At 39.0% G+C, this 72,089-nt stretch overlaps 1 non-coding gene across 1 annotated transcript; it reads right to left on the bottom strand.

The window, feature by feature from the left end:
• Positions 1-37,739: 37,739 nt before the first annotated feature.
• LOC141589367 (small nucleolar RNA R71) lies at positions 37,740-37,846 on the bottom strand. The gene has a single exon (XR_012520309.1). It is a non-coding gene; the product is annotated as a small nucleolar RNA R71 (small nucleolar RNA).
• Between the last annotated feature and the right edge of the window lie 34,243 nt (positions 37,847-72,089).

Here is a 72,089-nt window from a genome sequence, read left to right as displayed (position 1 = left end):
TTAAAGGTTAATTAATTATAAATTAAATTAAATAATTACGAACTAGGTTAAAAACAATTCTAATTTGTCAACGAGTGCAAATGGAAAGGTGTTAAGCACACACTTCCATGCTAGCGAGAAAATTAGTGAATGGGAAGATGAATTCAATTAAAAATTAGAAGATTGCAAATTTCATTTACAATGATGTTATTTTACTCCTAAGATGCCTAATGAATTAACGAACTAAATTGAGGTGTTAAATTAGTTGAAAGAATTGTGTAAAGGTGGCCTACTATTACGATGAATGAAAAGGTCAAAGTTAAAACAAAGGTACAAATAACATACTACGTCAATTAGATTGATTTAATTCTGTCCGATTCCAAATACGAGGATATGTAAATGAGAAGGGGATACGACCGACCAATCTGGCGGATTTCTTTCCCAACTCAAGTCAACGCGGGTATTCGGAATGACACTTTAACTCATACTCATACTATACTAATGTTTCATAGTTAACGATGTTAGACGATGTATAATATATAAAATAAGCGATAGAAAAACAAATAAAAATAACGAAATAAAAAGGGAAAGAAGGAGGATTTGATGCACCCTCAACCTACATGTATCGTTGACACCGTCTTGGGTCGTAATCGATCGTAGATTTTATCTCGAGGGGCCGTCGTCGACGAAGACAATTGAAATTGAATTTTGAAATCACGAAACAACACGTTCAAAAGGCAGACTTGAGCAGCGATTTTCAATCACTCACCACGACTTCGTTTCTCAATGATTTTTCAATCTGAAAGATGTTTTGGAAACTAGAAAGACTGAAATTTGTGAATATTGAAATAAACCAGAGGTTTTAATAGTATTTGAGCACGAGAATCAAGGCCAAAGACCACGACAGAAACTCGAAAACAAGATTTGTGTCCCTGTTTTCAAGCGGCTGTCACGGCTTTAGTTTAGGGTTTTTTTGGACGATTGTTGGTTGTTATTTGCAGTATCATGTGGGGAGAACTTAGAGGAATGAATGTATGGCATAGGGGAGGTATTTATAGAGAGTTAAAGTAGGGTTTGATAGGGTTAAGAGACCTTGGACTCGGTTTGCATAGCTGCTGTCCATCAGCTATTTCGTACGTGGGGTTTTTAGGGTTTGTATGGGGGTTTTCTTGGTGGTTAAGCTAAGGTAATATGGGTAGGATACTAGGGTATGGTTTAGGGTTAATGGGCACGGGTTTAAGTGGTGTTTGGAGCGGGTTTGAGGCTCGGGTTTGAGCACGCAAAACAGGGGAGGAGGCCGTGTTATTTGCGGGCTGTTTATGGAGTGTTTGGGACGGGAATTGGATGGGTAAAACAAAGGGTTTGGGGTAGGCTTCAGCTAAGAATCGAACACGGGTCATGGGAGAGGAGGTTGGGCCGAAAGTGCGTCGAAAATCGAGCCCAAATCAAGTAGAAACCGAGCTCAAAATCGCGTATAAAATCGTTGTAAAAATCGAGTTCTTCAAATACGGTTTATAAACGATATAAATTGATTTTTCAAATCAATTAACTTAAGAAAGGTTTTTCAAATCAAATATCCATTTTATTTTCAATAAAATAAACTTAAGAAAATAAATTCAAATTAAAACAATAAAATGAATTCACTTTAATAAAACATTAATATAAATATCATTTAAATTGATAAAATATTTCATCGACGACGCCCATTCTACATCGTAAAACGAGCTCCAAATAATGACAATGACAACTAACGAATACATGTGTCCTATCATCATCGGGTGTTTGTCGGGTTCTCTATAAATTCCAATATCGACGGATACGGGTATCTACACAAAGTTGTGATAATGTATCTCCCTTTTTATTGTAAATAGGGCCTCCACCAAGCAAAGACAAGGGAAAAGAAAAGCAAGCTTGAGAAACCATCAAGAAGCTAGGAATAGCTTTCATGGAGCTTGGCTTTTTATTGTCTTATTTTAATTATGTTTTGGATTCTAGAACCTTTAAAGTTTCCGTGTTCGACATGGAAAGGTATTTTGGATAATTGGTTGTATTTTGGATAATGGTGGCTTGGTTTGCAACCCAAGTCACCCGTTTCATCATTTTATCCTTGTTCTAAAATTCGTATTTACATGCTTGTTCTTAGAAACATATGATTACTCACTTAAGTGATCTAATAGACAACTATAATGATGGGACTCATTATATGTCCACATGCTTAAGGCTTGTGTATGATCATTTATGAAGTGATATTGAGTTAATGAACTCTCTTAAAGGAATGTCAATCACCAAGTACACTTATGAGATCTAAAACTATTAGTCAACCTATGAAATATTTTTCCTCATACTTCAAAATCATTATTTGTGTCTCATATCCTATCTTTGAATCTCTAGTGTATTTATTCTAAAGATAGAGTGCGAGAGAAATGAGGACACAACACACACCGAGATAAGTTTGTGTACTTGTGTAAATGAGATCTACGCAATGAAGGTATATCTATTTATATAGCATACCCAATAGATGAGATCTATGGTCTCAACTAGTTCTACATGACTAAAGAGACCAAGTGAAGTAATCGAAAGAACATATTCTTAAGATAACTACGTGAGGACACCAAAAGAAAGTTTTTGGAAGAAGAATGACTAATGTAATGTCTTAATTGACTAGTTTATGATTTTGACCAATAGTTTCAATATTAATATTTACTTAAGAGCCTAAATGAATCAAAGTAACATCCTAGGAAATAAACGAGATTTATGACTAGAAATTGCAAGGATTGATATACCGATATCCTCAATAGCTAAGTTAAGAATTAACCACGCAAATGTCATTACTTAACCTCATTATGAAAATGAAATGGTTAAACCTCCTTCCGAAATGGGTATTTTGAGAAGGACGTGTGTTAAATATTATTTATATTTAAACTAATGACGTTGCCGCACATCATTATGAAATGAATGAGATAGAGATTAAAATCTCTTTCCATTTGGTTAAGATGAGACCTCTTCAAAATAGGTATTTTGAAAGGATATGATGGGAACATATATGGTTTTATCTTAATAACTTGGCAATGCAATTTATATTTCAATTCTTGAAATATTTCTATTAAGTAGTAAATTCGAAACATGTGGAATTGAGTGGGAGTTGGAAATTATCATGTGAAGACATGGAATTTAGTGGGAGCAATCATCTTGTAAAATTTTGTAACTCATTACTCATTAAGAATGACGAGCTAATACCTTCCTTCACAAAGGAGAATTTGACTTTTCAATTCTGGATGAAAATGGACTATGATGAATCCAATCACATCATGAGATGTTGGATTAGTATTGAGACATACACATCGAATCAACGAGAAACGTAGGTTATTCATTTAAATGGAAATGGAATTGCCATTAGCAGTCATGGTCGTTCTTTGAACCTAAATATAGTTTATAACATGATTAAAAGTTGCTAATGTTTCCGCCATTAGAATAATCATGCACATGTCCAATTATGAATCATATGCATAAGAGCATAATGAATCATTGGTAAGCCATAATATAAACGTCATGAATTCTCGAGAAGAATTCGATGAGCGATTTCGGTGTTTGACAGAATGCTCTGTTATGTGACAAGAGGTTGCACATATTAAAGAAAATCCGAGCACATGTAAGGATTTATGAGAATCCTAAGCCTTTCAAGCTAAAAGGAGAAATAAGAAGTTTGGAAAGATACTTAGTTGAATAAGAAGTTACTCAAAACTAATCTTTCCTAATATGCTAGGACTTGTGAGAAGTGCTAGTCTAATCATCTTGACAAATTGTTGCAAGACTCTACAAAACATATACCTAGTGCATTGTGTGTGGATGGAGTACTTGATCAGTACAAGTTATATCATTCACCACAAATTCGTTTGTTATGTGATAATCAACAAGGAAGTTCTTTCAAGATAAAGAACCAAAACCTAGGTTGTGAACCTAGATGTGTACTTGGTAAGGTTCATGCTATGATAGATAACATGAACGTAAAGGAAATGCGATTATAAGAAGTTTGAACACATGGACACATGACATGTTAAACTTCTATTGCAATCAAACAAGTGTTTACACACTTACGATATGCATCACAAGGTTGTAATATGGTATTAACTACCCGAGTGTGATGTCGACATTTGTCGTTTGAGTTATTATTAACTCACCTTATACTTTGTTACATCCAACGGGTTGTAGAGACAATTGAACCCCGTTTAAGTGAACACGGATTAGCATTGTATTTGCCCATAGTTACTTACATGAGGTGACGTCTCGAAGTGACTAGAGTGTGATGCGATTGATGGCAAGTTCAAGGGCCATAGAGTCATATGAGAATGACTAGTCGATCACATAGGCGGACTGTTAGGAACATTTTGTCGGGCCTTATGACCGCTTATAGAGTTCTGGCAAATTTATATAGCCTGGTCGTGGCGAGAGCTGCTATAGTATTCGAATGAGTCGATTCTTTTGACTAAAGACTATTCGCCTAAGATGGCAAAGTTTCAGATTAACTTTGATTTGTGTTACTACGACCTTCGTAAATGGGGTCAAATGGGCATATTTTGGGTTATGATGGCTGTGGCTAGTTGAAGGGAATAAGTGCGATAGGAATTGTCCACCCCTAGTCAGGGTTATAACAATATCTCAGGGCCACTCGAGGAGTAATGAACTGGAAATGCGTGGCCACGCTCGGATTATGTCCATGGTGGATAAATCCGGTCAATCAGTTATTCTCCAGATCGAGGAAACCACTCTAGATATGATCACTTGCAAGTACGACCTGAAAGACACCTTGCATTAAGTGGGAGATAGTAATAGGATAAGAGAATTGGTGACGCACACTTGTCGAGGACAAGTGGGAGATTGTTGTAATATGTGTCCTCCGACAATAATGCGATCACAACTGTTGATCATGATGATCACATGTTTAAGTCTCATTATAAAGAATACAATTGGGAAGTATTTTTACTGTCAACTGGTCCACACATATCGGTAATGATTGGCTGACTAGAGTTTGACATTACTGTCGTGAGACGGTGGTGACCAGTTGATCCTTTTAGGTCATACCTAAAGGGTAACACTCTTAATTGATCATTTAATTGATCGTATGACGATACAGGTCAATTAAAATATTTAAAATTGACGGACGATTTTGGAAGTAATATTTACGTGTTTCATTGAAATTTGATTAAATGAGATACGGTCTAAGTAATCGAATTGTTTCATTACTTAGATGAAATTATTGTTTAAGGAAACAATTGAAATTGAATGAATTATTATAAATACAAGCTATTGTGATTTATAAATTGGTAAAATATTTTGGTACAAGTAATTATGAATTACTAAGTCGATTTTTATATATGACGTATTTTTATTAATACGTTGATTTTTAATATGTTAAAAATACATAACAATTTTATGTGACATGTGACATGTGACATATTGACAAATTGACAAAAATAAAATGGATTCCATTTTACATATGTACCGAAATTAAGGGAGGATTTAGGATTATATTGTGTTGATTATGTTAGTGGTGAACATAATCATTCCACTAATAAACTAGCCATGCAACCTAGTTGTCATTGTGAAGACAAACTCATGCATGCATTGGCTCCCCTCTCTTCCCCTCTTACCCGGTTTTACATAAGGAAAAACCAAGGGTTTTTGCCTTATAATTGATCAGACACACTACATAACTTTTTAGTGCATTGGATTATTCATTCATTCATCATAAAATATTTTAGAGAGATAAAATATTTTCTTCCTCTTCTTCCTTCTCTTAACCGGTTTTAGGAGACCAAAACCAAACATTTTTGGGTCAATTTTTATGCTAAATTAATATTGTACTAGTATTCATAATATTAATTTAATTAAGAGTTTGCCTTGGGTAATTTACTTTGGGAGGGATCCTATACTTGGATCCTAGTTCATCCATTAAGGAAAGCACAAGAACAAGAGAGAAGAAGATCTCTCTTGTGCCCAAATAAACCGAAATTCCAATGTAAGATAGAGATTTCTTCTTTAACTATTTTATTGTTTGCATGCATAAGATCACCATTTAATTTTATGACTAAATTAACTCAAAACATATATGAATATGTTAGTAAAGAGATCTAGATTTCTAACAACTCCTTATAGTATTCCACAAAGGCTTGCAAGATATCCTCAGGGTCATTACATTGCATCCCCCTACTATTTTCTATCTGCAAAACCTTATTATGCAAGTGCCTTTTCCTTATAGCCTGATGAAACATATCACAATTAGTATCACTATCCTTTGCCCAATCACATTTGGCCTTCTGCTTCAAAAAATCATCTCTAGCTCCTGCCATTAACATATAAGACTCCCTCAATTGTCTTTCCTGATCCATCAAGCTAGCATTGGCAGTATCACTCTGTAACTGAATTTGACAGTCAGTGAGCAATTTGAAGGTGTGGACGCGGGCCCACGGGGGCAAAAAGCGAGCAAGCTTTTCTGCATTTGTGGAGTCGCCACCAGTTTATTGTGGAAAATTGGAAACCGTTCGAATACCTCGTGTCATGTCAAGACACAAAGTAGTGACATGAACACCAAGAACTCGTTACCCTTAGCATTCTATGTCTAGAATGACTCTCGTGGATGCCAATGAACACGGATGTTCACAGAGATCTGGAGTAAGGGGTGAGGGTACGTATTAGGAAGCTCTTTTGATCGAACACCTAATCCCGCCCGCCTCGATAGCGGCCTCTACTAATGATTAGGGAAATTATCTATACTCGATATGTTGTCGATTATATGCATGCAATGCAACATCCATTAGATTTATCATAGCATGTGAATTTAGACTAAGTCGGTAAACACGTAATTTAACATGCAATTGGGTCAAAGTAGGAATTTAGATTGATTACATGTGAGAGCATACAAGCAATATAATAATAAAATATAATAAAAATACAATGAAGAAAATTACAATAATTACAACGGGTTAATTGATTTACGTCGAAAATACACTTAAAACGGATGGTTTGAGAAAAGAAAGAATAAATAAATTAACGAACATATTAAGCGTGATAATACGAGTAATAGTTAATTAATACGTAATTAATAAACTAGGTTAAAGCAAAAACGGGAGTTCAGAGACAGAACTCAACCCGGAACAGGCGCAGCAGAGCTGCGTCCTTTGGAAGAGGCGCAACGATCCGGCTGCGTCTGCATTCTGAGTTCGATTCCGTCTGTTTTAATTGAATCTCGTTAATATTCATTGGTGATTTAAAGCTTGATTAATGATACTTGACTCGGATAGAAGTGATTAACAGATTATTTACATGTGATTGAGTCATAAAAACAGTAGAACATGGATAAAACTAATTAGAACGAATTATTTACAAGATTAAAAGGTTAATTATGAGAATTAATAACACAAATTAAACAAACTAATCAAATTAATTAGATTAATAATGACGAACTAATGATAGTGACGATAAACAAAAGATGAAAATATATCAATGATGAATTCCAGAGACTCAATATGGATAAATCGAACCTCTAAAAACCCGAATTGATTTTAATGACGAAAACCCGCAAATATTAATTATAAGGGATTTAAGTCGGGATTTTAAAAGATGAATTAATTAATAATAACTAACATGTTAAAATTATCATACTCAAATTATTATGTTAAAAGAAATATGAACAATTGATGACAAAGCAAAAACAATGAGACGAACAAAAGACGAAGGAAGTGTTGGAATATGTGTCCTCCGACAATAATGCGATCACAACTGCTGATCATGATGATCACATGTTTAAGTCTCATTTTAAAGAATACAATTGGGAAGTAATATTTTACTGTCAACTGGTCCACACATATCGGTAATGATTGGCTGACTAGAGTTTGACATTACTGTCGTGAGACGGTGGTGACCAGTTGATCCCGTTAGGTCATACCTAAAGGGTAACACTCTTAATTGATCATTTAATTGATCGTATGACGATACGGGTCAATTAAATTTCTTAAAAAAATTTGACGGACGATTTTGGAAGTAAAATTTACGTATCTCATTATAATCTGATTAAATAAGATACGGTCTAAGTAATCGAATTGTTTCATTACTTAGATGAAATTATTGTTTAAAGAAACAATTGAAATTGAATGAATTATTATAAATACAAGTTATTGTGATTTATAACTGGTAAAATATTTTGGTACAAGTAATTATGAATTACTAAGTCGGTTTTTGTATATGACGTATTTTTATTAATACGTTGATTTTTAATATGTTAAAAATACATAACAATTTTATGTGACATATGACAAATTGACAAAGATAAAATGGAGTCCATTTTATCCATGTATACCGAAATTAAGGGGAGGATTAGACATATATTGTGTTGATTATGTTAGTGGTAAACATAATCATTTCCTACTAAACTAGCCATGCAAAACCTAGTGGTCATTGTGAAGACAAACTAGTGCATGCATTGGTCCCTTCTCTTCCTCCTTACCCGGTTTTTCATAGGAGCAAAGCCAAGGGTTTTTGCCTTATAATTTATCATATGCACTACATTAAACATCAGTGCATTAGCTCATTTTTACATTCATTCATCTAAAAATAAGAATTTTAGAGAGATAAAAAGTTTCTTTTTCTTCCTCCTCTCAACTGAAATATAGAGAGACAAAATAATATTTTTGGGTCAATTTTTATGCTAAATTAGTATTATTCTAGTAATAATAATATTAATTTTATTAAGATTGTTATCTTGGGTATAATACTTTTGGGAGGGATTCTCTTCTTGAATCCTAGTTCATCCATTAAGGAGAGCTCAAGAACAAGAGAGTAGGAGAACTCTCTTGTGCACTTAAGATCCGAAAAAGCAATGTAAGATGATGATTTCTTCTTTAATTACATTTTGTTTGCATGCATAAGATCACCATTTAATTTTATGACTAAATTAAAATCCTACATAATATGAATATGTTGAGTATAGAGATATAGATTTTTAACAAGCGGTATCATGAGCCTTGGTTGTTTGCATGCAAATCGGTTATAGTTTTTCCGAGTTATACGATTAACATATAAAACTTGTTAAATTTGTGTTATTATGATATATCACGAAATAACTTTATGCATGTTAAAATTTCTGGTCCTAAAATGTTTTTAGGATATTTTGGTTAATTTATGGATTTTTATTGTTCATCTTTTATAATAATGGCATTAAAAATATGATTTTATGATTAAAATGTCATTTTCGGACTAAAATTAGCTAAACTTCGAATTTTCCAGTGATTTTTGGATATGTTATCACATATATTATTTTTAGATGACCTGTAAATGTTCATAATTTTTGGAGTTCTTATGCTCGAAATATGGATTTTTCATGATAAAAATCGAATTTAAATGAAAAATAGGTTAATATGAGATAAATTTCGAATCTGGTCATAGAAATTTAGTATGTTGTCACATGGAATTTTACAAGATGTGTGTAAAATAATAGGCTATATTGAAGTCTTTATGCATGATTTATGGATTTTTGATGAAAAATAGCATAAATAGTGACTTAATTAGTAAATAATTGCTAAAACATACTCCATGACTAAGGAAAAACGTCACATGTTGCATTTTATTATCTTTTTCAGATCTAAAATTGAAAAGATGGTGAATATAATTTTTCTCTTGTTTTTTATGATTTTTATTGATAAATCTTAAACCGCAACATAGTTTTTCCGATAATTTTACGAAATTTTTAACCTAAGTTTTTGAATATTATGAGTGTCATGGTATTTTTCCAGAATGTTCATAAGTTTAAATTTCAAATTTTTGAATTTATTTGAAATTTTGTGATTTATTTGAAGTTTATAGCATTTTTTTTGTAATTTTGGGTCCATTAATGAACAATTTTAAGAAATATGAGTTAATTATAGTCAAATAGTTAGTGAAGACTAATTTTGAGTCCTAAGAGGTTAGGGTAATTAACTTGTGCATAAATATGAATTTATGTAATTTTTGTGATTATAAAACGTTGAATCACGCAAATCCGTAAAAAACGTGTAATATACGATATTGACTTCTTAAAGGCGATTTAGCATAAAATTGGGCATGTTCATACATATTATAATGCTGCATTTTATTTATGATTGTCGTAATTTTACTTTATGTAGTTTTTGAATTATGTAATTTTTACTTAGTATGGCCTTAGTTTTTAATTGGTATTACCCGAAATGTATGGGAATATCGATTCGGTTGTAATTTATTATGATCTCGTATCACCGTCTTGTAATTTAATAGATTTATTTTATTTTAGTTACAAATGTATAATAGGAAATTATGTAATTTGTTATGTAATTTATTTATTCCGGAGTTCCTAGAAGACGGTGTCATTCAAGATGGCGATACATAAAGACGGTGTTACCTCGAGATGCGTGCCTCAACCGAAGTTCAAGGGACCAATGGAGTTGGTTTCCGAATATGTAATAGTTAATTAGATTTTCTTTTTTTAGGAAGGCCATACTATGATTTATTTTATGTTTTGCATTTTATTTATATGTTGCATGCATCGCTAAATCGCTAAAAACATGCATTATCTTTTAATCGAGTTTATCGACCGTGTCAATTAGAATTATCGTAGTTCACCGCTTTAGTTCACTTAAAACGTGATAGATAATAAATTGACATGACCTCTCGCTAAAACAATCAATTGAGACATAGCCTTACCAAATAGTAGAAACCATGAAAACCTATTTCGCGAGGGAGTGCACTCGGCACTACCGGGGTACAAACCTTGTTACGTAGGGGAAGTTGGTGATAAATGTCTATCCACCGAATTTATGTTAATAAGGGGTATTTCGGCATATCGTGCCCTTAATTGATATGAGTTTGGATCATGGACACATTTATTCGAAATTTGGGTTGTACTCAACGAAAGTATTCACGACGATTTCCGGATGTGTTTCGGGCTAGAGATAAATATTAATGTAAATTTTATCGACCAAGAGTTCTAAAAGTAGAATCGATTAAAAGGTTAATCCACCGAGTTATGTTAATAAAGGGTATTTCGGCACACCGTGCCCTAAATTAATATGAATTTGGATCTTGGAATCATTTATCTAAGTTGGGTAGAGGTCACTAGATAAATGCAATAAAACTTGTTTAAACTTATTTTTACGAGTATTATTATTAAAACGACATATGTTTTATTCCTTCTATATTTTTGTTTTGTAGACCGCTCTTATTTCTTATAACAAATGGCAAATCCAAACACCAACGCCACGCCTCTCACTAATACTTCATGGCTCCGATCCTTTATGGATCGATGTAAACTTGAAAAGAATGGGACAAATTTCTCCGATTGGGATGCCCAACTCAAACTAGCCGCCCAAGGTGACGACAAGCTTCGTTACCTTACCGAGGCCTCTCCACCCGAACCTACCACTAGGTCGACCGCCGCCACTAGGGAAGCATATGAGGCTTACAATAAGGAGTCTGCCGCAATGAAAAATGTGTTGATCTTTGCGATGGAGGCGGATCTCCAAAGGAGAGCCTTTAAGATGGGCACCGCTAATGAAATCTACTCCAAGCTTGTGACAATGTTTTCACAAACTCCGCGGATCGTCCAATATGAGGCGGCCGCGGCATTCTTTGATCTCGACTTCAAAGAGGGCCAAAAGGTTAGCCCTCACGTGCTCAAATTAATGGAGCTAGTCGAGACCTTGAAGATTCAAAAGGTTGAAATCCCCAAAGAACTCATTGTAGATAGGATTCTACACTCCTTATCCAAAGTCAAGGCGTATGTTCAATTCCGGGTGAATTTTAACATGCAAGACAAGGATGTGTCTCTTGAAGAATTGCACAAGTTACTTGTGCAAGCCGAAAGGGACATGGGGTTAAATGTGAACCCACCCAAGGATGTGCTTAACATTAGCACCAAAAGCAAGGGGAAGTTCAAGAAGAATGGGAGGAAGGGTAAGAAACAAGCTCCCACTTTCACCAAAGTTAAGACTTATGAAGCTAGCACTTCAAAAATCAAGAAGGGTCCTCTTGATAAATGCCATTATTGTAATGGTGTTGGACATTGGAAAAGCAATTGTTCCAAATACCTTGGTGATATTAAGGCTGGAAAGATTACTCCAGTAGGTAAATGACTATCCTTTCTTTTATGTTTCTATTTCAACTATGGTATTGTGATACAAAGTTTTGATAATGTATCCCCTTTTTATTGTAAATAGGGCCTCCACCAAGCAAGGACAAAGAAAAAGAAAAGCAAGCTTGAGAAACCATCGAGAAGCTAGGAATAGCTTCCATGAAGCTTTGCTTTTTATTGTCTTATTTTAATTATGTTTCGGATTTTAGAACCTTTTAATTTCCGTGTTCGACATGGAAATTTATTTTCGATAATTGGTTGTATTTTGGATAATGGTGGCTTGGTTTGCAACCCAAGTCACCCGTTTTATCGTTTTATCCTTGTTCTAAAATTCGTCTTTACATGCTTGCTCATAGAAACATATGATTTTTCACTTAAAGTGATGTAATTGACAACTATAATGATGGGATTCATTATATGACCACAACCTAAAGACTTGTGTATGATCATTTACAAAGTGATATTGAGTTAATGAACTCTCTTAAAGGATTGTCACTCACCAAGTACACTTACAAAATCTAAAACTTTTAGTCAACCTATGAGGTAGTTCTCCTTATACTTCAAAAATCATTATTTGTGTCCCATATGCTATCTTTGAATCTATAGTGTATTCATTCTAAAGATAGAGTGGGAGAAAATGAGGACACAACACCAAGATAAATTTGTGTACTTACGTAAATGAGATCTACGCAAGGGAGAATGATTTGAATAAAGGTGTATCTATTTATATAGTATACCCAATTGATGAGATCTATGGTCTCGAATAGATCTACATGACAAAAGAGACCAAGTGAAGTAATCGAAAGAACATTTTCTTAAGATAACTACATGAGGACACCAAAAGAAAGTTTTTGGAAGAAGAATGACTAATGTAAAGTCTTAATTGACTAGTTTATGTTTTTGACCAATAGTTTCAATATTGATATTTACTTAAGAGCCTAAATGAATCAAAGTAACATCCTAGAAAATAAACGAGATTTATGACTAGAAGTTGCAAGGATTGATATACTGATATCCTCATTAACTAAGTTAAGTATTAACCATGCAAATGTCATTACTTAACCTCATTATGAAAATGAAATGGTTAAACCTCCTTCCAAAATGGGTATTTTGAGAAGGACGTGTGTTAGATATTATTTATATTTAAACTAATGACGTTGCCGCACATCATTATAAAATGAATGAGATAGAGATTAAAATCTCTTTCCATTTGGTTAAGATGAGACCTCTTCAAAATAGGTATTTTGAAAGGATATGAGGGGAACATATATGGTTTTATCTTAATAACTTGGCAATGCAATTTATATTTCAATTCTTGAAATGTTTCGATTAAGTAGTAAATTTCGAAACATGTGGAATTGAGTGGGAGTTGGAAATTATCAAGTGAAGACATGGAATTTAGTGGGAGAAATCATCTTGTAAAAGTTTGTAACTCATTACTCATTGAGAATGACGAGCTAATACCTTCCTTCACAAAGGAGAATTTGAGTTTTCAATTCTGGATGAAAATGGACCATGATGAATCCAATCACATCATGAGATATTGGATAAGTATTGTGACATACACATCGAATCAACAAGAAACGTAGGTTATTCATGTAAATGAAAATAGAATTGCTATTAGCAGTCATGGTCGTTCCTTGAACCTAAGAATAGTTGATGACATGATTAAAGGTTACTAATGTTTCCGCCATTAGAATAATCATGCACATGTCCAATAATGAATCATATGCATAAGAGCATGATGAATCATTGGGAAGCCATAAAAGAATCGTCATGAATTCTCGAGGAGAATCCGATGAGCGATTTCAGTGATTGAACAAGAACACTCTGTTGTGTGTCAAGAGGTTGCACATATTGCAGTTCGAACACATGTAAGGATTTATGAAAATCCTGAGCCTTTCAAGCTAAAAGGAGAAATAGGAAGTTGGTCGGACTCGGAGCTATATTCTAATTTTCGGAACAATTGTCGTTGGAAGCACCTAGACCAAAACACATTTTATAACTTCACAAACAACTCTACAATTAGTAAAGTGGCAAGTAAAGGTCGGATCCCAAGGGACGGGAATTGAGATGAGATTTCTATTGTAACTAGTGGTGTCTTAGGGGTGTCACAATTTGGGTTGATGTAGAAGGTCACTAAACTAGATAGCAATGAAAGCAAACAAGCAAGATGAATTAAGAGGGTTGTAAACAATTGATAAAAAGCACTAGGGTATCATAGGGTCATAGGGGAATCATAAGAATTGATCATACAAACATGTTCTCAAATTATAAGCAAGCAATTATTGTTGTGATGGATTGAGTTGGGTTATATCTTACAATCCTAGGAAAGTTTGGGTCCCGGAGCCGAATCGATTAGATTGTACAACACCTACAAGTCGACTTAATCTTCCCTACTCAACAACATGCATGGTCTAATGAGACTCGAGTTGGTTTATGTCTTACAAGTCTCATTGGAAAGATAGGTGATGGGTAAAAAATGCAAGGATTCATAGGCTCGCATTTCATCAAACATAACATGTGCATGAGTTGAGATCAAAACAAGCAAGCAAATAAATCATGAAAGCATATTAATTTAAGCATGAATCATTCCCCATGTTGGTTTCCCCTAATTACCCATTAACCCTAGCTAGGTGACTACTCACTCATTATCATGTTGATCATGCTAGCAAGGTTGTCAATCATACCAACAAAGTAAAACATGATGAATAAATGAAAGTAATTAGCAATAATTAAAAAAGGGATTAAGAGAATTATACCTACTAATGATCCAATAATAATGCAAAGAATTATAGAAGTACTTGATGCTTGATTGAGAGGTTGTCAATCTCCCAATAATAACCCAAATAATCTTCAATTACCCAAAATAAAGGATGAACAAAAGAGAGATTAAGGAAATAAAACTTGTATTAGAACTTGATTAATTGTTGATTACAAAACTAAAGAGAGATTTGATTGATATTAACTACACTAAAGATTGCTAAGAAGAACATGCTCTTCCAATTAGACTAATGGGGTATTTATAATGGAAATTAGGTGGATGCATTAGGGTTAACTAAGGGCTTAAATGACGATTAAGTCCCTACTTAAGGAAACGCCGGTATTTTTCGAAAGAAGGGCATCTTTCACGGAGGCTTGAAGAACGAATTTGCGCTGGACTGGAATCCGTGCGTCTTAGGCTCGGGACGGGCGGATTCGGACATGCGGGATGGGCGGATTCGGGAGAAGACGGGCGTCTTCTGGTGGCTGGTGCCCGGGCGTCTTTGAAGGAAGACGCACGGATTGTGCTGTGGAGGACGGGCGGATTCAGGGCAATCCGCTCGGATTGTAGCTCAGCATTGTTTCTTCTTCTTTTCTTCCCTTTTCTTCATAAAATACTTGGGGATTTCCTCGGGGATGCAAGGATCTTTCCTCGTCATTGCCCATCTACTATAATATTTACAAAGGCCTTCTAATATTGTCTCTCCTTGATGCTTGGTCATTGAATTCAATCAATTTAGTCTTGTTTTGCCATGAAAATGCAAGATTCTTACTCCTTTCCTACCAAGGGATCAAAATCTCAAAGAATATGCAAAACAAAGAACTAAAGACAATAAATGACCCAAATATGCACTAAAAAGCATGGGAACAAGGCTAATTCGGGGGCTAAATATGCGCTAATTATGGTCACATCAAATATCCCCAAACCGAACCTTTGCTCGTCTCGAGTAAAGAGGTGACAAAGACTAGGACCAATACTAACCTAACCTAATAACATAGCCGATATGAGACAATTAGCGGGTCTCACTCCGCCCCTTCAACTCACAACAAGACAACCATGAGGTAGGATGCCTTCTTGCAAGGCAAGGTGGGTCTTGCCAAAATGGCGACACATCCAAACATTAAAGCACACAAAACAAGTAATGGATGCATCTACAAAAGAATAGCCACTTTCCTCATCTAAGTGGCGGAAATTATCTACAAGGGAAGCAATTCAAGGGTACACATTCCTTCATAGATGCAATTTCTTCAAACTACTAAGCCTAGAAGGATACCAATAAATCACCTACAAATTGTGTCAAGCTAGGGTATCTTTGTCCTCAATCGTTAAATGCTTTTGTCAAGAGTAGACTCCCTATGATGTTAGAAACACTGGAGGATCGTGGAATTCCCCCTCTTGCCTAGACAAGAAGAAGGGTCGTCCCCTCTCTACCATGCACAAAAATGGATACGATGGATAAAGGGATCGATAGATATTTGAGTTTCATTTTGGGAGTTTGCGTTGTTGTTTGTTTTTTTTCCCCCCAATTTCTTGTGGCATTTGACATTTGAAAACAATTTCTTTTTGCCATTTCTTTTTTTGATTTTTGGCATTTCAACAGTTGACAACTTTCAACTTTTCTTTGCATTCTTTTGAACATTTTCAAAGTCACCCCATATGTAGGGAGGGTGGCTTATATTTGAAGCATAGGAGTTCTATTTTTGCTCCTCTTTTCTTTTTGATGCATTTTTGCAAACTTTTTTTTTTTTCTTTTCATTTCATTGAACTTAAATTTGAATAATTTTTGTGCCCATTCCCTTTGATGACAAAAATGTGGTAGAACATGGATGATGGATGGGTGCATGGTTTCAAGGGTCACCTTGGAATAAACGGTAGCCAAGGAGTTATCACACCACAAGGTACTCTTGACTAGGCCTTAATCCATGGGTCAAAGGATACTAGCATGACACATCCTAGGGTGTTTTACAAGCATTCTAACAAGCAAAGTCTTAAGAACAAAAAGCATCTACTAGGGCCTATATACACTTGTCAAGCTTCCCAAGTAGACGGTTTCGCAAAATTTTCTAACATGCAACTACATGCCATGATGCAACTAGCATATAAACATCCTAATGCAAATGACTCTACCAACTAATATGACATATAAACTAAATGCAAGTCCTAAGTTCACATTGTTGTACCGCATCAATCAAAATAAAGCCACATAGTCATTAACATAAAGAGGAAAAAGGAGATTGGAAAGATCATACCATGCGGTCTTCAATATCCTCATGTCTCGGATGTGGCGTAGTCGATCAATGTGAACAAGGATAGAACAAACACAATATATAAAATAATATATACAAGACTACACTACAAAAGGAAATGAACTTGTTTTTGGTTTTTCACTTTTTCAAATTTTTATGATTTTTCGAAATTTTTCAATTTTTTTGGATTTTTGAATAAAAGTTAGATTAGAATTCCCCATCCCCACACTAATATGGGCATTGTCCTCAATGGCCAAAATGATGGGAAATTATGCAAATATGATGCATGATTTCTACACTAAATGCAAGCTATACTAATCTACACTACATGATGCATGGTTTTGTTTATGACGGAGAGGATAATTTGAATTACCTCCCGTTGTGTATGCATTGACTTCCCCAAATCGAGTTAGACATTATTTCTAATGTCCTAAGGTTGGGTGTAGTTCATGCACACACTATGCAATGCATGAAACTAGATTTGTCATTTTGGATTTTGAAAAGTGGGAACAATAAAATGAGAACACCTCAATGGTACCGAGGTGTGAGTCCTCTATGGTGCTAGGACTACTCCAACAATGATCAAGATTAATAAAATACAAGTTGACAAAACAAAAACTTCTTTTCATGAAACTTGAAAATTAAAGAGAGAAGATGAGCAAACTTCACTTTAACTTAGGTGGGTGCCGCACGCCCGCTCCACCTAGCCATGAAGTGATCCTCTAGAGATCGCCGTCATCTCCCTCTAGATCGCTATCCCATACTTCTTTTGATGCATCACTCATACTCGGGTCCATGAACTCGTCCTCTTCACTTTCAAGATCCACCGTGTCGCCTCCGCAAGAATTGTTGCTCCCCTCCTCTTGTCTCCCGTTTGCTCCTTCATTTGCCTTCTCCGAGTTGGGGAAGAGTAAGTCCATTTGAGCCCATGAGGGAAATGCTCCTTCCTCACTAATCTTTCCCTTTCGAACCATCTCGTGGTATTGAGGATAGAGTGCATAGTAATTGTCCACGGAGGTTTCGTATTGTCGGTAGTGCAAATCTTGTAGGATTCCCGTGACAAAGTCATCACGGGGAAGGATGAAGGGGTTGGGATGGTTGTACGGTTGGTAAGGGAATGGGTAGGGAGGTACTTTGATCTTCTCATCTTGAGTTGGTTTTTCTTGTTGTTGTTGTTGTTGCGGATTCGGAGGTGGTGGTGCTTGCCTTGTTGGATTCGGGATGAGGTAGGATGGGATTGGGGCTAAAGGTCCTCTTCTTGGGGAGATACGTGGTAGGTCGTTCATTGGAAGATAAATCGGATCGCTTCCTTTCGTTAACCACTTGATCCGCTTATCGACCCCCTCAAGGGTTATCCAATGGTGATGAATAAGAAGAATATCTTCGTTAATCCTTGTGTTCCCCAAAAGAGGAGCATACTCATTATTCTCATTGAATCTCGGGTTGAAATGCTTCGCAAGCCTAGTAATGAGTCCTCCATTCACAATGTGCTTCATCCCATCATCGTCACCATTCCTAAACTTTGGCCATTTCTCGAGTAGCACAAGAGGTGCATTGAAGTGGTACACATTCCTTCCTTGAATATTGAGGTAGGATTCCATAAACACAAGGTCAAGTTGATTCACTATAGCCGGATCTCGGCGAGCAAGTAGAGTGCCCGAAAGGAATCGATAAGTAAGCCTTAAGATAGGATTTTGGATATGAAAAGCGAGGCATTCCTTGGTGTGTATGAAATCCCGGCCGGTCATGGCCCTCCACAAAGGTTCAACACTATACTTATTTGGCTTCGATGTCAGGGTAGGCGAAACATCGAGACCGAGCACATTTGCGAATTCTACAAGGGTCATCATCCTAGAAACATTCTCCAACCTAAATTCTATGCATATTGTTTTGTTCAAGGTTGTAATCTTCAAAAAGCTCAAAAATTCAAGCACAAGAGATCGATAAGTTTGTTCATACATGCGAAAAAGGGTGGAGAGACCAAATACTTCAAAGAGAGCTTCCACTTGGTGATAAATCCCAAGTTTCCTCAAGGTAGCATGACATAAAAACTTAGTGGGAAGAATATTCTTACTTAGAAGCCGGTGGACCATCATTGACAAATTCCACATTTGAGAAGTCATCAAGCCTTGTAAGATCTACAATCTCTTCATGTTCCCTTCTTAATGTGTTGACATGGGAGGTGGAGGAACTTCCCCTCACCCTTGGTCTTCTCATATTCCTAAAAGAGGATCTCCTTGGTGCCATTCCTTGATTATTGCTGGAATTTCTTGATTTAAAGAATAAAGATGCTCCTTGTTGATTAAGTGTTGCCTTTGAAACCCTAGAATATTTGGGGCTTTTTGATTTTGTGGGTTAAAAGAGTAATTGGGATATGCTTTGGAGACATAAGGAGGTGGGTTTTTATAGTGCAAGTGAAAGGAAGGGTGATGTGTCACTAATTGTGTGGTGGGGTGAAACTGGATTAAGAAAAGACGAGCCAAATCACCGCAGGAAGACGGGCGGATTCCTATGAAGACGCTCGGATTCTGTCTTATCGGGACGGGCGGATTCTGGGTAAGACGCCCAGATTCTATCACAGCTAATTTTCCACGAATATGACGCCAGAAAGACGGGCGTCCCGACCCTAAGACGCTCGGATTCTTCTGAAGGAAGACGAGCGTCTTTTCACAAAGACGGACGGATTCTGGTACAGGGAAAATTCTTGAAATGCTCAGGCAAAAAGACGGGCGGCTTTTTGCAAACCCGGCCGGATTCTCTGGGACGAGCGTCTTCCTTCTTGAGACGCTCAGATTCTTCTACAGCCACAAATCTTTCAATTTCTCAGCTTAGCAGGACGGGCGGATTCTTTCTAACATGCCCGGATTCCACCAGGACGGGCGGATTCCTATTAAACCGCTCGGGTTCAGGCTGCGAGTCTTCCCTTTGATTTCCTTTCTTCTCATAAATGTTTCCCCACACTTGAAAATTGGTTCCTCCCTACATTCAAATTTCGTTAGTAACCCTCCCTCACTTACGCTCATGAAAAAAAAAATTCATGTTTATTATTAAAGAAATGCAATAAAACAATAAATACAAGTTAAAAGGTTAGTATATTTATAAGTGGTGGTTTAGGGAGGACTCCACCAAACTCTCCCCTTTGATGATGCTTTCAAGGATGAGAAGGCCCGAGGTAGGTGACCTCGATCTCTCCAATAAGCGCTCCTTCATAGTAAGGCTTCAATCTTTGACCATTGACCTTAAACTTGCTTCCATCTTCCGCCTTGAGTTCAAAATCTATATATTTTCCAACTTCGGTTATCACATAAGGACCCATCCATCTAGAGTTCAACTTTCCCGGAAAAAGTCGGTAGCGGGAATTGAATAGAAGGACTTTGTCTCCTTTATGCAAGGCCTTTTGTCTAATTCTCTTATCATGAAGCAATTTCGTTCTTTCTTTGTAGATCTTTGCATTCTCATAGGATTGTAGTCGGAATTCCTCCAACTCTTGAATTTGAATCATCCTCTTTTGCCCACTCAATTTGAGATCAATATTAAGTGCTCGGATTGCCCAAAAAGCTTTGTACTCTAATTCGATTGGCAAATGACATGCTTTTCCATAGACAACCTTGTAAGGGGAGGCTCCTATGGGAGTTTTATAGGCCGTCCGATAAGCCCAAAGAGCATCATCAAGCTTTGTGCTCCAATCTTTTCGGGTCTTGTTCACAACTTTCTCAAGGATTTGTTTGATCTCTCTATTTGAAACTTCAACTTGACCGCTTGTTTGAGGATGATATCCCAAGCCGGTTCTATGTTGGACACCGTATTTGGTCAAAAGAGATGCAAGTTTCTTCTCATGAAAAAGCGTTCCTCCATCACTTATAATTGCTCTAGGAACTCCAAATCTCGGGAAGATTATCTTCTTGAAGAGCTTGGTGACCGTTTTAGCATCATCATTTGGAGTGGCAATTGCCTCCACCCACTTTGAGACGTAATCTACGGCTACAAGGATATACTTATTCCCATTGGATGTCACAAAGGGGCCTTGGTAGTCGATTCCCCAAACATCGAAGATCTCCACCTCTAGAATGCCCCTTTGTGGCATTTCGTTCCTCCAAGAGATATTTCCTGTTCTTTGACAAGCATCGCAATGAATGATGAATTCTCTTGTGTCTTGAAACATCGTAGGCCAATAGAAGCCCGATTGAAGAATTTTTGCAATGGTCCTCCTTGCTCCATGGTGCCCACCGTAGGGTGATGAGTGACACCCTTCCAAGATTCCTTGGACTTCCCATTGAGGGATGCATCTCCGGTAAAGCCCATCACTACACTCCTTGTAGAGGTTTAGGTCATCCCAAAAATACCTCTTCACTTCGAATAGGAATCTCTTCCTTTGGTTGTGGTTCAAATTTGGAGGGAGTACTTTTCCAACAATATAGTTAGCATAATCGGCAAACCATGGGGTGATGTGCCTTTCAAGTTGTGTTTGAATGGCCATCAAAATATCGTCGGGAAATGAATCATTTTCATCATGAAACCGGATCCTTGACAAGTGATCCGCTACTACATTTTCGGCTCCTTTCTTGTCTCTTATTTCCAAGTCAAATTCTTGAAGGAGCAAAATCCATCTCAACAACCTTGGTTTTGCCTCCTTCTTTATTAAGAGATGTCGGAGAGCACGGTGATCCGAAAAGACAATCACCTTGGATCCAAGTAGGTAGGAACGGAACTTGTCCAAAGCATAGACAATGGCAAGAAGCTCTTTCTCGGTGGTATCATAATTCACTTGGGAGGGATCAAGAGTCTTGCTTATATAGTAGATGGCATGAAGAGCTCTTCCTACCTGTTGGCTAAGAACCGCTCCAACGGCGTAGTTACTAGCATCACACATAATCTCGAACGGTAGTTCCCAATTTGGAGGTTGAATGATCGGTGCCGAGATTAGTGCTTCCTTGATTCTATTAAAGGCTTCAACACACTCATTAGTGAAAAGGAATTGGGCATCTTTAAGCAACAGTTGAGTGAGGGGTTTCGCTATTTTTGAAAAATCCTTTATGAAACGGCGATAGAAACCCGCGTGACCGAGAAAGCTTCTCACCCCTTTAACATTTACGGGAGGTGGGAGTTTCTCTATCACCTCAACTTTAGCTTTATCGACCTCGATGCCCTTTTCCGAGATTAAATGACCCAAAACAATTCCTTCATTGACCATGAAGTGACACTTTTCCCAATTTAAAACAAGACTAACATCTTCACATTTTTGCAACACAAGAGAAAGATTATGCAAACATGAGTCAAAGTCCTTTCCATAAACACTAAAATCATCCATAAAAACTTCCATTATGGTCTCTAGATAATCGGAAAAGACACTCATCATGCATCTTTGGAAAGTGGCGGGGGCATTACATAAACCAAAAGGCATCCTCCTATATGCAAAAGTACCATAAGGGCATGTGAAGGTGGTCTTATGCTGGTCATCCGGGTGTATAGGGATTTGGAAGAATCCCGAATACCCGTCAAGGTAACAAAAGAATTTGTTGGAGGCTAACCTCTCAAGCATTTGGTCAATGAATGGTAGGGGAAATGATCCTTTCTTGTTGCGGAATTCAATTTTCGATAGTCAATGCACATACGCCAACCGGTGATCATCCTTGTGGGTATTAGCTCATTCTTTTCGTTTGTCACCACCGTGGTACCTCCTTTCTTAGGTACCACTTGAACGGGGCTAACCTACAAAGAGTCCGATATGGGATATATGATTCCCGCATCAAGTAATTTCATAACCTCTCCTTTAACAACTTCTTGCATGAGGCGGTTCAATCTTCTTTGAGGTTGAATGGTAGGTCTATGGTCTTCCTCTAGATGAATTCTATGCATGAAAAAGTTGGGACTTATCCCCTTAAGGTCATCTAGACTATAACCTATAGCCTTCTCATGTTTTTTCAACACATCAAGCAATTTTCCCAATTGGTTCTCATCAAGTCTATCATTAACAATCACAGGTTTGGTCTTTGATTCATCAAGGTAAGCATATTTCAAATTTGGGGGAAGGGGTTTTAAAGTAGGAGTTTGTACCTCACTTTCCTCCTTTGGAGTTTCATTGAGAATTTGCTCCATCTCCATTAGACATTGATGAGAACCTCATTATGAAAATGAAATGGTTAAACCTCCTTCCAAAATGGGTATTTTGAGAAGGACGTGTGTTAGATATTATTTATATTTAAACTAATGACGTTGCCGCACATCATTATAAAATGAATGAGATAGAGATTAAAATCTCTTTCCATTTGGTTAAGATGAGACCTCTTCAAAATAGGTATTTTGAAAGGATATGATGGGAACATATATGGTTTTATCTTAATAACTTGGCAATGCAATTTATATTTCAATTCTTGAAATGTTTCGATTAAGTAGTAAATTTCGAAACATGTGGAATTGAGTGGGAGTTGGAAATTATCATGTGAAGACATGGAATTTAGTGGGAGAAATCATCTTGTAAAAGTTTGTAACTCATTACTCATTGAGAATGACGAGCTAATACCTTCCTTCACAAAGGAGAATTTGAGTTTTCAATTCTGGATGAAAATGGACTATGATGAATCCAATCACATCATGAGATATTGGATAAGTATTGTGACATACACATCGAATCAACAAGAAACGTAGGTTATTCATGTAAATGAAAATAGAATTGCCATTAGCAGTCATGGTCGTTCCCTGAACCTAAGAATAGTTGATGACATGATTAAAGGTTACTAATGTTTCCGCCATTAGAATAATCATGCACATGTCCAATAATGAATCATATGCATAAGAGCATGATGAATCATTGGGAAGCCATAAAAGAATCGTCATGAATTCTCGACGAGAATCCGATGAGCGATTTCAGTGATTGAACAAGAACACTCTGTTGTGTGTCAAGAGGTTGCACATAATGCAGTTCAAACACATGTAAGGATTTATGAAAATCCTGAGCCTTTCAAGCTAAAAGGAGAAATAGGAAGTTGGTCGGACTCGGAGCTATACTCTAATTTTCGGAACAATTGTCGTTGGAAGCACCTAGACCAAAACACATTTTATAACTTCACAAACAACTCTACAATTAGTAAAGTGGCAAGTAAAGGTCGGATCCCAAGGGACGGGAATTGAGATGAGATTTCTATTGTAACTAGTGGTGTCTTAGGGGTGTCACAATTTGGGTTGATGTAGAAGGTCACTAAACTAGATAGCAATGAAAGCAAACAAGCAAGATGAATTAAGAGGGTTGTAAACAATTGATAAAAAGCACTAGGGTATCATGGGGTCATAGGGGAATCATGGGAATTGATCATACAAACATGTTCTCAAATTATAAGCAAGCAATTATTGTTGTGATGGATTGAGTTGGGTTATATCTTACAATCCTAGGAAAGTTTGGGTCCCGGAGCCGAATCGATTAGATTGTACAACACCTACAAGTCGACTTAATCTTCCCTACTCAACAACATGCATGGTCTAATGAGACTCGAGTTGGTTTATGTCTTACAAGTCTTATTGGAAAGATAGGTGATGGGTAAAAAATGCAAGGATTCATAGGCTCGCATTTCATCAAACATAACATGTGCATGAGTTGAGATCAAAACAAGAAAGCAAATAAATCATGAAAGCATATTAATTTAAGCATGAATCATTCCCCATGTTGGTTTCCCCTAATTACCCATTAACCCTAGCTAGGTGACTACTCACTCATTATCATGTTGATCATGCTAGCAAGGTTGTCAATCATACCAACAAAGTAAAACTGATGAATAAATGAAAGTAATTAGCAATAATTAAAAAAGGGATTAAGAGAATTATACCTACTAATGATCCAATAATAATGCAAAGAATAATAGAAGTACTTGATGCTTGATTGAGAGGTTGTCAATCTCCCAATAATAACCCAAATAATCTTCAATTACCCAAAATAAAGGATGAACAAAAGAGAGATTAAGGAAATAAAACTTGTATTAGAACTTGATTAATTGTTGATTACAAAACTAAAGACAGATTTGATTGATATTAACTACACTAAAGATTGCTAAGAAGAACATGCTCTTCCAATTAGACTAATGGGGTATTTATAGTGGAAATTAGGTGGATGCATTAGGGTTAACTAAGGGCTTAAATGACGATTAAGTCTCTACTTAAGGAAACGCCGGTATTTTTCGAAGGAAGGGCATCTTTCACGGAGGCTTGAAGAACGAATTTGCGCTGGACTGGAATCCGTGCGTCTTAGGCTCGGGACGGGCGGATTCGGACATGCGGGACGGACGGATTCGGGAGAAGACGGGCATCTTCTGGTGGCTGGTGCCCGGGCGTCTTTGAAGGAAGACGCACGGATTGTGCTGTGGAGGACGGGCGGATTCAGGGCAATCCGCTCGGATTGTAGCTCAGCATTGTTTCTTCTTCTTTTCTTCCCTTTTCTTCATAAAATCCTTGGGGATTTCCTCGGGGATGCAAGGATCTTTCCTCGTCATTGCCCATCTACTATAATATGTACAAAGGCCTTCTAATCTTGTCTCTCCTTGATGCTTGGTCATTGAATTCAATCGATTTAGTCTTTATTTGCCATGAAAATGCAAGATTCTTACTCCTTTCCTACCAAGGGATCAAAATCTCAAAGAATATGCAAAACAAAGAACTAAAGACAATAAATGACCCAAATATGCACTAAAAAGCATGGGAACAAGGCTAATTCGGGGGCTAAATATGCGCTAATTATGGTCACATCAGAAGTTTGGAAAGATACTTAGTTGGATAAGAAGTTACTCAAAACTAATTTGATGCGTGTCTTTTATATAGGGTTTTTACCTCATTTTTACACGCATTTATGTACTATTTATGTAGCATCTAGCTACAAATACCCCCGAATATTCTACTTTGGTTCGTTTTATGTAATTTGCAGGAATTAACCAAAGAGGAGCTGAATCGAGCCTAATTTGTCCAAATTGCATGCATTCATGAAGAATAAGGAGCTGGAGCTTGGAATCTAACATTTTGGAGACGCGTGAGCTAGTTTTGGAAGGCGTTTCAAAGTCTAGCGTGCCTAAATAGCTCGATCGAGTGGTTTTCTACTCGATCGAATGCTTTATTTGCTCAAGGTTGCTCGATCGAGCAGTTCAAGAAGCTAGTAGAGGAGACAAAGCAAGAAGTGCTCGATCGAGTAGTTTATTTCTACTCGATCGAGAGGATTGGTGCATAGTTGCTCGATCGAGTGGTTTATTTCCACTCGATCGAGTAGTTTGTCCTGCTTTAGTTATTTTCCGCCTAATTATTTTATGGGCTTTTGTAATTAGTCCATAGATTAGGTTTAGGATGGATTTTTCGTATAAGACAGAGTAGAGGGACTACGTTACGGTTTCCTCTCTTCGTTCGTTCATTTTTTTTACTCCGTACTTTGCTACTGTTCATTGGATTTTGTTTTTCTTCATATACTTTTGCTACTCGGATTCAGATTGTATTGGGACTATTATTCTTCTTTAATCCTTTGATCCTTTTTATCGCTTTAATTCCTTCTCTCTTTGATTGTTATCATAATTGCTTTAATTCGATCTTTATTAGTTCTGTCATTATGTTTAGTTTCAATTATTTATTTGTTGTTATTGTTAATTCGATGATAATGAGTAGCTAATTTTCTTCTGCTAAGACTATAGGGGATCCATAATTATGATGGAATAGTAATCGATTTATTGGGTTAATGCTGGTATAATCTTTGTTGTTAAATGCTGCAATTAACTGTATCTGTCTAATTGAGTCGACGCGATTAGACATTTATATCTTAGTGACCCTTGACCTGGACCGAAAGGTTGGAAAAGGCGAGACTAGTAGCGAACAATAGGGTATTGTAGTTAGGGCGAAAGCTAAGCTATTTACGCTTTAGTGCGAATTGAGACTGAAAGGAGATATTCACTGCTCCTTAGATCGTATTTGCATTGACCTGAGACCTAGATTACTTGTCCGGATGATTATGGTGAACCGTTTGTCTTAGCTGTTTTTCTCTCCTTGGTTAATCTTTATTCTCTTATTCTCTCTTCCTTATCCTCTTATTAGTTTAGATTATCACGATTAAACCCGCCCCCCCCCCCCAATTTGGTTACCTTGACGAACTTAGATTAAGCTGACAATTTCCTACCTCTCTGTGGATTCGACCCGACTTCCCTAGCTATATTAGTTAGAGCCAGTTGGTATTTTTGACAGGTATGCGATAGACGTGTCAAATTTTGGCGCCGTTGCCGGGGAGGTGGCGCATTTTTGTTGCTTTATTTAAGTTTGTTTCTCGTCTCTAGGAATTTATTCCTTGAGGCTGATCTCATTTCTGCAAAGTTTTGATTAGTTTTGCAGGTTATTCGGTTGCTTTGTAAGTCTATCTGCCAGAATGTCTAAATTACAGGTTTGTTCGATTACTGAGCATATAGAGCCATGTGGTAGATGTGGCATGGAAGGGCATGACCCTATTGGATGCCTGGCAAGTATAGAGCGCGTTCTTGCTTATCATAAATACAAGCAAGGAGTTCCTTTTTCTCAGCTGTATGAAGAAATAAAGAATGTCTCTACTCTTTCTACGCCAGCGCCGCAGCCAGTTTCTCCTCCTGCAAATGAGAAAATTGCCGAATTGAAATCTTTTATGTTGAGCATATCACAACAATTTGATGAGAAGTGCAATAGGAAAGAAGCTGTTATAGCGGAATTAAGAGAACAAGTCGCGCAGTTAACACTCGCGAAAGACCAAGCCAAGCTTCTACCGATATGCAATCCAGCCAATGCAACGAATCTCCAAGTTGGCCTTACTCATGAAGGGCCAAAAGAACCGGAAGACGGGGTTCCGACAGCTGACGATACCCCGGAGGATGATATAGACGAGTTTTTGGAAGAAATACTTGCTGCGTGCAATGCAGACACTCGATCGAGTGAAAAATCAACTCAATCGAGTGAATTTATTTATCCCATCACTCGATCGAGTGATAATTATGGTCGATCAAGCATTGCAGAAATTGAAGATGGTCGATCGAGTGATATTCTTACTCGATCGACTAAATTTGCTGAAGAAATCACTCGATCGAGTGACAAAGATGGTCGATCGAGTATATTCCAAGGTGAAACCACGAGATCGAGTGATAAAAGTCCTCGATCGAGTACCAGAAGTGGCGGAGATCCCATTTTACTATCTAATTCCGCTACCGTGTCATCTTCCCCTGCTGTGGAGGTGTCACGCATTGATAAAGGTAAAGAGAAAGTTGCGGGTCCACTCATTGCTACCAGAGTGCCCTTCCCAGGTCGTCTTAAGGACGCAAAGATCGAGCGACAGTACGGTAAGTTTGTGGACGTTGTGAAGAATCTCCAGGTAACTGTCCCTTTTTCCGAACTTGTTACTCAGGTACCTACTTATGCTAAGTTTATGAAAGATATTGTGACGCGTAAAAGAAATTTAAGTGAATTTGAGACGATTTCATTTATGGAAGAGTCTAGTAATTTGCTTTTAAATAAGGGTCCACTTAAAATGAAAGACCCGGGCAGTTTTTCTATTACCTGTATTATAGGCAACGTGGTCATTGATCAGGCTCTCTGTGATTTAGGAGCCAGTGTTAGCGTCATGCCCCTCCCTGTCTGCAAGAAACTGAACATGAGTCATTTTAAAGTGACTAACATTACCCTACAGATGGCTGATAGATCTGTTAGGAAGCCCTTAGGTGTCTTAGAGGACGTGCCTTTGAAAATAGGCAAGCTCTTTATCCCAGTAGATTTCATTGTTTTAGATATAGCTGAGGACACCCAGACCCAAATTATCTTAGGAAGACCATTCCTTTGTACAGCTGGGGCCGTTATTGATGTCAAACAAGGGCGTTTGACTCTTGGAGTAGGGGATGACGCGATAACTTTCAGTCTGTCTAGCACTTTGGCTCGGCCAATGATAAAGGATACATGTTATTCGGTTGATATTATTGACGAGTCTATTTATGACTTTTGGTCGGGTTCTTTTATGAAGGACCCACTAGAAGCTCTTATGCTTTTTGATGAGTGTGCAGATAGCCCAGATGACAATGACGCTGTGTTGGATTTGCTTGTTGATGATTTAGATAAGCCTGAACTCACCGAAGCTGAGGAAGAGCAAGTGGAACAGATGATTAGCACTCTTTGCTCCATTAAGGTAAAGGTACCGGAACGTAAGCCTCTCCCTTCTCATCTTAAATATGTTTTCTTAGACGATACAGAGCAATATCCAGTCATTGTTAGTGCTAAGCTTAATGATGATCAGCTGACTTCTTTGTTAGCTGTACTTAAGAAAAACAGGAAAGCACTGGGTTACTCATTGGACGATATCAAAAGGATTAGTCCCGATGTTTGTATGCACAGGATAGAGCTGGAGGAAGATCACAAACCTTGCAGACAGGGTCAGCGCCGGCTGAACCAGAAGATGCAAAATGTTGTGATGGCTGAGGTAATGAAGCTGCTAGACGCAGGTATTATTTATTCTGTTGGTCACTCTAAATGGGTGAGTCCAGTACAGGTAGTCCCTAAGAAAGGAGGGACAACTGTTGTTAAGAATGATAAGAACGAATTAATACCTACTCGAGTAGTAACTGGTTGGCGGATGTGCATAGATTACAGACAGCTTAATGCCGCCACCAAGAAAGATCACTTTCCCCTTCCTTTTATTGATCAAATGGTAGAAAGGTTAGCTTCTCATAAATTTTTCTGCTATTTAGACGGGTATTCAGGGTTCTTTCAGATCCCTATCCACCCGCATTTATCAAGCTAAGACTACATTTACTTGTCCTCAGGGCGTTTTTGCTTATCGCAGGATGCCTTTTGGTTTGTGTAATGCCCCTGCCACCTTCCAAAGGTGCATGATGGGGATATTTTCAGAGTATATTGAGTCTATTATGGAAGTTTTTATGGACGATTTCAGTGTATATGGAAGTGATTGTTCTAACTGTCTGTCTAACCTTGAGAAAGTGTTGCAGCACTGTATTGAGGTTAATCTTGTGCTGAACTGGGAGAAGTGCCACTTTATGGTCAACGAGGGAGTTGTTTTAGGGCACTTAGTTTCTGATAGGGGAATATAGGTTGATAAAGCAAAGGTGGAAGTGATTCAGCAATTACCACCTCCTGTTAATGTTAACGGGGTGAGGAGTTTCCTTTGTCACGCCGGCTTTTATCGCTGGTTTATCAGGGATTTCTCAAAAATTTCTAAACCACTTACACAGCTGCTACTTAAGGATGCCCCTTTTGTGTTTACTGATGAGTTTCTTTTTGCTTTTAACAGGTTAAAGCAGGCTTTAGTCTCTGCGCCGATCATACAGCCTCCCGACTGGGACTTGCCGTTTGAGATTATGTGTGATGCGAGTGACTATGCACTAGGAGCGGTGCTACGCCAAAGGAAATACAAAGCTTTGAATGTTATCTACTATGCGAGCCGAACTCTGGATGAGGCTCAAGTGAAGTATACTACCACTGAGAAAGAGCTGCTAGCTGTAGTTTATGCCTTAGAGAAGTTTCGTACTTATTTAGTTGGGTCAGAAGTTACTGTTTTTACCGACCATGCAGCTTTGAGGCATCTCCTTGCTAAGAAGGAGGCTAAACCACGGCTACTGAGATGGATACTCCTCCTTCAGGAGTTTGATTTGCAGATTAAGGATAAGAAAGGAGCTGAGAACGTTGTAGCTGATCACTTGTCGCGGCTGATGCGACAAGAAGGGGAAGATTCTCTACCTATTGATGATTCTTTTCCTGACGATACTTTAATTGCTGTTATATCGTCTATTGTTAACCAAGAACCTTGGTATGCAGGTATAGCTAACTTCGTTGTCAGTGGCAAGCTGCCGCCTGACCTTTCTCATCAATGAGGAAGCGTTTTACGTATAACGCTAAGCGGTAAAGATTTCCGGGATGATCCTTATTTGTTTAAGGAATGTGCAGACGGTCTCTACAGACGGTGTATTCCGCAGTGGGAGACCAAAGTAGTCCTGGAAGGCTGTCACTCCTCTTCATATGGTGGTCACCACGACCCATCGCGCACCGTGGCTAAGGTACTTCAGTCTGGTTTTTACTGGCCTTCTTTGTTTGCTGATGCTAAGTCTTTTGTTTCAGCTTGTGATGCTTGCCAACGATCAGGGAACATTTCAAAGAGACATGAGATGCCACAAAATGGTATCTTAGAGGTTGAGGTCTTCGATGTCTGGGGCATTGATTTCCAAGGACCGTTCCCATCCAGTAAAGGTAACAGGTACATCTTAGTGACTGTAGACTATGTGTCAAAATGGGTTGAGGCAATTGCCTCACCCCATTGTGATGCTAAGACCGTGATAAAGATGTTTAAAAAGATCATATTCCCCCGATTTGGTGTCCCTAGGGTCGTCATTAGTGATGGAGGAATGCATTTTAAAGAAAAGAAACTCACTTCTATTCTGTCTAAAGTTGGTGTTCAACACCGGCGTGGTTTGGGGTATCATCCCCAAACTAGTGGTCAGGTTGAGGTCTCTAATCGTGAGCTGAAAGAGATCTTGTCTAAGGTAGTTTCTAAATCACGGAAAGACTGGAGTCTTAAGTTAGATGACACATTATGGGCTTACAGAACTGCCTTTAAGACACCAATTGGTGCATCACCTTATAGGCTAGTTTATGGGAAATCGTGTCACTTACCTGTTGAATTGGAATGTAAGGCCTGGTGGGCAATTCGTGAGCTTAACTATGATCCTAAGTTGTGTGGTCAGAATCGTCTTTGGCAGCTAGATGAGTTGGAAGAGTTTAGGCTTAATGCCTATGATAGCTCGCGCATTTACAAAGAAAAGACGAAGAGATGGCATGACAAGAGAATTCTACCTCGTGAGTTTCATGTTGGACAAAAGGTGCTGCTTTTTAATGCCCGATTGAGATTATTCCCTGGCAAGCTGAAGTCCAGGTGGAGTGGTCCTTATACGGTGACAGCTGTTACCAAATTTGGATCCGTGGAGCTCGAGGATTCCGAAGGTCATAGGTTCAAGGTGAATGGCCAATATGTGAAGCATTACCACGAGGCGAATGAAGCAGACAATCGTGTTGAAGTCTTGTATTTTGACACGCTGGACGCGCCAGTTAATTGATGCCAGAAAGGTCGTGCGGGACCTCTTTAACCAGCGCTCTCCGGGAGGCAGCCCGGATTGTTTTATTGTACTTTTGTTGAACTTTTTATTTTTCTTTAGCTTTTTGTTGAACTTTAGACGCTGTTTTACGAACTTTTTATGCTTCCCTTGCTTTGAAATGCGTGTTTTGCAGGTTACTTCACTCGATCGAGTAGTTTTCCACTCGATCGAGCGCTTTTTGGGGTAATTTTCACTCGATCGAGTGATATTTGTCCTCGATCGACCAGATGCAAATTCACGTTTACTCGATCGAACGGTTTTCTACTCGATCGAGTCCTTCAATATGCCAGTTTGCTCGATCGAGCTGTTCCAAGCTACTCGATCGAGTAGTTATGTCTTCCAAATTACTGTTTTACGTCTATGGAGCTACTGCTTGACTCTCTTTGACCTCCCATGTTCATGGTCGGTTTGGGGAGGTCCCTCTATATGACGTTTTGTAAGTTTTCCGACTCCACTTATCCTTTTATCTTCAGTTTGCATTTCTTTCCCTATTTTTGGTACAATGAGGGCATTGTACAGTTTGGTTTGGGGAGGTATGCATCCATATCTGTGTCTGCATGTTTTCTTGCATTTTTGCCTGCACGTTTATTTATTATCGCATGCATTGTTGCTTTTAATTCCAAAAATCACATAAAATTAAAATTTTTTTCCCATTTAAATTGAGTCGGAACGTTTGAACTTTGACGCTACTTTGAAATCTTACTTAAGCCTTGCATATTCTTGACATTTAGTCGGCATGATTATGTGCTTAATCTACGAGTTTTTGTTTCTCTCTTATCTGAACGAATAGACTTGATTCTTTATGTCGGTAAGCTACATTACATTCTGAGGTTAGAGCTTTATAAACTGGTGACATTCATGACCGGTTTCATTTAGGATGTGAGTAGTACTCTCTTTAAGGCATGTAACATCAATTTGCATAAGCATGAGTCTAGTCTTCTTAATACCTGTATGCATTCGGTCTGTGGATGGTGACACATGTTAGGAGAGGCAGTTCCCTTTATTTCATTCTACACATGAGCCCCACATAGCCAAATTGCCTTTTTGTCCTATTAACTACTTTCTATAATACTTCCTACCCTAGCCGAGCTAGTAACGAGTAGTTGTTGGAATGTTTTATTGCAATATGGTTATTTTATCTGATTTCAGAAGATGGTGGAAGAAATGAAGGGAATGAAAGAAAAGAATTGTTGAAAAAAAATAATGGAAAAAATGAAACGAAAAAGAAAAAAAAAGAGAGCGAAAAAACGAAATAAGAAAAGAAGAAAAAGAAAGAAAAATCATGTGAATAAAAAATGAGAATTGTATAATGACTTTCACTCCCATGTTTTACTTATATCTTATGGGGAGTTGACGAGTTTTTGGTGTTTTGTGAGTTTAGTGCATAGTTTTTGCACCGTTTCATCTTGTTAGATTGAGTACGAAGTTGGGATGCAGTTTATATTTGGATCTGTGTTGCTAGCCTGGCTATTAACTCCACATATCCAAATTCATCTTAGCCCCTTCTTACCCATTACCTCACTTACCCAAATGTAAGTCCTCGGCATGTGTCTTGGTCACTAGTATGGTTGGAATGCATATGTACGGTTGTAGAGACTTTATTCATGTTAACTGCATGCATGTTCTTATAGGTCGAGTTAGGTGAGTGTCTTTACTTCATTCTATCTTTCACATATATACTTACCTTGTGCCTAATTTTGAGTGACGAGCGACCCGTGAGAGTCCGATATCTTTTGAGTCTTACAAGGTCGACGGTTCAGTAAGTTTGAAACATTGATTTAACTCGTTTGCACTTCTCATTTGCCACTTTGTCAGTTATTGCATTAAATTGGTTTAGTGGGTGATGTGTAGCTGATGCGTTGGTTGATATGTTCATTTTATATATACTTTTACCCCTCATTTTAGCTCGGTTTCTATTGATTATCATACTTTAATTAGTATATTTTTGAGCTAATTTTGTGTTCTAGGTGTATTGTTGTGTTTGTTACGGTTTTGTAGGAATCTAAGCATTTAGAGGCTTTTTCCTATGATTTTGTACACCAAGTTCATTAAGCTAAACAAGGCCAAATATTGGACTAAGTGTGTGAAGATTTCTTGGGTTTTGCATGAAGATTAGTGGATTGAAGTAAGGAATTACAAATGAAGCCAAATGCAAAGTCAAGCCCAAAATGAAGGTCCATATCAAGGTTGCAAGCATTGGATGCCAAGAGAGCTTAGGATGCTAGGAATTTAGAACATTAACCGGGTGATTAATCGCACATTTAATCACCAACATTGGATACCTTAGCAATTAAGAGGAGAGTTAAGGCAAAATACCGAGGAACACACGGCCCCGATCGGGGTTGCTTGCTCGTTGGTTCTTACGTTTTTCTCCTCCTCTCCTATAAATAGGAGAGGTATTCCTAGGTTTTGGGGATCCCATTTTACGTCCACGTTTACTACATTAAGCCTCAAGCATTATAAGTTTTCTCTCATTAGTTTTCATTTCAAGTTTAAGTTGTTTAAGCATTCCTTAGTTAATCTTTCAACACTTTGTATTTCAAGAGATTCTCAAGCATTTGTTATTCAATCTTTTGGTTATTAGTTGGTTGTTCTTCCATACAAGTCCTCCTTTATAAGGTATTTCTTATTACAAGTTTACAATTTATATCATTGCTTTAGTTATCACATAGTTATCATAGTCAAGTATTTCATATTTATTTAGTTTTGCTCTTTTCATATGTTATATCACCTAATTAGTATAATTCATATAACCATGTTCAACACTTCTTACAATTTAGTTTACATTTTACATCTTAGTATGAGTAGCTAAATTCTCTAGTCTAAAGGCTAGGGGAGCCATGCAAAATCAAACATAAAATATGATTAAATAAAGTTCATAATAATATTGATCAATTGCTTCCATCACATGCTTGCTTTGTTATGCTTAATCTTTGATTATCGGCCGTAGTCGTAGATTAAAACTTGTTTATTCGTTCTAAAGTCGAGAGGCACGGAATTGAATTAGACTAAGCATGTGTGGTAGGACGACCTTGTAACACCCCCATACTCCATTTGTAACACCCCCATACTCCAAGTGCCTTACCAGGACCACTCAGGTATAAGGATACTACCATCTCGGTTGCCCGAGGTACTGAATATCATAAGACAATAAAGAAACGTACTTTTAAAGTAATTATAGATTAAGTGATTACATGTTCAAACCAAAACTAATAAAAGGACTTACAAGGTTCTCATACGGTCTACAGCTAAAACTATCAAAGCTACTAGACTTCGTCTGACACAACGGAAGACTTCTAACTGCCACGTGATGACTCATCCCAGCTACCCCATACGCGTCATATCACACCTGCTCAATAACTGCTCACCACCCCCGAATGGATCACCACAGTTTTTAAAACATTTAAACGGGTCGACTAATCACACAATTCAATACATATATCAACAATAAGATAAACAGACAAATTTGAACCACACACACACACACACCACCAACCAACTCCCATCATCTCAACACTGACTGTCCACTGGACCAGCCCTGCCAGTGGGGGACCGCAGCCGTTCCCACCTAAGCCCCGCTCATCATACCGAGCGATAACCCTGTCCATTAATGTGCACATCCCCTTCCATGGCGGGTTCCACGAAGGGCGAAACTAGGGCGTGAAGTCACTCCCGCAAGTGACCCCACTCAGCCGAGAACGCATCTCGAGAACCATCAACAGCAATCACAACCACAAACACAGTACAATCATTATATCAAACAACCAAGTACAACACATCACCAATATCCCATTATGGGACTAATACTAAGTAGGAAATCCTACCTGTAAAGCAACACAATCATCGGACGATCTAGCAGCTGTCTCAAAACCTCTCCTTTACAAATCCTTCTCCTATCACATAATCACATAATCACAATCTAACCTTAACAAGTCATAAAAACCCCCAATCCCAAAATTAGGGTTTAACCAAACTTAACAAAACATTATAAAAAATTATATTAAAAGCTTACCCTCGACGCAGGGAACTCAACGATACGAATAACGACAAGAACTGACCGTCTGAACTCCGGGAATTGCTAAGGATGCGATTAGGAAGATGAACTGGTTGCTTTCTCTCTTAAACAGGGTTTTAGGTTTTGTAAAAGTGATTTAAAACAATGACGACTATGTTTAAATACCTTAATCGCATAATTAACAAAACCCGAGAAAACTCCCCGTAAAACCGGACACTCGATCGAGTACCCAAGGTACTCGATCGAGTACCCCCTTACTCGATCGAGTACCCCAGCTACTCGATCGAGTACCCAACAGGTCAGAAACTATTTTATCTCGCAACTTACCCTTACTCGACAGAGTAAGGGCTACTCGATAGAGTACCCCAAGACTTATAAATACGGAGTATTACAGACCTAGTCATGGACGAGAGTTTTTCTAGGACCCGGTCTATGGTTGATACTAATTCCGTAAGGTGGGTATCTTTAAGCCTAAGTAATTGACAAGATTATTAGTATCAAGTTTATCATGTTCATATGTTTACCTGTGCATGAGTGACCCGAACCCTTTAGACTATCTTTTATCATATTATTTACATTGCAATTTTCATTAATCATCAACCCAAAAAAACCAAACCCAAATCGTAATCGACCTTGATAAAAATCCACCCATAGCAATTCACGACGTAATTCCCGTTTCCTTGTGTTCGACCCCTATTACTACATTAATTTGTGTCTAGGGAATTTATCTTTGCATAGGTACGCGATAAGCCTATCAAATTTTGGCGCCGTTTCTGGGGAAACGGTTTTATTGCTTATTGAATTGTCGATTTTTATCTTGTTTCTTTGTCTTGGGGAACACTTGTTCCTTGAGACCGTTACTTATCACTTCTTTAGAAATTGTTGTCTTATGCCCAAGTCCTCATGCAAGGGAGAATTGCTTTCACCGGATTCCGATCCCGAGAGAACATTTAGGAGAAGACGACGTTTTTGGAAGGAAGTGAAAGAAGCCACTTCTCCCATACAAGTTGAAAGTTCTAGAAAGTCTTACTTAGACGATCTAGAGGTTCTTGAAGAGGAGGAGGTTTCTTGTTCATCAACTCCACCACCATCACCATCTACTACCAAAAAGATGGTGAAGCTTTCCGATCACTCAAACCCCACCGCGGCCATGCTTCCGGCCGGAATCACAACTACTCAAATCACCGCGCCGGACTTCGAGATCAAACCGGCTTTCATTAGCCTTGTGGAGAGGAAGCAATTTGGAGGAAGTCCTTTGGAGGATCCCAATTTGCATGTGCAAAACGTTTGTGACTATTACTCCGTGATCCGGCAAACGGGCGTCACCCAAGCCCAAATAAGGGAAATACTTTTCCCTTTCTCTTTGAAGGACTAGGCTAAGCTTTGGATCAATAGCCTTGACCGCACCGCCATGGGAATCACCAATTGGGGGACTTTGGCTCTAGCCTTCTATCAAAAGTTTTTTCCACCGGAGAAAACTTAAACTTTGAGGAGCCAAATCACCGGATTCCGTCAACAAACTCTTGAGAGCTTATATGAGGCTTGGGAGAGGTACAAAGAGCTTCAAAGGCAATGCCCACATCATGGGCTAGATGAATGGTTTCTTGCAATAACATTCTATAATGGATGTTGTGCCGAGTCCCGAAGGATTCTTGATTCCGCCAACAATGGGCGGTTTGATCAAATTGACACCGATCTTGCTCATTCCACGATCGAATCCATGGCAATCCATGATGCCCAATATGTCAATTCCCGAGTTGTGCCATCTAAAGGTAAAGAAGAATCCTCTAACAACTCTGTTTTGCTAGCTCAAATTGTTTTGCTCCAACAACAATTAGCGGAAAGGGATGCTAGAGATTCCATTCAACAAGTCAATGCCATGTCTTCAACGAGCCAAATCGTTGTGTGTGAAGGTTGTGGAGGTGCGGGTCACTATGCCGCTCATTGCCAAGCTCCCATTTAAGAGGTAAATGCCTTTCTAGCTTTAAGACATAATGCACAAAATGTTTATCCACCGGGTACATTCTCAAACACATATAACCCGAATTCAAAATTCCACCCAAATATGTCTTATTGAAGCAACAATGTGCTAAATCCTCAACCACAACAAAATGCCTATGTCCCTCAACAACAAAAATATATCCCTCCACCGGGATATCAAAATCAACAAAGGCCCCCGCAAAACAATTTCCAACAAACTCAACCTCCCCAACAAAATGCCCAACAAAATAACCAAGAGGGAGGTAAGCTTGAGGGCTTGATAGTCCGTATGCAAAACGAATTGTTGGCTCAAATCCAAAAGAATGAGCAAACTCAAAATGCCGCAATCAAAATGTTGGAGCAACAAATGGCTCAATTGGCCTCATCTAGCTCTTCAAGGAAATCGGGTAAACTACCCCCTCAAGGTGAGCAACCACATGCTACCCTTAATGCTATCTCCTTAAGAAGTGGTACGAAATATGATGGGCCATCCATGCCCAAAGATGATGAGGAGGTACTTGTTGAGTTGGAGGTCTCTCCGAATGATAAGGCAATTGAAGAAATTCCCAAGAAAGTGGATGACCCACTTGTTGTTGTTGAGAAAGTCAAGGAAGTGGAGGATGCTCCTCCAAAGAAAGATGTTGAAGCAAAGATTCCGGAAAAAGTCAAGGTGCCATTTCCTCATAGATTGGCAAAGCATCAAAAGAATTCCCAATTCGGTAAATTCATGGAAGTTGTGAAGAATCTACAGGTAACCGTTCCTTTTACCGAATTAATCACTCAAATTCCATCTTACACTAAGTTCATGAAAGACATTTTGACTAAGAAGAGGACTTTTGATGAGGTTGAAACGATAGCTCTCACCGCCGAGGTGAGTGCTCTTTTGCAAAACAAGTCCCCTCCTAAGTTAAAAGATCCCGGTAGCTTTTCTATTCCATGCACAATTGGCACCTACCAAATTGATAAAGCTTTATGCGATTTAGGTGCTAGTGTGAGTGTAATACCTTACTCTATTTGTGCTAAGCTTAATATGGGAGTCTTAAAATGCACTAGTGTCACATTGCAAATGGCGGACCGTTCTATAAAACGCCCTTTGGGAGTTTTGGATGATGTTCCCGTTAAGGTTGGTAAGTTTTTCATTCCGGTTGATTTTATTGTTCTTGACATGGCCGAAGATGCCCAAATCCCAATCATTTTGGGAAGACCATTTTTACACACCGCGGGTGCGTTGATTGATGTCAAGAACGGTAAAATTACATTGGAAGTGGGTGACGATAAGGTCACATATAATTTGAATAGTGCCATGAAGAGTCCTATGATAGAAGAGTCTTGTTATTCTATTGACATTTTGGATGTTGTTGACATTGTTATAGAAGACTCTACACCACGATCTTTGTCTAAAGATCCCTTGGAGGCACTCTTGCTTTTAGAATCATTTGCAGGTGATGATGAGATTGGAAATGAAGATATTGATGCTTTGGAGCAAGAATTGGATGGAGAGGAGCTATCATTGGAGGAAAGCTCGCACTTTATAGGCTTGGTTGCTACGCCCCAAGATGTTGAGGTACAAAAACCCGGGCTTAAGCCCCTTCCTTCCAATTTGAGGTATGCTTTTCTTGATAATGAGGGGATGTGTCCGGTAATCGTTAGTGCTAAATTAGATGAGAGTCAATTGGCTAAATTGCTTCATGTCTTAAGGTCTCACAAGAAAGCCATTGGTTATAAACTTGACGATTTAAAAGGCATAAGTCCCGAATTTTGCATGCACCGAATCAATCTTGAGGAAGATCATAAACCATGTGTCCAAGGTCAAAGACGACTAAATCCTAACATGCAAGAAGTGGTCAAAAAGGAAGTGCTTAAATTGTTAGATGCGGGAATTATCTATGCGATTTCCGATTCTAAATGGGTGAGTCCGGTCCAAGTGGTTCCTAAGAAAGGAGGAACCACCGTAGTAAAAAATGATAAAAATGAGTTAATTCCAACTAGAATTGTGACGGGTTGGAGAATGTGCATTGACTATAGGAGGCTAAATATAGCCACCAAGAAAGACCACTACCCATTACCCTTTATTGACCAAATGTTGGAAAGGTTGGCATGTCACAAATACTTTTGCTACCTAGATGGTTATTCCGGGTTCTTTCAAATACCCATTCACCCGGATGACCAAGAGAAGACCACGTTTACATGTCCCTATGGTACATTTGCCTACCGTAGAATGCCGTTTGGTCTTTGTAATGCCCCCGCCACTTTCCAACGTTGCATGATAAGCATCTTTTCCGACTACATTGAGTCTATCATGGAGGTGTTTATGGATGATTTTAGTGTATATGGTTCTTCTTTTGATGCTTGTTTGACTAACTTGTCCAAAGTTTTGAAGCGTTGTGAAGAAGTTGATTTGGTGTTGAATTGGGAAAAGTGCCACTTCATGGTAAATGAAGGAGTGGTGCTTGGTCATCTTGTTTCGGAAAGAGGAATTGAAGTGGACCGTGCTAAGGTCCAAGTTATTGAGCAACTACCCCCACCGGTAAATGTGAAGAGTGTAAGGAGTTTCTTGGGCCATGCGGGTTTCTACCGTCGTTTTATCAAAGATTTTTCTAAGATTGCCAAACCCCTTACGGAGCTTCTTTTAAAAGATGCTCCCTTTGTGTTTACTAATGATTGTCTTGAGTCTTTTAATAGGATCAAGAAGGCTTTGATTTCCGCACCTATCATCCAATCACCGGATTGGAACTTGCCATTCGAGCTCATGTGTGATGCAAGTGACTATGCGGTAGGTGCCGTGCTAGGACAAAGAAAGGACAAGGTTCTCCATGCTATCTACTACGCTAGCAAAACCTTAGATGCGGCTCAAATCAATTATGCCACGACGGAGAAAGAGCTACTTGCCATTGTCTATGCCTTAGACAAATTCCGCTCTTACTTGATTGGTTCCAAAGTCATTGTTCATACCGATCATGCCGCATTGAAGCATCTCCTAGCCAAACAAGAAGCTAAGCCAAGGTTGATAAGATGGATCTTGCTTTTTCAAGAATTTGATCTTGAGATTAAAGACAAGAAGGGGGCCGAAAATGTTGTTGCCGATCACTTATCCCGTTTGAGGTTCAAAGATGGAGGTATTGAGTTACCTATTGATGATTCCTTCGCCAATTATGTTCTAATGATGTTGGAAGCCAATACTCCTTGGTATGCCGACATAGCCAACTACCTAGTTGGAAGAGAATTGCCACCCAACCTTTCATATCAACAAAGGAAGAAGTTCTTACATGATGCCAAGTTCTTCCTATGGAATGATCCACATTTGTTCAAACATTGCTCCGATGGGCTATTCCGGAGATGTATCCCACAATGGGATGTGAAAGGGGTCCTAGAAGGATGCCATTCTTCTCCTTATGGTGGTCATCATGGACCATTCAAGACCGTTGCAAAGGTGTTGCAATCCGGCTTCTATTGGCCAACTATGTTCCAAGATGCCAAAGATTTCGTGATGGCTTGTGATGCTTGCCAAAGGACGGGTTCCATATCAAGAAGACACGAGATGCCTCTAAATGGAATCTTGGAAGTTGAGGTGTTCGATGTTTGGGGCATAGATTATCAAGGACCGTTTCCTTCCTCAAAAGGGAATCGGTATATTTTGGTTGCCGTTGATTATGTCTCTAAATGGGTAGAGGCAATTGCTACTCCTACCAATGATGCCCGCAATGTGATTAAATTTTTCTAGAAGATCATATTCCCGAGGTTCGGTGTTCCAAGAGCAATCATTAGTGATCGTGGTACTCACTTCGGTGAGAAACAACTTGATTCTTTGTTGGAAAAATATGGAGTTTATCATAGAAGAGGCTTGGCTTATCATCCACAAACTAGTGGCCAAGTAGAGGTTTCCAACCGTGAGATCAAATCCATACTTGAGAAAGTTGTTGCCAAATCACGAAAGGATTGGAGTATGAAGCTCGATGATACCTTATGGGCCTACCGTACCGCGTTTAAGACACCTATTGGTACCTCACCGTATAGGTTGGTCTATGGAAAGGCGTGTCATCTTCCCGTTGAGATGGAACAAAAGGCCTTTTGGGCAATTAAGGAGCTTAACATGGACCCGAAGTTGAGTGGAGAGAAGCGGTTGTTGCAACTCAATGAGCTCGATGAATTCCATTTGCAAGCTTATGAGAGCTCCCGTATCTACAAGGAGAAAACAAAGAGATGGCATGATAAGAAGATCTTGAACAAGGAATTTCAAATTGGCGATAAGGTCTTGCTTTTCAATTCCTGATACAAGCTATTTCCGGGAAAGTTACGATCACGGTGGTCCGGTCCATATACCGTCACAAATGTCAACAAGTTCGGTTCCGTTGAAGTGATAACCACCAAGGGCGAAAAATTCAAGGCAAACGGTCATCGTTTGAAGCTCTACCATGAGAATGTGATCGTCGGTGTGATAGAGGAAATGACTGTTCAACCTCTACCAAAGAAAGCTTAAACCGACTCAAGCTTTTTCGTCGTGCGGGACGTTAAACCAGCGCTTCTTGGGAGGCAACCCAAGCTTTTTATTGCTTTTGTTTATTTTCATTTTTAATTTTCTGCAATTTAATTGTTTTTCGTAGATTAGTAATAAAATACTCAACTTAACGATTTTTCTTTTGTGATTTCTAGGTGAAAATGAAGAAAGGAGAAAATGGAGTGCACTTGACACGCAACCCCATGCAAAAACCCCGTTCGGGGACGTGGTTTTCAAATAAACTAAGAAAACAATTCCACTTCGCAAGGGAAGAAGTCAACGCGGATAAGCAGTCAACCCCGATCGGGGTTGGTGGCCCCGATCAGTGTCGTGGTACCGTAGCTGTTTTTTGGTATTTGCGGGTATGTAAAAAAAAAGAGCAAGATTCTATCATAACAAAGCAAACCCGACGGTACTACTCCTCCCCTTTCTCCATCTTTTTCTTCATTCTTCTACCTCAAATCACAAGGAAACTTCATTTTCTTCATTGATTTGCAAGCTTTATTTATCCATTAACATCATCTTGGTAAGATCTCTTCTCTTTTCTCTTTAAATTCATCTATTACAATCAATTAATTGGATTATGCAAACCCTAAATCCGTTTGGGGGAATTCGATTTTGTACTTTATAGTGCTAGAAATTGGTTGTAGAATGATTATTACATGTTTGTAGTGTGAACTAGTTCACTAATTCATACTATTATGCCTATTAGGATGAATTTTGGTTTACCTTAAGATGAATTTTGTCTTAAAATTTCAGAAATATGGCACCACGAAAAGCTCCTTCACAAGGTGCTTCTAAGAGAAGGAGAGGTGAGGCGGAGCCTTCAAATGCAGCGGAGGATGTCCCAATGGAGGAAGTCCCACAATGGCATGACCCGGAATATCCCAATGTGATTTTCAATTAACTAGCTCAATACAACAATTGGTTTATTCTGAAAAGCAAAGGTATGGAACCAACGAAATTCATTAACCAAGCATCTTTAAACAATATTGGAATAGAGAAAAATGTTAAAGCCTTGTTTAAAAATCTTGGCATGAAATCTTGTTATACCATGAATTATAAGACCTTCCCCGAACTCACCCTTGAGTTCTTGAGCTCTTTTGAGTTTCATAGGTCTAGGAAACCCGGTTTCATTCTTTTTGTTACCTTTCGCTTATTCAATGATGACCATAAGATGGACTTAGCGGATTTCGCCGCTACCTTTGATTTGCCTCACAAGTTTCCAACCGAATCACCCGATGATTATAACCCCATTTTAACTTGGGATGCCATTTCTCACTTGCCTTTTCCGGGTTTTGATCATACACCACATCAATTTATTCATTATCCCGAAATAAGGATTTGGCAAAGGTTTATGGGATGGACCTTTTTTGGTAGAAATGAACCTCACTCGGTGAGGAAGATTGAGTTAGAAATCTTGGGTGCTTTCTTGAATGTTAATTGTGATGAGAAGTGGGGAATCAATATCCCCTACCACTTTGCGGTCCACTTGACCAAACAAACTAACACCAAGAATAGTTGCATTGTCTTAGGTGGTTTGGTCACTAAAATTGCTCACCATTTGTGTAGGTTCAACCAAGAGACTACCGGTTTGAGACCATTGCTTGAGTCTAGGTCTAAGGGAGTTGGTCTTGATTATGAGTATTTTCTTTCTTGTAATTGGTTTAGAGATTCTCATCCCAACATGATTTGGAAGATAGGTAGACAAGACTCCATTCGTCTACCCGAGGAAAAGAAAGAAATAAAGGCTTTGATTCATACTAGGCCTCGTCGTGGAAGTGACCCCTTTGTTAGACCGACCTACCATTTTCCCCTTAGAGGTGAGTCAACTACCACCGTTGAGAGACGTGTGGGAGGTCAATCCTCCCAAGCACGTCATTCCACCTCTAGCATTGAGTCACCATCTAGCATAGAAATGATGAACATGATGCGAGAAATGAACTTAGGTGTTAATCAAATTCGTGATGACCAACGACTTGCATTACATCCTATTTATGATCATTTTGCTAGGCAAGGAGTTATCCAACCCGAGGGGCCACACCCTTCATTTTATACTTATCCTCCGGGTGGATTTCCTCCTCCATCTCCTATTCCCCCCCCCCCCCCTCCTAACAATGATGCAGGTACATTTGCTCAATATGAGCCCGGCCCGGACTTTTGTGGTTCGGATTATGGGGTTGAGGCATTTCAAGGAGGCTATGGAGGCTATGGAGGCTATGGTGGATATGGAGGCTATGGTGGCTATGGTGGGATTAGTAGTTATGGTGAAGGTCTTGGTCGTGGCCAAGATATTGGTGAGTATGTCACTCCTCTTCAAGGGGATGACTCAAGTGGAAGTGGCCAACAAGGAGAATCAAGTGGTAGTGGAAAGCAGAAGAAGAAAGGGAGAAAGGGGTTCAATTTTTGGCCCTTTTCTTAGTTGATCAATGAAGAAATCCCACGAATTCATGCTAGCTTGGGGGGGCTAGCAAGTTGAGTAAGTTTTTAATTGCTTTGCATATTAGTTTAGATCTTGCAACCCATTAAACATAACCTCTAGTCCTTCCTGTTTTGTGCTTTGAGCCATTTTTATGGTTTGATTGGGTGATTTGGATAGTTGGCACATTGAGGACAATGTGATGTTTAGCTTGGGGGGGGGATTGCATTTGCATATAGTGTAGTTTGCATGTAGTGTAGGAAATTTGAAAATTTTTGAGAGAAATGTTTGCTTTGTGCTTGCTTGTTGCCTACTTTCCTCTTTGCTTATCCTAACAATAGCTTGTTGCTAATGATTTATTCTTTAATGATGGGATATTAGCTACATGGGGATGTCTTGACATAGTAGGTGGGAGATGGAGAATGAACCGAATAGGCTTGATCTTGACTTTTGGCAAGCTACAAAATTGGTAAGGTAGAACCTCCTTTAAGGCCATTTCATCTTTATTTGGTCTCACTTAGGTGAGTGTAGGTATCTCCTTATAATGTGTGTTACATCAAAACGCACAAGTATGGTCTTCATGTCATTTCTTGGTAAGCATGCATTCATTTGTTTTAGCATTTTGGAGCCATTCACATGATATTTTAGCCTTTTTGACCCCTTCACAAAATTTATCCTTAGCTACATCATTGAAATTGCCTACCCTTGTTGAGCTAGTAGCTTAGTTGGATAGTGTTTGGGTGCTCATTGGGATATATTTTGGGTTTTTGAAGTCATGTGAGCTTGGTCTTAATGCTAAAAAAAACAGAGAAAATAGAGAAATGAGAAAAAATTGAAAAATTGGAAAATGAAAAAAAAATGAAGAAAGAAAAAAATGAATGAATGAGAAAAAGCATGAAAGAAAAAGAAGTATGAATTGAAAAGAAAAGAAAAAGAAGAAGAAGAAAGGATATGAGAAATTCTCAAGCATTATTCGTCATATTTTGGAGAAATTTCTTATGGTTTGAATTGCAAAATTGGGTTAGAATTGGGATTGAGCATCCTTACATTTTGGTAGTTGCTAGCTTGACTTAGCTTCACATTACCATAATTCTTTTGTTTCCCCTTCTTACCCATGTTTATTTGCCTTCTTCCTACCCATTTGGCTTCTTTATCATGCTTACATGTGATTATCTTTGCTTGCTAGTTTTGACATGTTTACCATATTAGATTGCGGGCACATTGTTGTAAGTTGAGGATAGTTGAGTGTTCATTCACAAAAATTGTCCTTTCACATATAAAAGAGTTTGAGTGTCCCGTGAGAGTCCATAAGTCAAAAGATCATGCAAGAGCTTAAAGGTTCATTCAAAGTTTTCTATGCTACGCCGTCGTGTAAATCTCATCCATGTCTTGCTTTATTCCTTGCCCATGTTGTTTCGGGTTTTTAAATCGTTATGCTTAGCTTGTTTAGGATATAGCAATTGATGGGATTTGGTTTCTTGCTTGAGGACAAGCAAGGGTTTAGCTTGGGGGAGTATTATATGTTCATTTTATATATACTTTTACCCCTCATTTTAGCTCGGCGTCTATTGATTATCATACTTTAATTAGTATATTTTTGAGCTAATTTTGTGTTCTAGGTGTATTGTTGTGTTTGTTACGGTTTTGTAGGTATCTAAGCATTTAGAGGCTTTTTCCTATGATTTTGTACACCAAGTTCATTAAGCAAAACAAGGCCAAATATTGGACTAAGTGTGTGAAGATTTCTTGGGTTTTGCATGAAGATTAGTGGATTGAAGTAAGGAATTACAAATGAAGCCAAATGCAAAGTCAAGCCCAAAATGAAGGTCCATATCAAGGTTGCAAGCATTGTATGCCAAGAGAGCTTAGGATGCTAGGAATTTAGAACATTAACCGGGTGATTAATCGCACATTTAATCACCAACATTGGATACCTCAGCAATTAAGGGGAGAGTTAAGGCAAAATACCGGGGAACACACGGCCCCGATCGGGGCCGCCCAACCCCGATCGGGGTTGCATGCTCGTTGGTTCTTACGTTTTTCTCCTCCTCTCCTATAAATAGGAGAGGTATTCCTAGGTTTTGGGGATCCCATTTTACGTCCAAGTTTACTACATTAAGCCTCAAGCATTATAAGTTTTCTCTCATTAGTTTTCATTTCAAGTTTAAGTTGTTTAAGCATTCCTTAGTTAATCTTTCAACACTTTGTATTTCAAGAGATTCTGAAGCATTTGTTATTCAATCTTTTGGTTATTAGTTGGTTGTTCTTCCATACAAGTCCTCCTTTATAAGGTATTTCTTATTACAAGTTTACAATTTATATCATTGCTTTAGTTATCACATAGTTATCATAGTCAAGTATTTCATATTTATTTAGTTTTGCTCTTTTCATATGTTATATCACCTAATTAGTTTAATTCATATAACCATGTTCAACACTCCTTACAATTTAGTTTACATTTTACATCTTAGTATGAGTAGCTAAATTCTCTAGTCTAAAGGCTAGGGGAACCATGCAAAATCAAACATAAAATATGATTAAATAAAGTTCATAATAATATTGATCAATTGCTTCCATCACATGCTTGCTTTGTTATGCTTAATCTTTGATTATCGGTCGTAGTCGTAGATTAAAACTTGTTTATTCGTTCTAAAGTCGAGAGGCACGGAATTGAATTAGACTAAGCATGTGTGATAGGACGACCTAGTCATGGACGAGAGTTTTTCTAGGACCCGGTCTATGGTTGATACTAATGCCGTAAGGTGGGTATCTTTAAGCCTAAGTAATTGACAAGATTATTAGTATCAAGTTTATCATGTTCATATGTTTACCTTTACATGAGTGACCCGAACCCTTTAGACTATCTTTTATCATATTATTTACATTGCAATTTTCATTAATCATCAACCCAAACAAACCAAACCCAAATCGTAATCGACCTTGATAAAAATCCACCCATAGCAATTCACGACGTAATTCCCGTTTCCTTGTGTTCGACCCCTATTACTACATTAATTTGTGTCTAGGGAATTTATCTTTGCATAGGTACGCGATAAGCCTATCATTGGTCCCGTTCCACTGTTATTTCTTAGTTGCATTCATATTTGCTTGGGGACAAGCAAAGGTTTGGTTTGGGGAGATTTGATGCGTGTCTTTTATATAAGGTTTTTACCTCATTTTTACACGCATTTCTGTACTATTTATGTAGCATCTAGCTACAAATACCCCCGAATATTCTACTTTGGTTCGTTTTATATAATTTGCAGGAATTAACCAAAGAGGAGCTGAATCGAGCCTAATTTGTCCCAATTGCATGCATTCATGAAGAATAAGGATCCGGATCTTGGAATCTAACATTTTGGAGACGCGTGAGCTGGTTTCGGAAGGCGTTTCAAAGTCTAGCGTGCCTAAATAGCTCGATCGAGTGGTTTTCTACTCGATCGAATGCTTTATTTGATCAAGGTTGCTCGATCGAGCAGTTCAAGAAGCTAGTAGAGGAGACAAAACAAGAAGTGCTCGATCGAGTAGTTTATTTCTACTCGATCGAGAGGATTGGTGCATAGTTGCTCGATCGAGTGGTTTATTTCCACTCGATCGAGTAGTTTGTCCTGCTTTAGTTATTTTCCGCCTAATTATTTTATGGGCTGTTGTAATTAGTCCATAGATTAGGTTTAGGATGAATTTTTCGTATAAGACAGAGTAGAGGGACTACGTTACGGTTTCCTCTCTTCGTTCGTTCATTTTTTTTACTCCGTACCTTGCTACTGTTCATTGGATTTTGTTTTTCTTCATATACTTTTGCTACTCGGATTCAGATTGTATTGGGACTATTATTCTTCTTTAATCCTTTGATCCTTTTTATCGCTTTAATTCCTTCTCTCTTTGATTGTTATCATAATTGCTTTAATTCGATCTTTATTAGTTCTGTCATTATGTTTAGTTTCAATTATTTATTTGTTGTTATTGTTAATTCGATGATAATGAGTAGCTAATTTTCTTCTGCTAAAACTATAGGGGATCCATAATTATGAGGGAATATTAATCGATTTATTGGGTTAATGCTGGTATAATCTTTGTTGTTAAATGCTGCAAATAACTGTATCTGTCTAATTGAGTCGACGCGATTAGACATTTATATCTTAGTGACCCTTGACCTGGACCGAAAGGTTGGAAAAGGCGAGACTCGTAGCGAACAATAGGGTATTGTAGTTAGGGCGAAAGCTAAGCTATTTACGCTTTAGTGCGAATTGGGACCGAAAGGAGATATTCACTGCTCCTTAGATCGTATTTGCATTGACCTGAGACCTAGATTACTTGTCCGGATGATTATGGTGAACTGTCTATCTTAGCTGTTTTTCTCTCCTTGGTTAATCTTTATTCTCTTATTCTCTCTTCCTTATCCTCTTATTAGTTTAGATTATCACGATTAAACCCCCCCCCCCCCCCCCCAATTTGGTTACCTTGACGAACTTAGATTAAGCTGACAATTTCCTACCTCTCTGTGGATTCGACCCGACTTCCCTAGCTATATTAGTTAGAGCCAGTTGGTATTTTTGACAGGTACGTGATAAACGTGTCATAATCTTTCCTATTATGCTAGGACTTATGAGAAGTACTAGGCTATTCATCTTGACAATTGTTGCAAGCATCTACGAAACGCATACCTAGTGCATTGTATGTGGGTGGAGTACTTGACCAGTACAAGTTATATCATTCACCACAAATTCGTTCGTTATGCAATAATCGACAAAGAAGTTCTTTCAAGATAAAGAACCGAAACCGAGGTTGGGAACCTGGATGTGTACTTGATAAGGTTCATGCTATGAGAAGATAACATGAACGTAAAGGAAAATGCGATTATAAGAAGTTTGAACTCATGGACACATGGTATGTTAAACTTCTATTGCAATTAACAAGTGTTTACACACTTACGATATGCATCACAAGGTTGTAATATAGTATTGACCACCCGAGTGTGATGTCGACATTTGTCGTTTGAGTTATTATTATTAACTCACCTTATACTTTGTTATATCCAAACGGGTTGTAGAGACAATTGAACCCCGTTAAAGTGAACACGGATTAGCATTGTATTTGCCCATAGTTACTTACATGAGGTGACGTCTCGAAGTGACTAGAGTGTGATGCGATTGATGGCAAGTTCAAGTGCCATGGAGTCATATGAGAATGACTAGTCGATCACATAGGCAGATCACAGGAACATTTTGTCGGGCCTTATGACCGCTTATAGAGTTCTGGCAAATTTATATAGCCTGGTCGTGGCGAGAGCTACTATAGTATTCTAATGAGTCGATTCTTTTGACTAAAGACTATTCGCCTAAGATGGCACATTTTCAGATTAACTTTGATTTGTTTTACTACGATCTTCGTAAATGGGGTCAAATGGGCATATTTTGGGTTATAATGGCTGTGGCTAGTCGAAGGGAATGAGTGCGATAGGAATTGTCCACCCCTAGTCAGGGTTATAACAATATCTCAGGGCCACTCGAGGAGTAATGAACTGGAAATGCGTGGCCACGCTCGGAATGTATCCATGGTGGATTAATCCGGTCAATCAGTTATTCTCCAGATCGAGGAAACCACTCTCGATATGATCACTTGCAAGTACGATCTGAAAGACACCTTGTGGGAGATAGTAATAGGACAAGAGAATTGGTGACGCGCACTTGTCGAGGACAAGTGGGAGATTGTTGGAATATGTGTCCTCCGACAATAATGCGATCACAACTGATGATCATGATGATCACATGTTTAAGTCTCATTTTAAAGAATACAATTGGGAAGTAATATTTTACTGTCAACAGGTCCACACATATCGGTAATGATTGGCTTACTAGAGTTTGACATTACTGTCGTGAGACGGTGGTGACCAGTTGATCCCCTTAGGTCATACCTAAAGGGTAACACTCTTAATTGATCATTAAATTGATCATATGACGATACGGGTCAATTAAATTTCTTAAAAAAAATTGACGGTCGATTTTGGAAGTAAAATTTACGTATCTCATTATAATCTGATTAAATAATATACGGTCCAAGTAATCGAATTGTTTCATTACTTAGATGAAATTATTGTTTAAAGAAACAATTGAAATTGAATGAATTATTATAAATACAAGTTATTGTGATTTATAACTGGTAAAATATTTTGGTACAAGTAATTATGAATTACTAAGTCGGTTTTTGTATATGACGTATTTTTATTAATACGTTGATTTTTAATATGTTAAAAATACATAACAATTTTCTGTGACATATGACATGTGACATATGACAAATTGACAATTTGACAAAGATAAAATGGAGTCCATTTTATCCATGTATACCGAAATTAAGGGGAGGATTAGGCATATATTGTGTTGATTATGTTAGTGGTAAACATAATCATTTCCTACTAAACTAGCCATGCAAAACCTAGTGGTCATTGTGAAGACAAACTAGTGCATACATTGGTTCTTTCTCTTCCTCCTTACCCGGTTTTTCATAGGAGCAAAGCCAAGGGTTTTTGCCTTATAATTTATCATATGCACTACATTAAACATCAGTGCATTAGCTCATTTTTACATTCATTCATCTAAAAATAAGAATTTTAGAGAGATAAAAAGCTTTCTTTTTCTTCCTCCTCTCAACCGAAATATAGAGAGACAAAATAATATTTTTGGGTCAATTTTTATGCTAAATTAGTATTATTCTAGTAATAATAATATTAATATTATTATGATTGTTATTTTGGGTATAATACTTTTGGGAGGGATTCTCTTCTTGAATCCTAGTTCATCCATTAAGGAGAGCTCAAGAACAAGAGAGTAGGAGAACTCTCTTGTGCCCTTAAGATCCGAAAAAGCAATGTAAGATGATGATTTCTTCTTTAATTACATTTTGTTTGCATGCATAAGTTCACCATTTAATTTTATGACTAAATTAAAATCCTATATAATATGAATATGTTGAGTATAGAGATATAGATTTTTAACAGGAAGAAGAAAGGAAGCAGGAACTGCGGCAGCCTCAGGAAGAGGCGCAGCAGGTGCTGCGTCCCTTCGAAGAGGCGCAACAGTTGCTGCGTCCTTTCTCGACCTTTGTCTTCTGATAATCCGTAAAAAGGGTTTAAAATAAGGTTTTGTAAATCGGTTTTAAGTGTGTTTTCGACGTAAATCTTACAATAATGATTACAAAAATAAATAACAATAAATAAAAGAAGGATTGACACCCTCAGACTTACATGTTTGACGAAAAAAGATTGACTAAGTTAACGTTTAGTGATTGTTCGACTCTAATGTACGACGAAAGTGCCCTCTAAGAGGAAAACGAATAAGATTGATTAAGGTTGATTGATGTGGAGTTGGTCGAATTGGTCGGTCATGCAAAACGAGCCTGGTACTCAGAAAGATCCGAGCTTACGTGGTCGAAAGTTCAAGCACGTAGACGCCAAAAAGTAAGAACGTGGTCTAGAATGCAAAGGGAGAAGAGAAGGGCGGACACTCGCGTGAGAAATATGTGAGACCGAAGGTCTCTATTTATACTAATCACACGACGGAAATTAGGGTTTCGGAGAAACTTTGGAAGTGAAACTCGAAAAGATACGAAAAATACACAGAAAAGGACTGAGGAAGAGGCGCAACAAGCACTGCGTCGCTTGGAAGAGGTGCAGCACCTGCTGCGTCTTTTCCTCAGTGGTTTCCTCCTGCGGAAGAAAGATTTCCGCGTTTCTATTATGGAATAGCGGATTGATCTTATTTCCTTAATATTTTATATGATAATTTCGGGATATATTTTACCAAAGATTTAAAAAATTGGAAATATGGAATAGAAATATCCGGAACATTCCAGAACATTCTGACTCGGCATTTTAAACGGTTATTAGAAAATGAAGACGGTTTTTTACCCGGACTCCAAATGTACTCTAATTACTGTCAAAACGACCGTATCGGCGCATAGATGACGACTATGGGGTAGACACAAGTGTTTGAGCTATCACTTGACAATAAACTTACGAACTGTCATAAATCGTTCCGCGTACCAAACATGCGGCCCAATCATCACCGGGTGGTTTGCGGGAGGCGTAGAAATGAGGTATCTACAGAACCCCCACTTTGACTGAGGCTTGGACAAGGCAAAAGTCAAAGTATAGCCATCAGGTCAATCGAGGATTAAAACCTGACGACTATGGCGACGCGAGGCGGTTCAAGGGATCTGAACCAAGGACCTGTCGTCGGGAACATTTTAGAGTCTGTCGACTATCGGGGAGGGTCGTTTAAAGTCCATTAGACTACATAAGGAACCTCGCCATCCATAAGAAGAGACCATACCTGAGATTCCTTGAAACTCTTTACTCTGTTGTGCTCCAAGGGGAAACAAAACGCGATATTGGAAGAGGCAGCAGGACGTCGGTAGAAACTGCTGGGAGAAATCTGCTTGGGTCGGCTTTCAAACTAACTTCGGAAAAAGCTTGGGGTCGATGTTGATCTCCACGTATTGAGAGGGACGATTGTCTGTTTTGCACTATCTTTGGGGGAACATCATCGGGAACTGATCTCCACGTGTTGAGAGGGACGATTAGCTGTCCAGGACTCTCGTTGGGGGAACAGAATAGAGGTGTGTCGAAACACCTGTCAGAGAATAATCGCTCGTTGTGACAAGCAAGGTCTTGGTAAAATACCACGACAGTTCGCAGTTGGCTTGGAAATGCGGGCCCGGGCGAAGAATAAAGGTTAAATGGACCAAATATACTATATATGGTATCAAGGAAGAGGCGCACCAAAGATAGGCCCACAAATAACGAACTTATAACGTATCTTCGAAAATTAATTTGGAGGGAAACTGAGGAAGAGGCGCAGCAAGAGCTGCGTCTCTTGGAAGAGGCGCAGCACCTGCTGCGTCGTTTTCTGGGTGTGGCTTTTCTGAGTAAAAACTCGATAAAACACGGGTTTATTTTCATAATTTCGAAACACAAATCCGTAAATACTCTCTCAAATTCAAATCATTTCTCGCCAAAATTTGATCAAAAGCTTGCATTTGCCATGACTAATCGAGGTATGTGTATTATTTTTGCATTAATCTTCCGTATTTGATCAAATTGGATCGACAAATTAGGGTTTCCAACCCTAAAAATGTCGAAAATTTGGGGCTTTTCCCCCAAACGATTTTACCTTGCAAAATTGACTTGGTAAATGGCTAATTGGTAGTATAAGGATCAGAACCATGTATTTGTTTCGAATTTTCGTTGAGTTTTGAGCATTTGAGTGAAATTGTGACGGTCTCACAGCTGAACCGTATATTGCTTCGAAAATAGCCTTAGGATTTCCCATTTGTGATGAAACTTGGTATTTGGAATCCTTGTATGATGGGTAAACTTCCTACCATTTCGGAATTTTGATTTGTGACGGCTTTTTCAGGACACTTTTCTAGGGCATAATCGCCGTTGTAACAAAATGCTGTCAAAACTCCAACTCGAAACCATGACTAGGTTTCAACTTAGGCTTTAATTGACCGATATTACCACATGAGCATACGGGTTTGCGGGAAAACAGCCAAAGATGGCGGGAAAAGAGCGATTTCGGAGCTTTGAAACCTTGAAAATCCCCTAACTAAGGCTTGTCGTCACTTGACGCGGCCTGAACTCACTTTAATCTCGCAGGGGACGAGGCTTCTACGTCAGGGAGAGATACCATGGACGTGGATACCGCTCTTGACCCTTCTCGTTCATTCGAGGAGGCGTTAGAGCAGGCTTTTACTGCTGCGGTGGCAGCTGCTGAAGACGAGGTCGTCGAGGAGGAGGTCGTTGAGGAGGAGGAGGCCCCGAGGTGGGCCAATGTCGGACGAGGTGGTCGCCAGCTGAGGGGGGCACCAGAGTGGACTGAGAGCTGGGACAGCAGGCACCTCATCTGGGCTGCGGAGGGTCACCTGTCCTACCGGACAGTGAAGAACTTGGTAGTTTGAACTCATCACTCTTTCATTTATCTTCTTTCATTTCTCATTTTTTTATTCCTTTTTCTCTTTCATTCGAGCTAAAGATAGCTCTTGCTTCAAATCAAAATAGGAAGCCGGGAATATCAGATCGTTCTTGGGTTACACGGCGATGATGGGGTTCTACGAGAGGTTGTCAGCAGAGGAGCGGGCCATCCTCGAGCGGGGAGCGTTTGGTGCCTTAGTACAGGCCTGGAGGGACATTATGAGGAGGAAGATTCGGGTTAGAGCTGATCAAAAGCGGGCTTGGGCCGAACATGGGCCGGGCTAATCTGCTAAAAAAGTGTCCGGCGGGCTATAATTTACAGCTCGTGCCCACTAAGCGGGCCAGTTTCCTCTGCCCGTACCCGCCCACTTCAAGCTAGCGGGCCGCCATCGAGCCTGCCTAAAGTCGAATACAAAAAAATAATGCTTTTATTAAAACACGAGTTCGGTAACGCTACACAAGGTACACATTCCGCAAAAACTTTAACCATTGTCTTTGAAAGATTACACTTAATAAAATACCAATCTTCAAAAGATAAGCCTACTAAATTTCGGAAAAAACAAAGTCTTACAGTTAATAAAATACCAATCTTCAAAAGATAAGCCTACTAAATTTCGGAAAAAACAAAGTCTGACAGTGTTCTTTTACAAACATCAAAAGTACAGTTCAGATGAAACGCTTTTGACGATCTTCTTCATTCATCAACAATAGTAGGGTCAACTTCCTCTTTCTCTTCTTCACCATCATTATCTTCTATAGCCAATGCACCACCATAGCCAAACAAAACAGAAGGGCCTTTAAAAAAAATGGTCAGATACAGTTTGTAAGCAAATATAGCTAAAACAGAGGAAACGTACGGATAAACATTTTACCTGGTGACATTTATCTGCCTCGTAACCAATCTTCATAACAAGCAAGTGCTTCAACGGCACCTGTCGACGGGACGTGAATGCTCTGCAGTTGGATGGCGTGAGTATCTTCGACTCACGTTTCTTTGTTTGCTTCTTCATTGCTTTCTTTTAGAACCGATCATAAGAATGACCTTTGTTTCCTTTTCATAGTGGGTGCCCAGGCCATGGGTGGACTACGCTGGCGCTCCTCCTTTTGTGGTTGAGGTCCTTCGACCTAGGAGTTCGAGCCGGTTGCTTTTGAGGACGTCAATGGGTACCGTGTGGTACTTGGGCGAGCGTTTGACTCGTAAGTGCTCTCGAGATGCCTTGACGATTCCCATCGATCCTCCTCGAACGATGTTCAGGGAGCCTTCCGATGCTGAGAGGGAGGCTGACTTGGCAGACGTCGGTGGCGACACCCTCCTTCTCCCTGGCGAGGACTACTCGGCGTTCCTCTACGGGAGTATGACGTACTGGCCAATCGTGGTAAGTGTTTTACTCTTCTTCTGATTATCTTGAAAACATGATGAATGATCATAGATTAATGGAAGCCATTTGACTTTTACAGGAGGTCGAGGTGGCGGGCATAGAGCCCCCAGAGTACCCCGAGACCCTCGAGTACACCGATGCGGCGGGGATGACGACGATCTCCGAGATGCGCAACTTTGGCGTGGCGGTGACAGATGCTGGCCTGGACGAGTGGCAACATCTGATTCGGAGGGTTAGTTTGTAATACTACGGTTTTATGAGTCTATAGGTACTCTATCGAGTGGGCATTACTCTGTCGAGTAAAGGTGTTTTTGTTTTAGAAACAGTATTCTGCCTGTAGGGTACTCGATCGAGTAGCTTGGATACTCGATCGAGTAAGTGGCACTCGATCGAGTACGTTAATTACTCGATCGAGTGGGTCGGTTAACGGGTATTATTTTTGACGGGTTTTGTTAATAACACGAATTAGTATATAATTCATATCGTCTTATTCCCTAAACACTTTTACAAACCTAATAAACATAAAAAGGATATTGAAACTACGTTGTTCGCTTCATCCGTATTATTGACAAATCCCGGAGCTTAAGAGGTCGCATTTCATCATTCTTTCCATCTTAGTGATCCATGCGTCAAGGGTAAGATCTACATACCAGATTTATAGAATTTAATTAACTTTGTTTAAACCCTAATTTAGGAGATTGGGGGTTTTTATGGTTAGTTGTGCTAGTAGTAATTATGTGATCGTGTGGTAGGAGGAGGATTCGTAGAGAAGAGGTTTTGATACAGCCGTTGAGATCGTCTGCTTGTGTTGCATTCCAGGTAGGGTTTCCTTACTCAGTATTAGTCACATAATGTGGTTTGTGTTGATTGTGATTGTTGTAAAGTATCATGTTCATATTGTGACGGTTGTTGGATTTGGTTGTTGTTGATTGCTGTGATTGTATCTGTCTGTGTTCTTCGGGGTGCGTCCCTGGCTGAGTGGAGTCACTTACGGGAGTGGCTTCACGCCCATTATTCGCCTTCTGTGGAACCCGCCACAGAAGGGATATGCAAATTCATGGATTTGGGTTTATAGCTCGACGGAGATGAGCGGGGCTTAGGTGGGAACGGCTGTGGTCCCCCACTGGCGGCGAGGAGTAACCTGTTGCGATGGGTACTCTGGCAGGGCTACACACTTTAGTGTTTAGTCAGTTTGAGGAGTTGGTGATGGAGTTCGGGTTGATGTGACGATTGAGCTGTGTTGGGTTCTGTCTTTTTGTGATTATATAATTGTGTGATTAGTACTGACCCCGTCTTTGTTTTGTAAAACTGTGGTGATCCATTCGGGGATGGTGAGCAGTTGTTGAGCAGGTTTGATATGGAGCTTATGGGATGAGTCATCACTCGCAGTTAGAAGAGTCTTCCGCTGTTGTCAAACATTGTTGTTTAGTTTTTAGACATTTGGTTTTTGGAGAACATGTATTATACTTTTATCAGTTTGGATTTGGATGGTAATCACTTTAAACTTTATACTATTTAAATGATGTTTCGTCATTGTCATTTGTTTATCATTGCCTCGGGAAACTGAGATGGTGACATTTCTATACCTGAGTGGTCCTGGTAAGGCACTTGGAGTATGGGGGTGTCAAAAAGTGGTATCAGAGAGACGATCCTGAAACCTGTAACCAATGAATCTAATGAACATAGGGAGTCAATTAAAATGAACCCGGGGTTAAAGTTGTAGGAGCTAATGCAAAGGCTTGTGAGACGTCCTAAAGTCGCGAACTCGCCCTGCAATTTTGAACCGGTCACATGGGGGGTATGTGTCAGGGTCGTGTGTGTTGTCTTTTGGTTTGTATGTGTGCATAACGGCATGTGTGGTGAATTGTTGGATGTTGGATGTGGAGAATTGGAAGTATGAATAAAAGTTGGAGTAGATGTGTTTACATGTTGAATTGAATGAAAAATATGTTGGATGTTTATAATGTGGCATTTTGATAACATGAATAGATCGTTTTGGTGATTATATAAGAGTTGCGTAGATTTGCATGCGTAGTCATGTTTATTTTGGTTAAAATTATAAAGATTGCATAGTATGTTGGGGAAAGTGAGATAATATACGGGTAGTTGTATACGAGCCTGCATGACTCGATCGATTGGGGCACACTCGATCGAGTAGGTGAGGTGCTCGATTGAGTGGGTCTGACTCGATCGAGTGGTTATTTTGATGTTTTTCTAGTCAGAACTGTATTTTTGGGTACTCGATCGAGTAGGGGTCACTCGATCGAGTGGCATATCAGCTCGGCCGAGTATGTGTGTGATCAGGAGGTCTGATTATGTTCTGGAGTCGAGGCACTCGATCGAGTAGGTTGGGCACTCGATCGAGTACCCTCAACTCGATTGAGTGGGTTCTGGTACTCGGTCGAGTGGGGTCTGTGCAGTTTATATACGTGTTTTGGGATATGGTATGCGCGTTTATATCTACCTTTTCTTATATAGTTTCAAGATGCCGCCTAAGAAAAACGCCTTGTACGCTAGAGCTGAGAGCATGACCACATATGACATAGTTAAGATGTTAGAGCACCAAGATGCTCTTACGGAAGCTTTAAAGAGAGTGGGGAAACATATGGAGGTTGATCAGTCTCTACATAGCGAGGTTCAACCCGAAAGAGTATAAGGGAACCGTAGAGACAATGCTTCTAGATAATTGGCACAAAGAGATGGAGAACATCCTAGATATGGTGCATTGTCCGGATGAGATGAGGGTAGAAAAAGCTGCGTTCTACTTGAGAGAAGCGGTAGGTGAGTGGTGGGACAAGGTAAAGGTGAATGCTAGGGACATGTATGCGAAGCAGGGGCTGCCTGCTATACCTTGGGAAGAGTTCCGAAGGGCCATGAGGAGACAGTTTGTACCTGAGCATGTGAGGAGTAAGCTGAGAGAGGAGTTCGATGGGTTTAAGATGACATCTGACATGTCGGTAGCCGAGTACTACCGACAGTTCAATGAGAAGTCTAGGTATGCTGAGGATATGGGATTGAGTGATGACAACCTAGCTCTGAGGTTTGAGAAGGGGTTGACCCCCAAGATAATGGAGAAGATACCCGTGGGAATCCTTACAGATGTTAAGGAAGCTTATGAGACGGCTGGGAGAGCTGAGAGGCTAGTAGAGATGACCCGAGAGAGGGGTGCTGAGAGAAGGAAGGTTGAGAGTGAGGGTGGTGGCAAATTCAATTACAAGAAGGGCAACCACACTCAGGCTAGAGCATTTTCATCTGGTTCGGGGTTTACTGCTGGGGCTTCCTTTGGGCGTGGCTGTGGGAGTGGTAGTGGTAGCTGGGGAATGACCTGTTTCGGCTGTGGCGGTGTAGGCCACAAGAGACATGAGTGTACCAGTGTGTTGCCGGAAGGTTTTCAGAGACCGGCTTAGGGGAGCTATTCTCACGATCCGGCACAGAGTTATGCGAGCAACAAACCAGCTGGGTCATGGAACAACCGGGGAGGTCAGAGCAATAACGGTGGAGGTAACCGCAATGGCGGTAATTCTTATCAGAAGCCAGCTACGAACACCAACAACAATCAAGAGTCGGGTGCTAAGCCGACGACCTCAGCCAGTACTGTCCAGGGAGGTATCAATTCCGTCATCGGGAACCGAAAAAGCAGAGCAAAAATCCGAAACAGAGACCGTCACATCAACACCATTAACCGTCGCATGCAAGACCCCTTTCTTAATCGTCACACTAGCGAAAAATTGAACAACTTCAACCAGATAGATTGGACCCGAAAATTGACTAATGTGACTCCAGCCTTGAAAATCAAGAAAATCAATGAAAAATTTAGGAGCCGGGACATTATCCAACCAAGATTTAGGATAATACCTTCCTCCATGGATGGAATAGTTCAAGACACGAGAAACAAGGACACTTTCATCATGTGTCAAACGAACTCGGTTTAACCCTTCCCTTGTTGCGCTTTTCGAAACATCCCGGAGTAGAGTTATTGTACCACCATTCCTTACAATAACCTCGGGTTCATCAATATCATTCCCCTCATCAACAACTACCTTATTCTTCCCCTTAAAAAGACGGCGTCTTTTTTCCTCAGACATCGTGTCGTCTCGACCGTGAAACAGGGGTGTGGACGATTGTGGGTGAGCTGAAGGAAAGGTAGGAGAATTAGGATTACGAGATGGTAGTGGTGATGGTGGGTTGTTAAAGTTGCGGTTTTGTTGATGTCGTGTTGATGATCGGGTTTTTGCATGGTGAGAATTCATGGTAATGTTGATGGTTGAGTGAAGAGGATGAAGGTAAGATTGTGTTGATTTTTTGAAAAGTGAAAAAGTAGGCAAGTGGGGTGTGGTAAGGTGTACACGGCAAAGAGGGGGTAATTATAAGGTCTAGGACTTAGGGTTAGGTGTATATGGAAAGTTTCAATTCAATTTATGGTAAATTTGAAATATGGTAAGTGATAAAATTTGGTTGAATAAGAGATAAATTTTAGGAATTGTATTAGATGTAGGAAATATGAGGCGTGTGACTTTGTAGAGCAATATAGGAGAATTTTTTGTATGATTTGGAAAGTAAAAGATACGGTGTATCTTGACTTTTTGATAAAAGATTAAGTTTGTATACCAACCAAATTCTAAATAACAAATAGAATTTACGATAAATATTTTCCTATAAACGAAATTATTCTGCAACGCAATATACGGACACAGTCATACAATCTTAACTTAAACTAGTCAGCCATTAGGAAATTAAACATATACAGAAGCTTAGGTACCACTGATTAAACCAATTTCCAACCGTAAAGTCTCAAATCGTTCTCTAGCTAACGATTTTGTCAAAATGTCTGCCCATTGTTTTTCAGTACTACAAAATTCAAGTTTTATATTCCCTTTCTCAACATGGTCTCGAATAAAATGGTGTCTTATTTCAATGTTTGGTACGTGAATGTTGTGCGGGGTTTTTAGAAATAATTATCGCACTAGTATTATCACATAAAATAGGAATACATCCTACGTCAACACCATAATCACGTAATTGTTGCTTAAGCCATAATAATTGAGTACAAACCAGTCCTGCAGCGATATATTCGGCTTTAGCAGTTCAGAGGGCAACCGAATTTTGCTTCTTCGAACCCCACGTAATAATACATGGTCCGACAAATGTGGCAACACCCGATGTACTTTTCCTGTCTAGAGAACATCCTGCGTAATCGGCATCAGAATAACCGACTAGCTCAAAGTTACACTCCATCGGATACCATAAATACAGCTTGGCCGTTCCAATTAAATATCGTAAAATTCGTTTTACGGCCGTCTTATGCGATTCTTTGGGAGATGATTGATATCTCGCACAAACGCATACGCTAAACATAATGTCAGGTCTACTTGCAGTCAAATATAACAATGACCCAATCATCCCACGGTAAGTTGTTTCATCAATCGGTTTACCGTCTTCAACTAATGTCAACTTCTTATCTGCAAGCATCGGAGTAGGCATAGCATGAGAATTTTCCATTCCAAACTTACAAATCAATTCCTTGATATATTTTTGTTGGTGGATTTTAATGCCTTCATTGGTTTGTTGTATTTGCAGACCTAGGAAGAATTTCGGTTCTCTCATCATACTCATTTCGAACTCGGAAGTCATCAATTCAGAGAAATACTTGCATAGGCTTCGGTTGGTCAATCCAAAGATAATGTCATCGACGTAGATTTGAACAACCAAAAGGTCAGAACCCTCGGATTTTAGAAATAGGGTTTTATCAACGGATCCTCTACCGAATCTACTGTCAAGTAGAAACTTAGATAATCTGTCGTACCATGCCCTAAGAGCTTGCTTCAATCCATATAGGGCTTTATCTAACTTGAAGACGTGATCTTCAAATTTGCTATTCTTAAATCCGGGGGGTTGTTCAACGAAGACTTCTTCCTATAGATACCCATTTAAAAATGCAGTCTTGACGTCCATTTGGAAGAGCTTCATTCCTTTATGTGCTGCAAATGCTATTAAAAGTCTAATAGCTTCAAGACGAGCGACAGATGCGAAGGTCTCGTTATAATGTTTTCCTTCTTGTTGATTATAACCTTGGACCACTAATCTTGCTTTGTTTCTGATAATGACTCCGACATCATCTAGTTTCTTCCTAAATACCCACTTTGTTCCAATGACAGATCGATCCTTTGGTCTAGGAACTAAGTGCCAAACCTTGTTTCGTTCGAATTGTTGTAGCTCTTCTTGCATTGCTACAATCTAATCTGATTCTGCAAGAGCTTCATTGATATTCGTGGGCTCGATCATGGATAGAAAAGAGTAGAAGGAGTAGAAGTTATTCAAGGATCGTCTTGTTTGAACACCCTTCTTAATATTCCCTAGAATAGTGTCCATGGGGTGTGAGCTCTTGCATTTCCATTTTGTTGAAGTACTTGGTTCTTCTTCGTTATTTGAGCTTGACCCACCTTCATTTGGATCGGAATTGGAAAAAGTTCCCCCTGAATCCAATCCGGGTGTTGTATTAGAGCCGTTTATAACTTCGGATTCTACACCTTGATTTGGATCCAATGTTATAGTAACATCACCTATAACATTAGTTTGGGAGTCCTTATTTTGAGTCAATGTTATAGTATCATCAACTATAACTTTGGTTTTCTCCTTTTTATCTTTTGAGGAACGATCAAGTTCATCACTTGTTCCTTCAATATCATTATCTTCCAATTCTAGTTCCGGGGGATCGTCTCTAGAAAGACGAAAGTCGGGTTCATCCAAGTCTTCTTCCACATCCTGTAAAGGCTTATCAAACACGTTATCTTCATCAAAAATAACGTGGATACTTTCTTCAATACAGAGAGTTCTCTTATTGAAGACTTTCTAAGCCTTGCTATGATCTGAGTATCCTATGAAAATCGCCTAATCACTCCTAGGGTCGAATTTACTTAACCGGTTTTTACCGTTATTGTGAACAAAACATTTACTCCCAAAGCAGGGAAGATTGGAGATATTAGGTTTTCGACCTCTAAGGAGTTCGTAGGGGGTTTTCTTAAGAATAGGTCGAATCATAGCACGATTATGGATATAGCAAAAAGTAGTAATGGCTTCAGCCCAAAAGTTACGAGGTAAACCACTACACAAAAGCATTGTACGAGCCATATCTTCCAAAGTTCTATTCATACGTTCAACGACACCGTTTTGTTGAGGAGTTCTTGGTGCAGAAAAGTTATGCCCTACACCATTAACTCTACAATATTCTATGAAAGCTTGATTGTCAAACTCGGTGCCATGGTCCGTACGAATAGATACAAGATTACTCTTATACTTATTTTGAAAAAGTTTTATAAGACAATCAAATTCATCAAACTTTTCTTCTTTTGAATGAAGAAAGATAGGCCATACATACCTTGAGTAATCATCTACAAGAACAAAGACGTACATGGATCCTCCTCTACTCCTTACCTTTATAGGCCCACATAAATCCATGTGTACTAATTCCAAGGCTTGGTTTGTGCTTACTACTCTTTTAGGTTTGAATGATGATCTTACTTGTTTGCACCTAGCACACGTGTCACACATCTTTTCTTGATCGAACTTGATCTTAGGTAATCCTTCAACCAAGTCCCACTTCTTGAGTTTGTTCAAGGTTAGTGAGCTAATGTGACCAAACCGTTTATGCCATAAACAGGGATCATCAAGTGTAACTTTCATGCAAGAGAAAGAGTTAGTAGGCACAACATTTAAATCTACCATATGACCATTCCTTTTCCTGTGGCCTTCAAGGATAACATTGCTAGTTCCTTCGATTATAATGCGACAACTATCAGTATGGAAGACAACTTTGTTACCTTTGTCGCATAGTTGAGATATGCTTAGCAAGTTATGTTTTAGACCGTCCACGAGATAGACATCACTGATCGCGTGAGACTTAGAAATTCCGATTTTGCCATCGCCGATTACTTTAACCTATTTATTGTCCCCGAACGTCACTTTTCCTCCATTGAAGGGCTTGAGTGAAAGAAAAAGATTCTTGTCTCCGGTCATGTGTCTTGAACATCCACTGTCAAGATACCATTGATTGTTTTCTTTCACTACTTCTTGCAAAAGGGATTAGATACAGTTTTTAGGTACCCAAGCTAAGTTTGGTCCCTTATGATTAGTTACTCTATATACTAAATCCTTTTGAACCCAAACTTGTCTAATAACCGTTTTTCTAACCCTTGGGTTATTTTGCTTGGGAAGAGTTTTAGGTTTAGGGTTTTCTCTCGGTCTTGGAATTTCTCTAGGTCTATCATGACTGTTTCCCTTGTAAACAAGTTTACTAGGTTTAGGTTGACAAGGGTTTTGTGAAGTGCTATGTTTCTTTGTGTAGTCAAAAGCCATGTCGTAGAACCAACGAAAGTTATTGGTCCTTTCTTCGTTAGGTTCATCTATGGGGGATTCATCATCCTCGACAGTTGTGTCAACAGTTCTAGCATGGTCGGCATTTTTCCGTATATCGTGAGCCTTTTTAACACAATTGTTTTGGATGTGACCCGTATGACCACAGTAATTGCAAATCAGATATTCAGGAAGATCATCATACTTCCTTTTTATGAAGTCAAAGTCCGAAGGTGTTGATTTGCATTTAGCGTGATCTCTACGGCTGTAGCTGTAACACCCCGTAATTTCGGACCGTTAATATATTGCGAAAGTAATTTATTAATCAAGTAAAATTTAATATTAATGTATTTGAAGTAATAATAAATTTAAAGAAATATAATTTTATTATATTTTGAAGTAAAGTATTTATTTTGATAGTTTCGAAATGTTTAAAAATAGTTTAAACCGTGTAAAAACTTTTTATTTCGAAATAAGGGCATATCGGGGGAAAAATGACAACTCTTTTGAAAATTGGGCAAACGATTTTGGAAATGGGTCGTATGAGTATTCAATTTTCTTGTAATCTCGTGTTTAAGAACTTTGGTCTTGTCGGAATTTGCATTTGACAAACGGTTCTAATTATTATCGAAACGAGCCAAAACCGACTCGTAAAATCCCGACTAAAACCCGCTCCCTTCCTTTCCTCCTTTCCTTTCCCGCGGCACCTCCTTCCCCCTTCCTTTCTTTCTGATTTTTCTGACCAACCACATCTCCTTCAACCTTCTAAAGCATTCCATCACCAAAAACACCATTTTTATACAAAATCCAAGCTATTTTCACCATAACTTTCTCGTTTCTTGACGGATTTTCACAAAATTTATATTTCCGGAATCCTCTCTTCGAGATCTACAACCTAGTATGTTTTAATTTCAGTTTTCATTAAGTTGTTTTAAGACGATTTTGGGCAAATTTCGGTTTTTTTGTACTTATAATTGTGTTTTTATTGTTTATTTAGGTGAAGATTTGGAGGACGAGTTTGGGGACTCGTATATTGTTGAAGATAGTGGCTAGTGTATATTAGGGTTTGGTATTCAAGGTGCTAATTGCTCATTTTCTAGCTTAAGGTAACATATTTCGAGTTACTCGACGAATAATCGTCACATTCTTTGCTTTTTGTATGTTTTTGTGATTTTGCTTGAGTAGTAAATTTTCACATGATGAAATGGGTTGCATGCATGTCTAATGCTTGTCTTTTGTTAGTTTAAGTTAACATATTAGTATGGGAACGATTAAGTAATGCTTAAAACGGAGTTAAAATGAACAAAAACGGAAAAATGGAGGTTTAGGGGTGGCGGCTAGCAGGCCCGTGCAGGCCCACGGCAGGCCCACGACTGGCCCACGACTGGCCCGGGTCAGCTCGTTGCTTGTTTCGCGGTTTTTCATGCAATATTTGTCATTTCGGGTTCAATAATGTTATAGTTAGTATAAGTTACATATGAGTACACTTTTGAATTGAATCATATTAGTAGTAAAAATTATGTTAATGGTAAAAATTATGTTTATATTGGTAGTTGCACATGTTAGGGTAGATTATAAAATGAAATTGTAATGATTAGGCTCAAAATGAATTTTATAGCGATAATTGTAATGTTTTGATGATTGTGCCGAAAAAATCGAGCCTTAGTCCCTTTGATCGATTCGATGTCGATTAATTGAGTGATTGGTCACCGCAATTTAACCCGCACTGTCGCCGCAGGTCAGGGTTGCGGGTAAAAATTCGGTTGGATGAAATTTTATATGAATTGGATAATCGGCCTTTTTCTTGTTTTAGGCCATTTATCAAGTTTTTAGTTCACATGTATAGTTGGTTGAATTTAATAGTTTCTTATATTGTAGAAACGGCCTTAGATTCCCTGAAGCCTTTAATATTGTTAATATTGCTAGAATTGGTATTGAATACTTCTTGCAGGTTGTTGTGTTTGTCATAGATAGGTCTTTATAGTCTCCGACGAGTATATGTTCACCGCTTAAATAGCCTTTGTGTTCCTGACTTGGTGGGTTTATATCCAAGTTGGGGCATGACCTCGTTACTTATTTTGATAGTAAGTGGTCAGCTTAAGTACTAGCCAACCCTTTGGTGGACTCCTTATGGTACTCACTTTGTTTTAGAAAAATTGTGGGTCTTGGGTGCGGTGGTGTGTATCCGCATGTCTAGGTCTCTTGTGATTTTAGGCTAGGGTTGTGTTGTGTCTTGGCCATGTTTTGATAGAACCTCTGAGCCAAGATACCGGTTCGATTACCTTCCCTACCTCGTTGTATAGACTCGAGTTACAGAGTGACTATTGACGGGACTAAGAACTTATGCCTGTCTTTGATATATTGCCCTTTCTTGTATGGTGATTTTATGAATTGTAATAGGTGAGATGTAAGCCGGTTACAATTGATAAAGTTTGGATTACTGTTTGTTATATGATTCACATGATAGTTTAGTGGTCAGTTTAGTGTTCACATGTTAGAATACTCGATAGTTAATTGATTTATCATGTTGTTTACATGTTACATTACATGTTACATTAAATATGACGTTTATGGGTGGGAGGACTCGGGTTACTCCCCACTTGAATTGTGGCTTTCGTGTTTGTATAAAATGCGATTGACAGGTTGATGATGCTTAGTTGGGGTTCACGGACGAGCTAGTGAGCAAAAGAACCTTGGACCTAGTTTGGCTATTTTTATAGTAAACCTTTAGACTTTTGGTTTTGTATATATTTTGAAGGGACATATGTCTCCCTCTTTTTCTTTGGGTTGTATCACTATAATTCCTTGTCTTTAGCATAGTTATGTAAATTAGTTTATTAGCTTTTGCAGGTTTTTGGCACTCTTAAGTTGGAGATGTTTGTGAATGGTTTAGGAAAATTTTAAAAATTACAGGTTTTGTCTAGTTGAACCAATTACAAACATATCCTGTCAGTTTTTCCGTAGATTTTACGTGTTTATTTAACGCTATTTTTAAGGGTGTCACAGTTGGTATCAGAGCTTGTTGCTCCCGACGCACGTTTGTGCACCCCACTTAAAATCACTTGACCTTTAAATAATGAACTTGAGAGATGGGTAGGATGGGTAGATTTAGGATTTTGTGTGGTAGTCTGTTTGTGATTGCTAATTGTTAGGTACTAATTAATTTTCTCTTTTGTAAGATGGCTCCGCCAAGAAGAGTTGATGATGCTATTTTACTAGTTCTTACTCAAATTCTCCAAAACCAACAAAATCAGCAGAATCAACAAGCTCCTCCTCCTCCTCCGCCTCCTGAGGGTACTCCAGGCACCTATACCTGGGTGGCTAATCAATTAACCCGAATCAACACTCCCACTTATGGTGGAGAGATTGATCCATTCTTTGCATACAGGGGTGGTTTCGGGAGTTGGAGAAAAGCTTTACGTTGTATGATGTCAAGAAGGAACATAAAGTGAAGTCGGCATCTCACTTCTTAGTACGAGAAGCGGATCGATGGTGGTCCATGATCGGGCCTACCGTTTCATCTGAACCGGGATTTGACTGGGAACGTTTCAAGGAATTAGTGGAGGCCCGATTCTATCCGCAAGAACTTAAGCAGCAGAAGTTGAAGGGATTCATGGAATTAAAGCAAGGAAGCCTTCCTGTTCAGACCTTCACTGATAAATTCAACGAGTTAGCTCACTATGCAACTAGATTGGTGAAGGATGACAACGAAAAAGCCTTCTTTTATCTTGAAAAGCTCTCTCCTAAAATCAAAAGCATGGTCCGTCGGGATTCCACCAGCTTTGTTTCAATTTACAATGATGCTTTATGGGCTGAGAATTCCCTGAAAGACATTGAAAATGAAGCTCGTGCAACCAGTTCTAATCTTGGCAAGAGGCCTTTATATCCATCTTCTAGGCCCTTTACTCCTTCACCTAGGTTCACCTCTTCTCCTCGACCCAAACAAGAGGAGATTTGTTTCTCTTGTGCAAGCTAACCGGGTGGTCAATCTTGACTTTTAATGACAATAAAGGTACTAAAGACCGAGTGTGCTATAACTGCAAGAAACCAGCACATCCTGGTAAATGCTTTGTTGATTCTATCATATGCTTTTCATGCAACAAACCGGGCCACAAGGCCAATGTTTGCCCGGAGAAGAAGGTGACAGCTCCTACTACTCCTGCCGCCCCAGTGAGGCCAGTGAGGCCGAAAGGCCGGATTTTTGTAATGAGCCGAGCAGAAGCTGAGGCACATCCTGATATCATTACTGGTACATTTTCTATTTTTGATGTTCCTTGTTTGGTACTATTTGATACGGGTGCCTCTTTATCTTTTATTTCAATAAAACTCTCCGATAAATTATCACTTGAATCCTCACATGAAGAAAGCACATCTATATCCTTACCCTCTGGGATGTCTTTTCCTGTTCTAAAATCTATCCGGAAGTCCCTATTTCTATTGCGGGATCTATATTTCCAACAAATCTTTTCCAATTTCCGCTTGAAGAATTTGATGTCATTTTGGGCATGGATTGGTTACATACTTATCATGCTCGATTTGAATGTCGAGATCAGAAAATAATTCTTACAAGCCCTTCAGGTCACCGTGTGTCTTATCAAATGGTTAAAAGACAAACCGGTACTAAATTAATTTCTGCTATGAAGTTTGTCAATGCGATGAAAAAGGGTCATCAAGCCTTTTTGTGTATGGTGACTCCTTCTGATTCTTCCTCTCTACCTCCTAAAGAGAACATTCCTGTAGTATGTGAATTTCCCGAAGTTTTTCCTGATGAGCTACCGGGAATTCCTTCTGAAAGGGAAGTTGAATTTACTATCGATCTTATTCCCGGTACCGCCCTATTGCTAAAGCTCCTTATAGGTCGGCACCGTCGAAATGAAAGAGTCAAGGCTCACCGGATGATTTGATTGTCAAAGGTTTTATCCGACCTAGCTCTTCACCTTGGGGTGCTCCTGTTCTCTTTGTAAAAAAGAAGGATGGATCTATGCGGTTATGCATAGATTATCGTGAACTCAACCGGGTTACTATCAAGAATAAATATCCTCTTCCTAGAATCGATGATCTTTTCGACCAACTCCAAGGTGCTTCTTCTTTTTCTAAAATTGATCTTCGTTCGGGCTATCATCAAATTCCAGTCCGAGAAGCTGATATTCCTAAAACCGCCTGCAGTACGAGATATGGTCATTTCGAGTTTACGGTGATGCCATTCAGTTTGACCAATGCTCCAGCAGTATTCATGGATCAGATGAACCGTACTTTCAGAGAACACCTTGACAAATGCGTTGTAGTGTTCATTGATGACATCCTGATCTATTCTAAATCGAAAAGAACATGCTAAACACCTTCGTGTTATTTTAGAGATTCTGCGCCGTGAAAAATGGTATGCTAAATTCTCTAAATGTGAATTCTGGTTACCTAAAGTGACTTTCCTTGGGCACGTCATTTCAAAAGAGGGCGTTATGGTAGATCCTGCCAAAATTGAAGCCGTTGTTGATTGGAAAAGTCCGACCAATGTTTCTGAAATACGTAGTTTCCTTGGCTTGGCGGGTTACTATCGGCGATTTGTGAAGGATTTTTCAAAGATTGCTAGGCCGATGACTCAGTTGCTGAAGAAAGAGTCTAAATTTGTGTGGTCTGAAGAGTGTGAAAATGCCTTCCAGGAATTGAAAAAGAGGTTGACTACCGCTCCGGTGTTGACCTTACCTGAACAAGGAGTGGACTTTGTTGTTTACTGTGATGCTTCTAAGCATGGTATAGGTTGTGTCTTGATGCAAAAAGGGAAAGTCATTGCGTATGCCTCTCGACAGCTTAGAGTTCATGAAGTTAACTACCCGACTCATGATCTTAAATTAGCTGCGGTGGTGCATGCTTTAAAGATTTGGAGACACTACCTCATTGGAGTCCATTGCAACATCTACACCGACCACAAAAGCCTGAAATATCTCTTTACCCAAAAAGAGCTGAACATGAGACAAAGAAGATGGTTGGAATTGGTGAATGACTATGATGCCAATCTAATTTATCACGAAGGAAAAGCTAATGTGGTGGCTGATGCTCTTAGCAGAAAATCCTGTCATTCTTTGAATTCTTTTCAGGAATTACCTCCTGAACTTGCTTTAGAACTTCAAAAATTAGGAGTAAGCCTTGTAAAAATGGGCTCTCATCATCTTGATGCCATGTCAGCCGAACCTGACTTCTACCGTGAGATCCGTGCTTGCCTTCCTGATGATCCTACTTTCAAATCCATTCGAGTTAAAATTCAACTTGGGCAAGCTAAGGATTGTAAGATTGATTATGATGGGTATCTTCGTTATCATGATAGAATCTATGTTCCGAGTGCAGCCGATTTGAGAAAAAGAATTCTTGATGAAGCACACCTCTCTCCTTAGTCCATTCATCCGGGAGGTACCAAAATGTACAAAGATTTGAGATTGCAATTCTGGTGGCCTAGGATGAAGATTGAAGTTATGGAGTATGTCAGTAAATGCCTCACCTGTCAGAAAGTAAAGATAGAGCATCAAAAGCCCGGGGGTTTGCTTCGACCCTTGGATGTTCCTCTTTGGAAATGGGAGTCTATTTCCATGGATTTTGTGATGGCTTTACCCAGGACTTCCACTGGGAAGAATGTTGTTTGGGTGGTTGTGGACCGATTGACTAAGTGTGCTCGGTTTATTCCCATTAGAGAGACCTGGGGTTTAGAAGTTCTAGCTGGTGCCTATGTGAATGAAGTAGTACGCTATCATGGGGTTCCTAAAGATATAGTTTCAGATCGAGACCTTCGATTTTGTTCTCGTTTCTGGACTGCATTACAGAGAGCCTTGGGTAGTAAACTATTGATGAGCACTGCTTTTCACGCCGCCACTGATGGTCAAACTGAGAGAACAATTCAAACTTTAGAGGATCTTCTTCGTGCCTGTGCTTTAGATTTCCAAACTTCTTGGGAGAAATGTTTACCTCTGGTTGAATTCTCTTACAACAACAGCTATCAAGCCTCCTTTAAAATGGCACCATATGAAACTCAGACGGTAGAAAATTCCGTACTCCATCATTGGGATCAAACCCAAAATGTTCCAATGTTAGGACCTGATTTGGTGACCGAGTCCGTTGAACAAGTTAAAATCATTCGGGAGCGGATGAAAGCCGCTCAGGACCGTCAAAAATCATATGCTGATGTCCGTCGTCGACCACTTTCCTTTGAGGTTGATGATCAAGTATTCCTTAAAGTGTCACCTATGAAAGGG

The sequence above is a fragment of the Silene latifolia genome, chromosome 6, assembly GCF_048544455.1.
Source record: "Silene latifolia isolate original U9 population chromosome 6, ASM4854445v1, whole genome shotgun sequence".
Lineage (NCBI taxonomy): Eukaryota > Viridiplantae > Streptophyta > Magnoliopsida > Caryophyllales > Caryophyllaceae > Silene > Silene latifolia.
Note: the sequence above shows the minus strand (reverse complement) of the source record. Positions and strands in the feature narration are given on the sequence as shown.